The sequence below is a fragment of the Sus scrofa genome, chromosome X, assembly GCF_000003025.6.
Source record: "Sus scrofa isolate TJ Tabasco breed Duroc chromosome X, Sscrofa11.1, whole genome shotgun sequence".
In the NCBI taxonomy this organism is placed as follows: Eukaryota; Metazoa; Chordata; class Mammalia; order Artiodactyla; family Suidae; genus Sus; species Sus scrofa.
Window position 1 is genome coordinate 71,893,437 of NC_010461.5, and position 72,089 is coordinate 71,965,525.

General features: G+C 36.4%; 1 protein-coding gene and 1 pseudogene across 1 annotated transcript; one reads left to right on the forward strand and one right to left on the reverse strand.

The window, feature by feature from the left end:
- On the forward strand, positions 1,716 to 30,193 carry LOC110257683 (annotated as a pseudogene).
- Positions 55,317 to 55,664, reverse strand: LOC110257684 (DPH3 homolog). Its single transcript, XM_021079850.1, has one exon. The coding sequence runs from the start codon at positions 55,662 to 55,664 to the stop codon at positions 55,398 to 55,400; it is 267 nt and encodes an 88-aa protein (XP_020935509.1). The 3' UTR covers positions 55,317 to 55,397.

Genomic DNA, 72,089 nt, shown 5'->3' on the forward strand with positions numbered 1-72,089 from the left:
TAGGATCTTTTGAAAAGAAATATTTATTTGACCCGTAGATTCAATTTTATCCCATGCCGTTAAGCAACATTGTCTAATCTGTTCGATAGCCAAATCATTCATTCTTAATTGATCTTGAAGATTACTCCAAGGACCAATCCCTAACAATTGTTCCATTGTAATTGGAAGATTTCGAACCTGATTACGATTAGCAGTAATTTGGGCATGATCTTGCCACCAAGACTTAAATTGTAAATATTCACTAGGTGATAGCACAGCACGGGTTAAGCTATGCCAATCAGCAGGAATCATATGATTTCCTTCAGCTACTCCCTGCACGATTCCTTTTGTAAAGGGAGAATTAACACCATAGTTTTGAACGGCCTGTTTTAATTCTTTAAGAATTTTAAAAGGAAAGGGCTCATGAATGAACTCGTAAACTCCATCAGGGTTGGCGGGATCAATGCCTGGAGCCACTGTCTCCCTGACAGTTACTGGAAAGGCTAAGTGTATGGCATCCAAATCACCTTCCCTTTGAGCCTGTAAAATTCCCTGTTGAATGGATGATAGGTGGTGTTCAGGGATAGCGCTCACTTTCTTTACAACCCTGGAAGTAGAGGCTTGACGAGTCCGCGTCACCTTACTCCTAATAGGAGGCGATTGAGGAATATCAGAATCAACAATTGGAGCCGAAGGCTCAGGAGCCAGATATTCTCTATGATAATTTTGTTCAGGGACTGCATATTTAGATTCTTCCAACAAAGGTGTAAACTCCCCTTCTTCCTCTAAGTCCTCTGTGGTCTCTGGAAGTTCTAAAACTGATTTAATTAAGTTCCAAGTACTCCAAATGGACTCAGGAATTCGAATGCCCTCATCCTGCAATATCCTAAATTCCATTCCTACCATTTCCCATATCTTTAAATATAATGTTTCTGATGTAAAAAGCCAATCACAATGTCTCTCAATAGTCTGAAAAAGTTTCAAAAGCTTACTTTCACTTGTTTTTGCACCCCCCTTTTTAAGGAGTTGTCCAAACAAACAAATGTAAGGATTATAATTTCCCATTTTACCCCGTAAATACCTGAGAGAGGGAACTTATCTGCAGGATTTCTTTAGCGTGGCCACACAAAATTCCTCCCTTCTTCTCAGGGCTCCACAGCACTTCCAGTGAATAAAATTTCCGCTGTAGTCGCGGTCCTTCGTTCCTCGTGCCTGCCTGTTTGTGAGCCTGCCCCATGCTGGGCGCCACTTGCCGGGGCCAGCTCAGCAGGATGGGGAAGAACGGGTGCTGTGGAACTTAAGGAAAAATAGTTAACATAAAACAAGACACAGAGACATTTATCTTAAGTAAAGGTGGGAGCCAGGGACTCAAGGTCTCAGGGACCAAGAGCGCCGGGGGAACTCCAGATCTCAGGGACCAAGAGCACTGCCTCAAGAAACCACACTGCTTTTATTGTGAGATTAAGTGAGGAGTGGCTATGGGTGGATCATACAGGGTTTACTATTATATAAGTTCTTTTTTAAGCTCTTACTCTGACCTCTAGGCACATAAGCTTAAGTCATTTATGCCTTTAGGTCTTTGCTCTTAAGCTTAAGTCATTTACCAGCACTGTGACTGTTTTTCCAAGAAGGAAGATGGGATAAAGTAAGACAAGAAGATGGGATAAAGTAAAGAAGGACAAGATGGAGTTTTCAAGGAAACATGTCTTGCAACAGTGCTCCCCCAGCCTGTAGCCATGTGGGGGAACACTGAAGCAACTGTTGTAACAGTGCAGAAGACTCAGAGGATTACAGATGACCCAGTGTGTGGGTGGAGAGCCCTACTTTTCCTAGGGGACAGAAGGTGATTTTGGAAACAGTGCAGATAGGCAGGATTTTGCAAGGCCCCACCCCCCTGCAAGCAGACAGTGAGGTGCAATTTGCATAAGCAGTAGAGAAAATTATTTCAGAAACAGTCTGAAAGATCCTGGGTCCTCAGAGTGCATAAAGGGCCTTAGGAGTGGGTGCAGAGCTGAAATTTACCCAAGGGGTGGAGAAAGTTATCTCTGAAGTCACACATGGGGTGGGATTCTGCAAGTTTCCTCCTGGTCAGGCACAAAGCCTCAATCTCCATATGAGGTGGAGATAGTTACCTCAGAAACAGGAAAAGATCCTGGGAGGTTGCAAGGAGCCTTCTGCAATGTGCCTAGCAGAGAGAATGTGATTTTGGAAACAGCATGGACTGTCCAGGAGCCTGCAAGTGGCCTTCTGAGCATACCAAGAGCCACAAATTACCTGGGGGTGGAGAAAGTTATTTCTGAGTGGAGGGGTGCGATTCTGCAAGGGCCCTCCTGGGAAGGCACAAAGTCACCATACCCCTTTGAATTGGAGGAAGTTACCTCAAAAATAGGGAAATATTCTGGGAATCAGCAAGGGGACTTCTGGGTGGGCACAGACCCACAATTTGCCTAGTGGACAGTAGGAATTTTGGAAAGAGTGAGGACTGTCCAGGATTCCGCAAGGGCCCCCTGGATGGGCACAGAGCCTTGATTTTCCTAGGGGGCAGAGAAAGGTGTCTTGGATGCATCACAAAGGATTCTGGAAATCTGCACGGGGCCTTCCGGAAGGTGGAGAGCTTGGGAAAGTCCACTGAACTGGTAAAACTATTTCAGAAACAGTGCAAAAGGGCTTAGGAGTCGCAAAAGGCCTGATGGACAGGTGAAGACCTGAAACCTGCAGAGGGGGTGGAGAAAGTGAACTTGAACACAAAGGATCATGAGAGTTGCAAGAGGCCAGGTGGAAAGCCCCAAAAGGCCCATTGAAGGGGCAAAATGAACCTGGAAACAAGGCACACAGTCCAGGAGATACAAACAGCTTGGCAGATTGGTGGAGTGATCTTGGGAATAACACCAGCTTCATGATACCTACCAACAATCAATCAGGGGACTGCAGCAGCAGCATATGTCACATGGCTAGCCAAAGGAGCTGAGAGGGGCACACTGGTGCACGTTTTTACTTTCCAATGGCTACGGAGAGCACTTTATCATCAGCCTGGTAGAAGGAGGGACCACCAGAATGGTGCAGGATTTACAGCTACAGAGAAATCCTCTTAGCAACAATTAGAGAGCAGCACCTGCTTCTGAGGCTACAGAGAATGCCCCCTAGGGTGCCTACCCCACCCCAGATACAGAGAAAAATCCTTAGAGCTTCCCTGGAAAAGGGAGGGACTACAGGATCAACTGCTGACTTTGCCAATTACAGGAAAAGGTCCTGAGAGCTGCCTGGAAACAGGAGAGGTCATGGGAGACAATCATGAACCCCCCCCAAACAAAAGCAATCCTGTAAAGCTTGAACCACTGCCAAAACTCAGACCTCATTCCTAACAGCCATCTGGCTTCAGGGGAGGTAGCATAATACCACTGCTCCCATGACATGCAGTAGGTAAACATGAGCCACTACCAACTGAGAACTCCAAGATGAGCCACCAGCCACAGCGTCTACATACCTGTCACAAGGGGACAATAAATATAGAAAGTTACACACTATGAGACAACAAAGAAATAACTTTCAGACAAAGGAATAAGAAAAAAAACACACAAGAAACTAAATGAAGAGGAGAAGGTAATCTACCTGAAAAAGAATTCAGAGTGATAGTATTAAAGATGATCCAATGGAGTTCCCATTGTGGCGCAGTGGTTAATGAATCCGACTAGGAACCATGAGGTTGCGGGTTCAGTCCCTGGCCTTGATCAGTGGGTTAGGGATCCGGCATTGCCATGAGCTGTGGTGTGGGTCGCAGATGCAGCTCAGATCCCACTTTGCTGTGGCTCTGGTGTAGGCTGGTGGCTACAGCTCTGATTTGACCCCAGCCTGGGAACCTCCATATGCCATGGGAGCGGCCCTAGAAAAGGCAAAAAGACAAAAAAAAAAAAAAAAAGATCATCCAACACCTTGGGAATAAATGGAGACACAGATAGAGGAGTTATGAGAGATGTTTACCAAAGAGCTAGAACACCTAAATAAGAAGCAAACTAAGATGGATAGCACAGTATCTGAAGAGTACACTAGAAGGAATCAACAGCAGGATAACAGAGGCAGAAGAATGAATGAGAGAATGGAAGACAGAGTAGTGGAAATCACTGCCACAGGAAAAAAAAAAGGAAAGAAAAAAGAATGAAAAGAATTGAGGAGAATCTATGAGATCTCAGGGAAAACATTAAACAAACCAACATTCTCATCATAGGGATTCAAGAAGGAGATGAGAGCAAGAGGGCCAGAGAAAATATTTGAAGAGAATTTACATGAAAACTTCCCCAATATGGGAAAGGAAACACTCAAGTTGAGGAAGCACCAAGAATCCTGCACAGGATAACCCCAAAGAGAAACACAGTGAGACACATACTAATCGAACTGACAAAGATTAAATACAAAGAAAAACATTAAAAGCCACAGGGAAAAGAAACAAATAACATACAAAGGATAACAGCTTATCTTTCAGCAGAAACTCTTCAAGCTGGAGCTGAGTGTCAAGATATATTTAAGGTGATGAAGATGATGAACCTAAAACCAAGAATACTGTATGCAGCAAGGCTCTCATTCAGGTTCAATTGAGAGATCAAAGATTTTTAGACAAGCAAATGCTAAAATAATTCAGCACCTCGAAACCAGCTCTATAACAACATCTAAAGGAAATTCTCTAGGCAGAAAAGAAAAAGCTACAATTAGAAATAAAAAAGTTTCAATGAGAAAATTCATTAGTAAGGACAAAGATGATATAAAGGTAGAAAATAATCCATTGACAAACATGATATCAACACTAGCAGTCATGAGAAGAGAAGACAAATGCAAAACATTGAAAATTCATTTGAGAATAAGAGAACCACAACCCAAAACAATTCTGTACACACATAGATGGCCATATGCAAATCAAATGGCAACCACAAACCAAAGACTTTAACAGACACACACGTAAGCAAGAAAAAAAAATCCAAACACAACACTAAAAATAGCCAACAAGTCAAGAGAAGAAAACAAGAGAAGGGAAGAACAACAACAAAAGAAGACCCAAAGTAGCAATCCAAAGCAATTAACCTAATAGCAATAAATACATACTTATCCATAATTTCACTGAATATAAATGGATTAAGTGCTCCAACAAAACGATAGACTGGTTGAGTGGATACAAAAACAAGACCTATATATGTGCTGTTTTCAAGAGACCTATTTCAGACCCAAGTACACATACAGACTAAAACCAAGGTGGTGGAAGAAGACATTATATGTAAATGAAAGCAAATGAAAGAAAGAGTAACAATACTCATATTAGACAAAATATACTAAAATAAAGAAAATCACAAGAGACAAAGGACATTACATAATAATCAAAGGATCAATCCAAGAAGATATAACAATTGTAAATATATATGCACATAACATAGGAGCAACTCAATATATAAGGCAGCTGCTGACAGCCATAAAAGGAGAAATCAATAGCAACACAATAATAGTGGGGATTTTAACACCCCACCTACATCAAGGAATAGATCATACAAATAATCAACTAGGAAACACAGGCCTTAAATAACTCCCTATAGTGTTCCCATTGTGGCAAGGCAGAAGCAAATCTGACTAGTATCCATGTGGATGTGGGTTCAATTCCTGGACTTGTTCAGTGGGTTGGGATCTGGCATTGCCATAAGCTGTGGTGTAGGTCACAGAAATGGCCTGGATCCCAGATCCCACATTGCTGTTGCTGTTGGGTACACTGGCAGCTGTAGCTCCAATACAGCCCCTAACTTGGGACCGTCCATATACTATGTGTGTAGCACTAAAAACCAAGAACAAAAAAAGAAAAAACCACCCTAGACCAGATAGATTTAACTGATATTTATAGAAATTTCCATCAAAAGCATCAGAATATACAATCTTCTCAAGGGCAAATGGAACATTCTCAAGGATAGATCACATCTTGGGCCACAGATCAAGCACTGGTAATATGAAAAAAGTTTAAATTATCCCATGCATGTTCTCCAACCACAACGGTATGAAATGAGAAATCAACTACAAGAAAACAATAAAAATCAAAAATTGCTGGAAGTTAAACAATATGCTCATGAACAACCATTGGATCATTGAAGAAATCAAAGAGGAAATTAAAAGGTACTTAGAGACAAATAACAATGGAGATACAACAACCCAAAACCCATGAGACACAGCAAAAGCAGTTCTGAGAGGGAAGTTTATAGCATTACAATCTTATCTCAGGAAAGAAGAAAAAGCTAAAATAAACAACCTAACTTTACACCTAAAATAACTAGAAAATGAAGAACAGACAAAGACAAAAATTATCAGAAGGAAAGATATCATAAAGATTAGAGCAGAAATAATAATTTAGAGAAAAAGAAAACAATAAAGATCAATGAAACCTAAAGTTGGTTCCTTGAAAAGATCAGCAAACTTGATAAACCTGACTCATCAAAGAAAAAAGGTAGAGGACTCAAATCAATACAATTAGAAATGAAAAAGGAGAAATTATAACTGACTCCAAAGATATACAAAGGAGTCTAAGAGGCTACTATAAGCAGTATATGCCAATAAAATGGACAACCTAGAAGAAATGGGCAGATTCTTTCAAAGGTAAAATCTACAAAGAGTGAATCAGGAAGAAATGAAAATTTGAATGGACCAATCACAAGTACTGAAACTGAAAATGTATTAAAAACCTTCCAAAAAAACCAAAAATCCAGAACTTGACACCTAAACAAGTGAATTTTATAAAACATTCAGAGGAGAGTTAACATCTATTCTTCTGAAATTCTTTCAAAAAATAGTGGAGGAAGGAATACCCTATGTGTGGATAGAAAAAAGCAGGGCCATAGACCTCAAGCTAGGATGTATGGTCATGTAAAACCATGACATCTTCTTGGAATGCCAAGAAGGCTGTGCTAGAATAGAATAGATGCTGCCTTGCTGAGATAAAACAGAGAAAGAATGCATGGTCATGGAAAATCATGACACCTTGGAATACCAAGAGGGTTGCTTTAGGATGGAATAGAATCTGCTTTGTTAAGATAAAATAAGGAATTAATAAAATCTCTTTGGTGGTTTGCAAGTAGCCACACTATGGCCTAGATAAATGCTCTAGTGACCTTGTTGATAATAGTTTTCTTACCAGGAGAAAACCTTGAAACTGCCTGTGCTGGTGTAGCAAGTTTTATTTACAATCTCTGGGAAATTTTTGCTTCTCATACTTCTGCACGTACCCCTTGTTCATGATCCTAATAAAAGATAGACCCTGAGTTTGCTTGGGGCTCTGTGTTTTTCTTAAGCTGGGATCTCCAGGAGTAGACTAAGTTCTGACTGTTGCAGATGATGACAAGTCGTGACCCGAGGTGAAAAGTGACAGTGGCCCCAGAAGGACTGTTAAGCTCTGGAGCTCCAAGGTTACAATCTCCCCTGATCAGGTAGGAAAAAGCAAAACTATATTAGGATTCGCCAACATGAAAATCTGAGAGCAGAGACTAAGAAGGGAAATTCCCTGCAGCCTAAACAGAGACAATATGTAAAAGTGTTACAAACTCTGGAAACAGCTGCAAGGATAGATATTCAGACTAAAGCTTTGTTAAAATTGTTGTCTAATATTCAGTATTGCTGCCCATGGTTTCCAGAACATGGAACTTTTGATTTAGAATATGGAAACAAGTAGGAAAAACTCTTACACAAAGACATACAGAAATGGGAGAAATAGACCCTGAGGCAATTTTGACATGGGTTATTGTTAAGAATGTACTCACTCTGATTGTCTCTGAATCAGAATATGATACATTTTCTTAACAAGAAGGAGAAGAGGATGAAGAAGATGGCAAAGGGAAAGAAATAATATGGAAAAAGAAGCACATTGCTCCTCTTCCTTATGCCCCTACAACACAAACTAAGGTTAATCAATATAAAACTCTTATACAAAGAGTTTCCATTCCAATTCAACTATGCCACAACTTTGGTCTGAAGGGCCATCTACTCCTCAAACACCTACAATAATACAAAAATTTATGTCTGAGGCCTTTAAGGCAGGAAAAGTGGGACTTTTTCCTGTAATGTGAAGGCAAGATGGAAATTGGGAACATAAGGGACTTCCTTTTGGAATGGTAAAAAACTTTAAAACTCTGTTCAACAATATGGTATACAAAGCCCATAAACCACAGGGGTGCTTGAAGCTATAGCAGTGGGAACCTCTATGTGCACATGGGATTGGAGAATGCTAATGAAAACCATTTTATTTTTTATTTTATTTTTTTTTGTTTTTTTGTTTTTTTTTTGTCTTTTTGTTGTTGTTGTTGTTGTTGCTATTTCTTGGGCCGCTCCCACGGCATATGGAGGTTCCCAGGCTAGGGATTGAATTGGAGCTGTAGCCACTGGCCTACGCCAGAGCCACAGCAACGTGGGATCCGAGCCGCGTCTGCAACCTACACCACAGCTCACGGCAACGCCGGATCCTTAACCCACTGAGCAAGGGCAGGGACCGAACCCGCAACCTCATGGTTCCTAGTCGGATTCGTTAACCACTGCGCCACGACGGGAACTCCTGAAAACCATTTTAATACCTGCACAATATACACTTTTTACTCAAGACTTAAGGGATGCTTGTGTGTATCAATCTATGGGAAATTTTGATAATAGAATAAAGATTTCTTATGAGCAATTATTGGGATAAGAACAGTGCGCTATGCCTCATCAACAAGCCCAACTTCCTCCTTTGGTGAGAGAACAAGTGATAGAAATAGTCAGATGAATCTTTACAAAGATTCCAGTATCAGGAAAAGTTCAAGGCTCTTTTGCTCAAATTAGACAAGGGCCAAGGGTACATGGAATTTATTAATCAGCTCCAGGAGGCAGTAGAAAGGCAAATTGATAATCCTGAAGCACCTGGAGATTTATTAATATCTCTAGCAATAGAGCATGCAAATGAGGACTGTAGAAAAAATTTAAAAGTGATCAAACTGACCCCTAAAGATCCAATGGCAACCATTGCTCAATACATTAAAGCTTGCCAAAATGTAGGCTCTAAAACTTATAAAGCTAAGCTTTTAACAGTAGCCCTAAAAAAAGGATCAAATACAGTCACTTGCTTTAAATGTAGAAAAAGAGGACAGGTTAAAAAGAATGTAGAGAGGAGAAGGGATTAAGATGGCAGAATAGAAGGACTGGAGCTCAACTTCTCTCCTAAAAACAACAAAATTTACAACCAAATGCTGAGCAATCTTCAACCAAATGGACCAGAAACTTTCAAAAAGATATCCTACACCAGAAGACAAAGAGGAGGCCGTATCAAGAGATAGGAGGGGCAATTATATGATATAGGCAAACCCATACCTCCCAGTGGGAGGCACCACAGACTGGAAAGTAACTGCTTCACAGAGACTCACCTACAGGAGTGAGAGTTCTGAGCCACACATCAAACTCCCACATGTGGGGATCTGGCACTGGGAGAAAGAGCCCCTGGAGCATCTGGAATTGAAGGCCAGTGGGGCTTGTGGGCAGGAGCACCATGGGACTTGAGGAAACAGAGACCCCATTCTTAAAAGTTTCACATGCAATCAGTCCCAGGGCAAAGCAAAGGTGCCATAGGAACTTGGGTCAAACCTGACTGCAGTTCGTGGAGGACATCCTGAGAAAACAGGGGTGAATGTGGCTTCTTGTGAGGGAAGGACATGGGAAGCAAAGCTTTTGGAAATATTCATCAGCGTGCCTTTCTCTGGAGGTGGCTATTTTGGGAAAATCTGGCCCCAACTGTCAGTCAGCACTGAGAAGCCCCAGAGCAAACAACAATCCAGGTGGGATCACAACCCTACCCACCAGTAAACAGGCTGCCTAAAGACCCCCCAGGCACACAGCCACCTCTAATCTCAGCCAGAGATAAAGCTCAAACAACCAGAGGAATAGGAATCAGCTCCACCTACCAGTGGGCAGGCATCAGTCCCTCCCATCAGCAAGCCTACAGCAAGGGCCCATACCAACTTCAGCCATAAAGTGGGCAGACACCAGAAGTAAGAGAGGCTACAACTCTATTATCTGTAAAAAGGTCACCACACCAAAAACCTATAAAAATGAAAAGACAGAGAACTCTAACTCAGATGAGGGAGAAGGGAAAAAACCCAAGAAAAACAGCTAAGTGATGAGGAGATTCTCAGCCTCCAGGAAAAAAGACGTTACACTGTTGATGCTGAAGATGATACAAGACATTGGAAATAAACTGGAGGCAAAGATGGATAACATACAGGAAACACTGAGCAAAGAGATACAAGATATAAAACTTAAACAAGAAGAAATGCAAAATACAATAAATGAAATAAAAATTTCATTAGAAGCAGCCAACAGCAGAATACAGGAGGCAGAAGAATGAATAAGTGAGGAGGACGACAGATTAGTGGAAATTACAGATGTGGAACAGAAAATAGAAAAAGATTGAAAACAAATGAAGAGAGTCTCAGAGAACTCTGGAATAATGTTAAATGAGCCAACACCTGTATTATAGGGGTGCCAGAAGAAGAAGAGAAAGAGAAGGGGACAGAAAAAATATTCAAAGAGATAATAGCCAAAAACTTCCCTAACATGGGGAAAGGAACCACTCACTCAAATCCAGGAAGCACAACGAGTACCATATAAAATAAACCCAAGGAGGAATATACCTAGGCACATATTAATCAAACTAACCAAAATTAAAGACGAAGAGAAAATATTGACAGCAGCTAGGAAAAAGAATCAAATAACATACAAAGGAACCCTGATAAATTTATCAGCAGATTTTTCAGCAGAAATTCTGCAGGCCAGAAGGAAGTGGCATGATATACTTAAGATGATGAAAGGAAAAAAAACCTCCAACCAAGATTACTTTACCCAGCAAGACTCTCCTTCAGATTTGAAGGAGAAATCAAAACCGTTACAGGAGTTCCCGTCGTGGCGCAGTGGTTAACGAATCCGACTAGGAACCATGAGGTTGCGGGTTCGGTCCCTGCCCTTGCTCAGTGGGTTAAGGATCCGGCGTTGCCATGAGCTGTGGTGTAGGTTGCAGATGCGGCTCGGATCCCGCATTGCTGTGGCTCTGGCGTAGGCCGGTGGCTACAGCTCCAATTCAACCCCTCGCCTGGGAACCTCCATATGCCGTGGGAGCGGCCCAAGAAATAGCAACAACAACAGACAAAAAGACAAAAAAAAAAAAAAAAAAAAAAACCCGTTACAGACAAACAAAAGCTAAGAGAATTCTGCAACACTAAACCAGCTTTACAACAAATACTAAAGGAACTTCTCTAGGCAGAAAAGAAAAGGCCACAACCAGAAAAATAAAATAAAACAAAGTCAAGGCTCACCAGTAAAGACATATATACATTAAAGTTAGAAAATTATCCATGCACAGGTATGCTACCAAAATCAGAAATCATGAGAAGAGAAGGATACAAATGCAGGACACTGGAGATGCACTTGCAGTTAAGAAACCAACAACTTAAAACAATCTTGTATATATATAGACTCATAGCAAAATTTCAGAGTAACTGCAAGGCAAAAATCAACAATAGATATACACACACATAAGAAAAATCAAATCAAGTACAGCAGTAAAGATACTCATACTCATCAAGCCACAAGAGGAGAGATCAAAAGAAGGAAAGAAAAAAGATCAACAAAAACAAATCCAAAATAGTTAATAAAATAGCAATAAGAATATATATATCAATAATTACTTTAAATGTTAATGGACTAAGTGCCCCAACCAAAAGACATAGACTGGCTGAATGAATACACAAACAAGACCCATACATATGCTGTCTTCAAGAGACCCACTTTCCTTCTAGGGACACATACAAATTGAAAGTGAGAGGATGGAAGCAAATACTCCACACAAATGGGAATCAAGAGAAAGCTGGAGTAGCAATATTCATATCAGACAAAATAGACCTTAAAATGAAGAATATTTTAAGAGACAAGGAAAGACACTACATAATGATCAAAGGATCAATGCAAGAAGAAGGTATAAAAATTTTAAATATATATACACCCAACCTAGGATCACCACAATATATAAGGCAACTGCTAACAACCTTAAAAGGACAAATTGACCATAACACAGTAAGAGTGGGGGACTTTAACACCCCACTTAGAGCGATGGACAAATTATCCAGACAGAAGATAAGGCAACTGCTAACAACCTTAAAAGGACAAATTGACCATAACACAATAAGAGGGGGGGAATTTAACACCCCACTTACAGCAATGGACAGATTATCCAGACAGAAAATCAACAAGGAAACACAGGTCCAAAATGAAGCATTAGACCAAATGGATTTAATAGATATTTATAGGATGTTCCATCCAAAAGCAACAGAACACACATTCTGCTCAAGTGTACACGGAACATTCTCTAAGATTGATCACATTCTGGGCTACAAATCAAGCCTCAGTAACTTTAAGAATTTGAAATCATATCAAGCATCTTTTCTGATCACAACGCTATATGACTGGAAATCAACAACAAGAAAAAAACTACAAAAAACACAACATGTGGAGACTAAACAACATGTTACTAACTACCAATGGATTGCTAAATAAATAAAAGAGGAAGTAAAAAATACCTAGGAGCAAATGACAACAAAGATACAACACTCCAACCTATGGGATGCAGCAAAAGCAGTTCTAAGAGCAAAGTTTATAGCAATACAAGCCAACCTCAGGAAACAAGAAAAAGCTCAAATAAACAAGCTAAACTTACATGGAAAGCAGCTAGAGAGAAGAATAGACAAGATCTAAAGTTATCAGAAGGAAAGAAATCATAAAGATCAGAGCAGAAATCAATGAAATAGAAATGAAGAAAACCATAGAAAAGATCAATGAAAAGAAAAGCTGGTTCTTTGAAAAGATCAACAAATTTGATAAACCCTCAGCCAGACTAATCAAGAAAAAAACAAGAGAGGACTCAAATCAATAATATTAGAAATGAAAAAGGAGAAGTTACAATGGACATCACAGAAGTACAAAGGGTCATAAGGGACTACTACATGCAACTAGATGCCAATAAAATGGACAACAAAGGAGAAATGGACAAATTCTTAGAAAGTACAATCTTCCAAGACTAAACTAAGATGAAATAGAAAAGATGAATGGACCAATCAAAAGTACTGAAATTGAAACTGTGATTAAAAAACTTCCAACAAACAAAAGGTCGGGACCAGATGGCTTCATAGGCGAATTCTATCAAACATTTAGAGAAGAGCTAACACCTATCCTTCTGAAACTACTCCAAAAAAATTGCAGAGGAAGGAAAATTTCTAAACTCATTCTGAGGCCACCATTACCCTGATACCAAAACCAAAGCTGCCACAAAAATACATAATTACAGGCTAATTACACTGATGAACATAGATGTAAAAATACTCAATAAAATACTAGAAAACTGAATCCAACAACACATTAAAAGGATTATGCATCATGATCAAGTGGGATTTATCCCAGGGACGCAAGGATTCTTAGATTGCAAATTGATCAATGTGATACACCACATTAATAAATGGAAGAATAAAAACCTATAATGCTCTCAATAGATGCAGAAAAGGCCTTTGACAAAATCCAACACCCATTTCTGATAAAAACCCTTCAGAAAGTGGGCATAGAGGGAACCTACCTCAACATAATAAAGGCCATATATGAAAAAACCACAGCCAACATCATTCTCAATAGTGATAAGCTTAAAGAATTCCTGCTGAGATCAGGAAGAAGACAAGGATGACTTCACAGGTGAATTATACCAAACATACAAATAAGAACTTATTTTGTTCTTTTTTATGGGTGAGTAGTATTCCATTATATGTATATACCATGTCTTCCTAAAGGAAAAAATAAAAATAATTATAAAAAATAAAATGTCTGGAAAGAAATATAAAAAAAAGAATCACTGAACTTATGAAATTATTCATTTAGCAGTTAACACAGTATAAAAGTTAAATAGGAATAGCTGGCACAAACAGCAAATAAAATATTTGTAAATCACAAAAAACTAAGAACTTCTTTAATTTGACTAGAAAACATTTTATACTAATTATTTCAAAATTTTTATCCTATTACAAATGGTATTTTGTTTTCATTTTAAATTTGCAAAAAAATAAATTTTCAATAGTTTTCTTCTATAATATGGAATTTCAATTGATTTTGCATATGAACATTTTATTCTGGGACCTTTCTAAAGGTTATGCCAGGTTTTCATGTAGATTTATTAAAATTTTTATTGTATATTGACATTGTAATCTATAAATAGAGTTTAACTTTTTTGTTTGTATAATTTTATGAATTTTTATTGCCTTATTGCCTTGGTTAGAACATCCAGTACAATTTTAACACGATGGAGTATTACTCAGCCATTAAAAGGAATGAAATAATGGCAATTTTAGCAACATGGATGGACCTAGAAATTATGCTAAGTGAAGTCAGTCAGACAATGAGACAGCAACATCAAATGCTATCACTTACATGTAGAGTCTGAAAAAAGGACACAATTAACTTCTTTGTAGAACAGATACTGAATCACAGCCTTTGGAAAACTTATGGTTTCCAAAGGAGAGATGTTGGGGGGTGGGGGGATGCTGGGGGTTTGGGATGGAAATGTTACAAAATTGGGTTGTGATGATCATTGTACAACTATAAATGTAATAAATTAAGTAATATAAAAAAACAGATTTGGTAAGAGTGAATATCCTTGGCTTGTTCTTGTTCATAGGAAGAAGTATTCAGTCTTTCATGTTGAAAAGGTTGAGAAAGTTCTCTTCTATTCTGTTTGCTGTGAGTTTTTATAAAATATGAATATTGGAGTTCTCTAGTGGCTTGGAAGGTTAATGATCCATCATTGTCATTGGTGTGGCTCTGGTTACAGCTATGTGGGTTTGATCCCTGGCCCTGGAAATTCTGCATGCTGTGGACATGTAAAAAAAGATAATATATGAATGTTGAATTATGTCAAATATTTTTCTGCATCTATTCAGATGATTCTATGTATTTTTTTATCTTAATATGTTGAATTGCATTGATTGAATATCTACTGTTAAAGCAAACATGCATTTCTAGGACAATCTTTACATGGAATTGTATATTCTTCTTATTATATGTTATTAAATTTAATTTGGTAATGTTTTAACACTTTTCACATCTATACTCATGTTGAATATTGGTCTCTATCTTCTGGTTTTAGTATCAGGGAATGAATGGCCTCATAAAATAATTTTTTAAATATTCCCTTCTTTTTTTTGGAAAAAAAAAATTTGCATAGAATTGTTATTCTTTTTTCCTGAAATATACATTATGTCTTCCTTCAAATATAATGAAGCTATCTAGGCCTGGAGTTTATTTCCCATCTTCTACTGATACTGGGTTGAATGTGCTCATATACTTTTCTGTGTTTCTAATTCATATATATGTGAATCCATAAATTTCTCTAAGTACTGCTTTAGCTCCTTCTCCAAAACATAGATAAGTAATGTTTACTTTATAACCTGAACAGAATTTTATTTAATTTCTCATATGAGTTCTTTGACACAGAGCTATTTATAAAACACTGTTTTTTCCAAATAATTGAGGATTTTTCTGATAATCATTGTTCTTTATTTTAAATTTAATTCCATTGTGATCAGATGACATACTCTGATTTCAATGCCTTTAATATTTTTATATTTATTTTATGGTCCATTGTTTTGTCTAAATTAGTAAATGTTACATATACACTTGAAAAATTCGTATTCTGCTGTTTTGAGGTAGACTGCCCTATAAATGCCAATTACGTCAAGATAGTATTTCTCAAACTCTCTATATCTGCTCTGATTTTCTGTCTATTTTTTCTGTTACTTACAGGAAAAATATTTCAAAATATCAAACTGTAACTGTGGATTTCTCCTTTGTAATATTATCAGCTTTTGCTTCATTTACTTTGAAGCTTTATTATTAGACAAATACAGTTATAATTTCTGCCTTTTTTTGTAATCTAATTTTTATTTTTTTTGCAATTTTATCTTATTTTTTTACAGAATAAAATACATATATTTAAACACAATTACATTCACAGGGATTATTGTATCATGGATCTTAAGAAACAGATTAAGTGACTCCCTCTGGAGAAATGGAATGGAAAATATGCTGAGACAAATAGGAAATTTATTCTATGCTTTATCCCAATTTTATGGCTTTCATCTTTACTATAGTATTATCTTTTACATTTCAATTTTTCTTTAACAATTAGCATTATATTAAAATTGTTATATTATGCAACTAAAAATTATAAAGAAAGTATTATATACCATTAAATATTTTATATAGCATAGTAAAAAGAATAATTTAACTGGTAAGAATAACAAAAATAATACACCCTCTGAAAATAAGTAAAATATAAAATGCATAAATTGGTTAAAAAACAGTGTAACTATATAAACATGTCCACACGATTTGTTACATCTTATTGATTCTTCAATAAAGGCATTACACCATTCTAGGTGATGTGATAAACAAGATATTATAGACCTTATGTTATAGCATGGAGAGAAATGGTCATTAATAATACAATTGTAGAACTGTATTATTTAATTGTACAGTGGCATTATTTAATTATAATTATCATAAATTCTTTGATGGAGAGGAAATCAGAATCAGATGTAAAAAGAATTCATCATTCCAAGAATGATATCAAATGACCCCATTCGTGGTGGATTATGCACTTATTTACTATGAGATGTATTTCTTCTCCAGAGATTCCTTGTTTGTGTATCAATTGTAGATTTTTGGTTTGCAGTTATTCTGAAGTTTTGATGTAAGAGGCTATATGTATATGAGATTGTTTTAAGTTTTTGTTCTCTTAATTGCAAGGTCATCTCTAGCGTCCTGCATTTGATTCTCATGATTTCTGATTTTGGTGGTATAATTGTGCATGGATGATTTCGTATCTCTACTCTATATGTACCTTAACTGGTGAGCCTTGTCATTTGTGGAGTTTTGGTTTTCTGTTGCTGTGTTTTCTTTTCTGCCTAGAAAAGTTCCTTTAGTATTTGTTGTAAGGCTGGTTTAGTGTTTCTGAATTCTCTCAGCTTTTGCTTATCTGAGAAGGTTTTGATTTCTCCTTCAAATTTGAATGAGAGCCTTGATGGGTAAAGCAGTCTTGGTTGGAGGTTTTTTCCTTTCATCACATTAAGTATATCCTGCCACTCCCTTCTGGCCTGCAGAGTTTCTGCTGAAAAATCTGCTGATAACCATATCAGGGTTCCCTTGTATGTTACCTGCTTCTTTTCCCTAGTTGCTTTCAAGATTTTCTCTTTATCTTTCATTTTGGTCAGTTTGATTAATATGTGTCTCAGTATATTCCTCCTTGGGTTTATTTTCTATGGTACTCGTTGTGCCTCCTGGATTTGAGTGAGTGGTTCCTTTCCCATGCTAGGGAAGTTTTCAGCTATTATCTCTTGGAATATTTTTTCTGTCCCCTTCTCTCTCTCTTCTCCTTCTGGCACCCATATAATTCGGATGTTGGTGTGTTTAACATTGTCCCAGAGTTCTCTCTTTTTTCTCTTTTCTGTTCTGCATCTGTAATTTCCACTAATCCGTCCTCCACCATGCTTATTCATTCTTCTGCCTCCTGTATTCTGCTGTTAGCTGCTTTTAGTGAATTTTTTATTTCAGTTATTGTATTTCATATCTATTCTTGTTTCAGTTTTACATCTTGTATCTCTTTGGTTAGTGTTTCCTTTAAGTTATCCATCTTTGTCTCCAGTTTATTTCCAATGTCTTGCATCATCTTCAGCATTGACAGTCTAAAGTCTTTTTCCTGGAGGCTGAGAATCTTATCACTTAGCTTATTTTCTGGGTTTTTTCCTTTCTCCCTCATCTGAGTTATAGTTCTCTATCTTTTCATTTTTATAGGTTTTTGGTGTGATGACCTTTTTACAGATAATAGAGTGTAGCCTCTCTTACTTCTGGTGTCTGCCCTCCTTGTGGCTGATGTCAATATGGGGGCCTGCTGTAGGCTTCCTGATGGGAGGGGCTGATGCCTGCCCACTGGTAGGTGGAGCTGATTCTAATTCCTCTGGTGGGTGGGGCTTAGTCTCTGGGTGAGATTAGAGGCAGCTGTGTGCCTGAGGAGTCTTTAGGTAGCCTTTTTATTGATGGGCAGTGCTGTGATCCCACCTGGATTGTTGTTTGCCCTGGTGCTTCTCAGCACTGACTGATGGGGGGCCAGATTTTCCCAAAATGGTCACCTCCAGAGAAAGGCAGCTGCTGTGTATTCCCAAGAGCTTTGCCTTCAATGTCCGTCCCTCACAACAAGCCACATTCACACCTGTTTTCTCAGGATGTCCTCCAAGAACTGCAGTCACGTTTGACCCAGATTCCTATGGAGCCCTTGCTCTGCCCTGGGACCCAGTGCACATGAAAGTCTGTGTGCACCTTTTAAGAATGAAGTCTCCGTTTCCCCCAGTCCCATGGAGCTCCTGCCCGAAAGCCCCACTGGCCTTCAATGACGGATGCTCCAGGGGCTCTTTCTCCCTGTGCCAGATCCCTGCATGTGAGGGTTTGATGTGGGGCTCAGAACTCTCACTCCTGTAGGTGAGTCTCTGTGAACCCATTATTTTTCAGTATGTGGATCTTCCCACCCTGGAGATATGGGGTTGTTTATATCATGAAATCACACCTCCTACCTCTTGATGTGGCCTCCTCTTTTTCTTCTGGAGTAGGGTATCTTTTTTAAGGTTTCTGGTCCACTTGGGTGGAGATTGCTCAGTCTTTAGTTGTAAATTTTGTTGTTTTTAGGAAAGAAGTTGGGCTCCAGTCCTTCTATTCTCCTTCAAATAATATTATACTACATTAAATATAGTGTATGAGCATCTTCTCATTTCTCTCTTCATTTGTGTTAGTTTCACCATTCTAGTTACTTCTATTTACGAGGCAACCCTATTATTCTATCATTTATTTTTTACTTTAATGGTAAACTTCCAGACATTTTTTAAATGATAAAATATTGAATATTTATCCACCTGTTTATTATTTGAAGCAGACTTCTATTGTTTTATTGAGATCCAAGTTTCCATCTCATATTATTTTTGTTCAATCTAAAGAACTTCACTCAAACTTTCTTGTTCAGGTATACTGGAAATATATTCTCTCAAGTTTTTGTATCTCTAAAAAAAATCTTTATTTTGATTTTAATTGTAACATATTTTTGCTAAATATAGAAATATAGGTTAACATTTTCTTTTCTTAGAATGATTTGAAGATATCAAATCACTGCCTTCTGGCTTGTGTTATTTCTGATAATTCTTCCTTCCTTCCTCTTTTACTGTCTTTTTTCTTGTTTGCTTTTTCTCTCTCCTTCCCTCCTTCACTCTTTCTTTCTCTCTTTTTATTTTCATGTCTATGATTTTTTCCCACTGAATGTCTTTAATACAATTATTTGTGTCCTACAACTTGATTATACTGTGCTTTAGTATGATTTTATTTGTATTATATTTTTACATATCTAGCAATAATTTTTGAAAATATTTTTCTGCCTCAATCTTTCTACTACAGAAATTCAACTACAACAAGAGGTTGTGATTATTAATAATGCCCCACATGTTACCAAGATTCTATACAATTTTTGGCCTTTTATTCTCTATTCTAAAGCTCTTTGATAACCTTAAAGTTCATGGATATTTCCTTGTGTATTATCCAATTGATCTCTTTTTTAATTAATATTTTGTTTTTACAGCAGTTTAACGTTCACAACAAAGTTTAGAGGAAGATTAAAAGATTTATCATAGACTTTCTGCTCTAATTATACATTGTCTCCCTCATTTCCACATCCCTACCAGATAGGTACATTTGTTATAATTGATGAACTTACACTGATACTTCATAATTATCCAAAGTCCACAGTTTACATTATGGTTTACTCTTGATGGTTTACTCATTATGATTTACATTCTGTGAGTTTGGACAAATGTATAATGCCATGTATCCATCATTATTGTATCATACAGAGTATTTTAATTGCCCTAAAAATCCCTTGCACCCAACCTATTTAATACTTGTCTCCAATCTTGTCAACCACTAATCTCTTACTGTCTCCAAAGTTTTGCCTCTTCCAAAATGTAATACAGTTAGAATCACACAATATAAGTAGCTTTTTCAGATTGGGTTTCTTTATTGAGTAGTATGCATTTATATTTCCTCCATGTCTTTATGGATTAATAGCTCTTTCTTTTCTTTTTTTCCTTTTTTTTTTCACTGAATAATATGCCATTATTTGGATGTACAACAGTTTGTTTATACATTCACCTACTGAAGGGCGTCTTGATTGCTTCCAAGTTTTTGCAAAATGTATGATGCTGCCATACACATTTATGTGCAATATTTGTGTAGACCTAAGTTTTCTACCACTTTGGGTAAATACCAAGGTACATGGTTACTGAATTATATTGTAAGAGTATATTTTGTTTTATAAGAAACCACCAAACTATATTTCAAACTGGCTGTATCATTTTATATACACACCAGCAATGAAAGAGAGTTTTTATTGGTCTACATTCTACCAGCATTTGGTGTTTTCAATGTTCCAGTAGTTTCAGTATGTAGTAGTTTTTCATTGCTATGTCAGTTTGCATCTCCCTGATGGTATATGATATGGAGAAATTTTCATGTTTATTTGCCATCAGTGTATCTTTGGTGAATGGTCTGTTCAGGTGTCTGGCTTGTTTTTAAATCTGGTTGTTTTCTTAGTGTTGAGATTTAAGAGTTCTTTGTGTATTTTGAATAATAGTCCTTCATCACATGTGTCTTTTGAAAATATTTTTTCCCAGTCTATAACTTGCCCTCTATTTTAATTTTAATGAAGTTCAGCTTATTTTGTTGTTTCTTCCATGGATCATGCCCTTGGTGATTATCATCATAATACCCCAAATGATCTAGATTTTATTCTCTGTTATCTTCCAGGACTTTTATTTTACATTTAGAATTATGTCTGTGTTATCCATTCTGGGTTAAGTTTTGTGACTGGTATAAATTCTTTTTAACTTTTTTTTTTCTCATATGGATGTCCAATTATTTGTTCCAGCACAATTTGTTGAAAAGACTATCTTTGCTCTATTATATTGCTTTTACTCCTTTGTCAAAGATGAATTAACTATATTTATGGAAGTCTATTTCTGGGCTCTCTATTCTCTTTTATTGATATATATTTTTATTCTTTCACTAATATCAGATCTCTTGATTATAAGGGTTTATAGTGAATCTATAAATCAGGTAGTATCAGTCCTCCAACTTTATTCTTAACCATCAGTATTGTGTTGGCTATTTTTAGTCTTTTGCCTTTCCATATAAATCTTAAAATTAGTTTGTTGAAATCCATGAAATAACTAACTGGTATTCTTATTGGGAATAACTGACATTTTACAACATGGTGTTTTCCTATACATGAATATGGACTACACCTCTGTTAATTTAAATCATTTTTTATTTATTAATTCAAATTTAGTAGTTTTCCTCATAGAGGTCTTATACATATTTCTTTTTTCTTTTTCTTATGATATCATAAGTGGATGCCACTAAACATTTAAATAAGAATTAATACCAATATTTCTCAAACTCTTCCCAAAAATAGAGGAAGAGGAAACACTACTAAACTCATTGAATTAGTCTCATATTACCCTGATATCAAAGTCAGCCAAGAACATTAGAAAAAAAAAAGAAATTATAGGCCCAGATATCTGATGAAAAATATATATAGGCCCAGATATAAAAATTCTCAACAAAATAAGAGCAAATTTAGTTCAACAATACAAAATAATTGTATAACATCAAGTTTTTCATTCCAGAGATGTAAAGATGGCTTAACATAAGCAAATCAATAAATGTGATACATCTCATTATAAAATAAATGATTAAAATAATATGATCATTTCAATAGATGTAGGAAAAAATATTTGACAAAATTCAACATTGTTTCATTAAAAAAATTCTCAACAACATGAGTATAAAGGGAAGATACCTCAAAATAAGAAAGATTTAGCTAACCTTCCCATAGCTAACATACTCAATGGGGAAAAAGAAGAAAATTTTTCCTCTAGGATTGTGAACAAAACAAAAATGCCCAATCTTGCCACTTTTATTCAACATAGCACTAGAAATATTATCCAAAACCTTAGGAAAGAAAAATAAATAAAAGGCATTCAAATTAGAAAGAAAGAAGTAAAACCATCTCTATTTGCTAATGATACAATATCATATATAGACAACTTTATAGTCTCCACCAAAAAACTATTAGAATTATTTAATGAATTCAGGTAAGTTTCAAGATACAAAATCAATATGTAAAAATCAGCTGCATTTCTATGCACTAACAGGAAACTATCATAAAAAGAAAGTAAGAAAACAGTCTAATTTACATTTGCATCAAAAAGAATAAAATGCCTAGGAATATGTTTAACCAGGGAGGTAAAAGATTTGTACCCTAAAAAGTTATAAGATGCTTATAAAAGAAACTGCAGAAGACAGAAATAAGTAGAAAATTAATATATGTCCATGGATTGGAAGAATTAATATTGCTAAAATGTATATACTTTACAAAGTCATGTATATATTCAAGCAATTGTTATCAAAATTCCAATGGCATTTATCTCAGAAATATAATAAACATCACTGAAATTTTATGGACTCACAAAATACCTCTAATTACCTAGGCAATCTTGAGAAAAAAGAGCAAAGTTAGAGGCATTATACTTCCCAATTTCAAAAAAAAAATACTGCAATCAAAACAGTATGTTGTTAATATAAAAACAGACACAGTGATCAACTGAACAGAATAGAGATCCAGAAATAAACCTGAATATATATGGTCAATTCATTTACACTAAGGAATCAAAAATATGCAATGAAGGACAGACAGTCTCTTCAATAAATGGAGTTGGGAAAACTGGACAGCTACATTTAAAGGAATGAAACTGGACCCTAATAATACACATATGCAAAAATCAAATCAAAATAGATGAAACACTTAAATTTAAGACCTGAACACATAAAACTACTAGAAGGAAACATAGGTGATAAATCCCTTGACATTGTTCTTGGAAATGATTTTTGGATTTGACATCCAAAGGAATGGCAACAAAAGCGAAAATACATAGGGACTATATAAAACTAAAAAACTTTGGCATAGCAAAGGAAAGCATCCACAAAATGAAAAGACAACATATGGAATGAGAGAAAATATATGCATATAACATAACTGATAAGGGGATAATATCCAAAATACATAAAGAACAAACACAACACTGACACAACTCAACAGCAAAAAACAAAGCAAAGCAAAAAAAAAAAAAAAAAAAAAAGAGAGAGAGAGAGAGAAAGAAAAATGCAATCCAAATTTTAAAAGGGCAGAGGAACTGAATAGACATTTTCCCAAAGAAGACATATAAGTTGACAACAAATACATGAAAAGGTGTTAAACATCACTAGCCATCAAGGAAATACAAGTCAAAGCCATAATGAAGTATCATTTCACACCTGTCAAAATGACTGTCATCAAAACTCAAGAGATAAGTGTTGTAGAGGATGTAGCAAAAAGGGGACCCTTGTGCACTTTTGGTGAGAATGTAAATTTGTATGTCTACTATAAAAAAAAACATATGGAGGCTTCACCTCAAAATTAAAATGGGAACTATGATATGATCCACCAATTCCACTCCTGGCTATATTTCCAAAGATTATAAAATCAGAATTTTGAAGCAATATTTGCACTCCTGTGACATTTGCATCATTATTCAGAATAGCCAAGATATGGGAACAATCTGTCTGTCAACAAATAGATAAGGAAGAAAGAAGAGGTGGCATATATATAGATTTATAGATATATAGCTATATTATATATCCAATATTATATATAATGCAATATTATTCAGCTGTGAGAAAGAAGGAAATCCTGCCATTTGCAACACCATGGATGAATATTAAAGGCCTTATGCTAATGAAATGAATCAGAAAATGACAAATGATTCATGGTGTAATTTATATGCAAAATCTAGATACAAAATCAAACTCATAAAACCAGAGGGTAGAAAAGTGATTTCTAGGAGTTAAGAGTCAGGAAATAGTAAAGGTTGGTAAAAGGGTAAAAACTTTTCACCTTAAGATGAATAATCAGGTCTGAGAATCTAATGTATACATGATATATAATCTTGATAACACTGTACTATATAATTGAAATTTTGTAAGTGAATAAAAAATTGTTCTCACCTAAATAGATAAGTGATAGATAGATAGATAGATAGATAGAGATAGATAGATAGATAGGTAGATAGATGGAGTGAGATAATGGTTGTATTAATTATTTAGCTGGGAGCACTGCTTTCACAAAATATACCTATATCAAATAATTACAATATACAATTTATTTGTTAATTATACCTAAAAAAATTGAAAAAAAAAATTGGAGTTCCCATCATGTCTCAGCAGAAACGAATCTGACTAGCAATCATGAAGACGCAGGTTCCATCCCTGACCTCACTCAGTGGGTTAAGGATCCAGCATCGCCATGAGCTGTGGTGTAGGTCACAGATGCGGCTCAGATCCCAAGTTGCATGCAGTGCAGTGGCTGTGGCGTAGGCCAGCAGCTACAGCTCCAATTGCCATGGTTGTGGCCCTAAAAAGACACACACAAAAAACCTATGGATCAAACTAAGGACCATTATACAAAAACAGACAATGTTAGGTTGTGGGGCATTCCATAAGGTAAGACTTGTTCAAACATAAAAGTAAATAGCATAAAGAAAGGAGATTGAAGAGATATAGTGAACAAATTCAATGTGTTTCTTTAAATGGATTCTAATTCAAAGTGCCGTAAAATATATTTCTAAAGTACTTGTCTATCATCTGGCTATTAGATAATATAATTATTATTTCTAATCTTTGTGGTTGTATAAGAAAATAATATTTCTTTATCAAGATGTATGCAAAATTATTTAGAAAGGGTCATTAAAAATGTAACTTTATTTTAAAAGTTTCAGGAATATCTTTGTGAACTTTATCAATTTTTAATTTAAATGATCAATATATGAGAACTCATTTTACTGTCCTTTTTTGTATGTTTGAAAACTTTAATTATAAAACATTAAGAGCAAAAGAAGAGGTCAGTGATTTTCCTCTCTCTCTATTTCCTGATATCTAAAATGCAAACACAATGGTTGGGAATTTTAGAAGCAATCATAGAGCAGAAGAAAGATGACTGTACTTTAAGAATGGTAGAACAATAATCTGGAATTCTTGGTTCCCTGAAAATTTCTTGAAGCAGACCTATTGTACTTGCCTTTGTTTCCCTGACTATGGATTAGTTTTACCTCATAATGAGGTAAACATTGTTTTTTGAGAAACTTCTATACTGTTTTTCATAGTGGCTGCACAAATTTACATTCCCACAAACAGTATTTATTATTTGTAGACTTTTTTTGGCCCCACATGCAGCATAAGGAAGTTCCTGAGCCAGGGATGGAACCCATGCCATAGCAGCATCCTGAGCCACAGTGGTGACAATGCCAGATCCTTAACCCACTCAGCCACCAGGGAACTCCTCAAATTTTAAAAAATTGTTATATATGGTTTTCCTTTGAAGTATGTAATAGGCATTTAATATTGGGAATTGCTATTTTAATTATTATTTTTTAAATTCAGGTGTAATTATGCAACAATAAAAAAACTTGAAGTGCAAACTTTATATTATTTCATCATATGCACATTTCAATGAACAATGTAGGCTTTTGTGAGTCCTTATGCTAATATGTTTTAACAATATTTGTCAAAATACGGTCTTATCTAAAAGTATAAAGTTTTGAACTTGTACTTTGTAAGGCTTACATTTTATATTTTGTATTTTATACTTCATAAATTAAAAATTTAACTAACTTTTGTAGTTTATGAAAATCTTTAGTTATCAATGGATTAAGACTGAAAAAAAGCTAGGCCTTCAGAATACATGGTTTATGAAACACTGTAAAAGTGCTTAAAGTGACATCTTTAAAGTGACATGAGTCAGAAGTTGCCATTTCTGGCACAATGAAGCTCATGACCAGAGCAAAAGTTTTAGCAAATGGAATGAAAACTGGATTTTATCCCCCTCCACTGGACATCCTTTTGGAAAGAGTAGCCTGCACAATTGTACTCAGAATTGTACTGCACAAAGTGTGTGTTCTGTAAGAAACCATAATTACAATACTATGGGAGGCATTTTTTTTTTATTTTCTTACATTTCCTTTGACTGCAGAGCATAACCTTGTTAAAAAAAATGGCTAAAACATTAGAAATACACCTTGTAGACCCATCATTATGGAATCACTTCTGTGTCTATTGCCTAATTGAAAGATATCAGTAAAAGTTGATATCTGCTGGGAGTTCCCATTGTGGTGCAGTGGAAATGAATCCAACTAGGAACCATGAAGTTGCGGGTTCAATCCCTGGCCTTGCACAGTGGGTGCCATGAGCTGTGGTGTAGGTCGCAGATGTGGCTCGTATCTGGTGTTGCTGTGGCCCTGGTGTAGGCCGGTGGCAGCAACTCTGATTGGACCCCTAGCCTGGGAACCTCCATATGCTGGGAGTGTGGCCCTAAAAGGACAAAAGCCAAAAAAAAAAAAAAAAGTAGATATCTGCCTTTTTTATTGCATTGCACTAGGAGCAGTGAAATCTGCAGTGAACTAGGATCAAAGTTACAGGGCAGGAGTTCCCGTCGTGGCGCAGTGGTTAACGAATCCAACTAGGAACCATGAGGTTGCGGGTTCGGTCCCTGCCCTTGCTCAGTGGGTTAAGGATCCGGCGTTGCCGTGAGCTGTGGTGTAGGTTGCAGACGCGGCTCGGATCCCGCGTTGCTGTGGCTCTGGCGAAGGCCGGTGGCTACAGCTCCGATTCAACCCCTAGCCTGGGAACCTCCATATGCCGCGGGAGCGGCCCAAGAAATAGCAACAACAACAACAACAACAACAACAAAAGACAAAAGACAAAAAAAAAAAAAAAAAAAGTTACAGGGCAAATTCTAGAAAGGAATTACTAGAAACATAGTCTGAGCACTTAAGAATTTTATATCTAAACCATGTTTAGTGTTTGTGCTTCGAGGCACTGAAGAATGTCTGCTTGAAAATTAACAGCTTAAAAATTAATGAAGAAGAATTATTTTATAACCTTCACAATCAGCAACATGGAATGTAACTTAGTGAAAGTGATTCACAGTCTGTATATTGTATAATTAACAGCTCTCTCGCTCTATCACACATCCACAAATTCAGTCAGGAAGATACACGAAAAAGCAATGGATGAAATCCTGTCTTCAGCTTTAATTTTCTCATGAAAATAAAGATATATTTTCCAGTTCCTCTTGAGACAAGCTGGTTAAGACATAGATGTGACAGAATCCCTAGAATTTTGAGAGTGAGGGACAAAGGAAGAAACTTTGTAAGCACAGAGCCTGTGAATGAAAAAAAAATAGATGTAAATTTTTTTTTTGAACAATTGACTACTTTCCAGTTGCTAAACTTTGGGACAGCATTTAAAGCTTTTCATCTGTAAGTCAATTCTTATAGGCACCCAGAGTTTTATTTCAATAGTATATAACCAAATAAAGACTTACACACATCAAACTAAGAAGAGTTTTTTCAACCCCTCAATGAAAAAAGGAGTATTTAATGTATAAGAACCTATAAAATAATTACTAATTTCTAGGTCAATGTTTCTAAAAAAATTGACTGCTGACAGGGATGATGTAGAAGCTTGAAGCATAGAGGTTGTGGGTGTTAAGTGACAGAAATGCCTAGAATTTTAAGGGGTTGTGTATACTTCTTAAAGTCTTCCTCAAATAATTGTGTCATCTCTACCCTGGGGTGAGAGTATATTCCCCTCGCATAATAATTAAATAATTATTAAAATAATGTTTTCTGATTCCTTATATATTTTGTGATTTCTAAATATTTATCATTTGGTTAAAATCAGTGATCCTTAGGCAGTACCTCCACCCATTTAAAAAAAAATACAGGACCTAAATTTAGTAGGCAGTTAACAAAATATTAACTAAATGATAAGGAGGATGGAGAAGCTAGCACAGTTAAATAAAGAAAATATATTATTCCATAATAGGTTAAATGTCCAGCATCAATACATTACATATATGCAGATTACAAATAAAGGTGTGTTTAAGATAAGGATCCTGTGTTTCAAAAGAATGAGTAATTCAGTGGGGAGGCAAAATGGGTATATAGAGGAGCTAAGGAGTTAAAGAAAAATGAAATGTTGGATTCCCCTCTGGCACAGTGGGTTATGGATCTGGCATTGTGTCTGCAACAGTTTGGGTTGCTGCTTATGTGTGGGTTTGATCCCTGGCCCAGCAGAATGGGTTAAGGATTCAGCATTGCTGCAGCTAAGATTCTATCCATGGCCCCAAGCACTTCCATATGCCAAGGGTGCAGCCATAAATAAATAAATAAATAAATAAATAAATAACAATTAAATGGGAAACTTCATTGGGCAACTCCAGATGTAATAAACATCTATTTTGCATGATGCTTGTTGTTTATAATTCGATTTTCTCCTCTTTTGGTTGCATTGGTAGTATGGAGAAGTTCCTATGTCAGGGATTAAACCTGTGCCACAGCAGTAACCAAAGCCTCAGCAGTGGCAATGCCAGATCTTTAACCTGCTGAGCCACAAGAGAACTCCTTGAATATAGTATTCAGCTGACAGTTTCAGTCAATAAATCATCTCTGCCTCAGTCCTATCCACAAATGCCACCCAGCACCTAGGGATCAGGCACTCCTACCTGCAAACACCACACACTTCTTTCTAATCTAATGACCATAGAATAAAGCTACAGGAACCATCGGGACTATGTTCAAATGCTACAACTTACATCCATTTCCATGTGTGATAGCCAGCTTCCAAAATGACCCCAGTGATTTGTTCATTCTGGTGTTCACGGACTTGTTCACGTACTTTAAATCTGCACTGGTCTGTGTGGCCAATAAAATATTCAGTGATGGCAATGCAACTTCTGAGGCTAAATTGTAAAAGGCATTTCAGCCTCCAGACCACTTGCTCTGGGGAAAGAAAGTTATTATGTTATAAGGAAAACCCAAGTTTCCGTCTGTAGAGGTCCCCATGGAAAGTTTACTAAGACTTCCAACCAAGAGCCAGCACCAACTTACTAGCCATGTGAATAAGTACTTCGAGAGCAAATTGTTCAGCTCCAGCCATGCTTTAAGTTGACAGCAGCCCTGGTTGACATATGACTGAAATTTCACTAGACTTCAAATGAGAAATGCCCTTCCAAACCACTCTCAAATTCCTGGCCCACAAAATATTGTGAGATATGGCACACATTTGTGTTTTAAGCCACTAGTTTTTGCGAGAATTTTTTACACAACAATACATAATGATTACAAATTGTAACTAATGTAACTTTTGTGTGATGCTGCCATAACAAAACTTTAAAATGTTGAGGTGGCTTTGGGATTGGGCTTAGAGGTACAAACCAGAATGACCTTGTGGAGAACACTGGTTAAAACCAAAAGAGCCTTGAAGAGGCTGTTAGCTGAAACCTGATGACCCTCAAGGAGGTGGTATTGGTGAAGGATGAAAAGAATATGAGGAAATGTAATTGGAAACCAGAGGAAAGGAGATCCATGTTTTGTACTGGAAAAAAGCTAAACCACACTATAGCCTGTGTTAACATGAAAGTTAGAATATGTACCTAATGGCCCTTTCCTCAGCTTCCACTAAAGCGTTAGGATCCTTACTAGGCAGCTAAGGCCAGTTGGGGTGAGGCTCTCACTTCAAGGCAACTAACACTGCATCCTACAGCCCTCACCTGGTATTCACCCACATCTTAGCCTTCATCTTGGAGCTTGCCTGCATTTACTCTGCCCTCATTCTGCACAACAATTAAGGGACAGTCAGTGAGGATAAGATCAGTTCCGTTATTCAAGTAGACAGTGTAAATGTTGAGTCTTTTGGCCCAGCTGGTTTGTAAAAGCTCTAACCCATGTCAAAATCCAAGGAGCATCATCTGCAATGTGGGAGTTAGTGGATCTGCCCCAGCAGCATGTGCCGTACCAGCAGCAGGTCCTACCCCAAACATCCTGCTGCCCCAACTGAGGAGAAGAAAGTAAAAGCAAAGAAAGAATCTGAGGAATCTGATGATGACATGGGCTTTGGTCTTTTTGACTAAATCTCTTTAGTAACATGTTCAATAAAAAAGCTGAATTCTTTAAAATATATAAAAATATATTTTATGTATATATATGTATATGTATACACACACACACACACATACATACACACACACACACACACACACACACACACACACACACACAAAATGAGCTAGGAACTCTAGCCAAGGAATTATCTAAACACAGCTTTGGGTATTGATGTTGAAGATGTCACTTGGCTTCTACTATACTACATTGTTGAGTTTTTCATATTAACCTTTTAAAATTTTACCTCTAATATATACACAAGATATTCTGAAGATCACATACACATTAGTTTTTAATATAATTATATTAATATAGTTAGTTATCTACATAATAAAAATAACTCTATTGGAACCCCATAAACATGTCCTTACCACTGGGACAACGTAAAACAAGACTGATAGAAAAATCTACACAAGCAGCAAGTCTCCAGAGGCAAGGAATGGAGACAAATTTTCTTTTGTTTACACATAAAAGAAAGAGGCAATTGCATGCCATCTACTCTCAAAAGGAAGGAGAAAAAACATATAAACAAGCTTTTATTCCTGGGAATAGGATGGAAAGAACCTGGGTTCCCATTCTAATCTTTCGGAATATAACATGCATATCTCCAAAGGTGATGGTGTCAATGGCACTTATAACATAGTGTTATTTCTAAGGTTCCAGGCCTCATTTTCCCTTGAAATGTAAGCACACATCTCCAGAGTTAGGCAATCTCTATGGAGTTCTCTCACTCTCTAAACAATTGACTTCACAAGGCTTGCACTTAGGCCAGGATCCCGTTTTTGTTTTTGTTTTTGTTTTTTGCCTTTTTCTAGGGCCACACCTGTGGTATATAGAGGATCCCAGGCTAGAGGTCTAATCAGAGATGTAGCTGCCAGCCTACGCCAGAACCACAGCAATGCGGGATCCAAGCCGTGTCTGCCACCTACACCACAGCTCACCACAATGCTGGATCCTTAACCCACTGAGTGAGGCCAGGGATTGAACCCACAACCTCATGGTTCCTAGTCGGATTCATCAACCACTGAGCCATGATGGGAAATCCCCCAGGATCCCAAGTTTTTAACAAAATTTATTTCAGAAAGCCCCAACTCTGCAGAAACACAAAAATGTTTCCATTTCACCTTATGTTTTTCTTCACTGTTGGCTTCTGGACAATTTGTCCATAATATACCACTGTTTTAATCTGAGCAACAGGACCTAGGATGAAACCTGTTTAGTTTGTTGTAAACAATATTAATCCAGCTACTGCCAGCAGGACTCCAAGGATAGGATAAAGAAAATCTGCAGTATTGTTCTCAGGCACCACTCCAAAGGTCTTTGCTTTAGTCAGTTAAATAAATCTTAGATTTATTAATCATAAAGGTCTCTCCCAGGAATGTGGCTTCTGCCTTAAGTTTCTGTATCCATGTGGTCAAACTAATCAGAGCATACCTGGGTAAAAGATATCTTAATATAATTAGCAGTATAGAGGAGGAAAAATAGATTTTCCTTCATTTCTTCTAATTTCCTGGCTAGGTCCCTGTAATGAAAGACAGATTATCAAGAGAAAAATATAAAAATTTATTTTATGCATGTTTTATGTGACATGGGGACCTTCATAAGAAAATGAAGACATAAATAAATAGACCCAAAGAAGTGGTTAGACTTGAGGACTTTTATGCTAGGACTGATGAGGAGAGAAAAGTTATTAGGAACTGTAATAAGACAAAGAGTATGAGTTAAAGATTGTAAACTGGGTGAGAATTTAGTAAACACTGCTGGTTCTCATTCCTCTTAGGCAGGTGGCCCTCCTTCTTTGGAGATTATAATGCTCCTTTCTTCAGTTATAGGGAGGGTATCTCTCACAGGAGGTCTGCTTCAGGAAAAAGAGAGTCCTTCCAGCACTTGCCATTTTCCAAATTCCTTCAGTTTCAAATATTTAATATGCCAAGATTCTACATTTTTTGGTAGCATATCTTGAACTCTATTAGCCCATATTTCAATTTGCCTGGCAAGGGAGAAATCAGTGATAAATTCTGTTATCTTTACAACTCAAGTAAATGATGTGAAGCCTGAAGTTATCCATCTTTGCCTCCAGTTTATTTCCAAGGTCTTGCATCATCTTCAGCATTGACAGTCTAAAGTCTTTTTCCTGGAGGCTGAGAATCTCCTCATTGCTTAGCTGATTTTCTGGGTTTTTTCCTTTCTCCCTCATCTGAGTTATAGTTCTCTATCTTTTCATTTTTATAGGTTTTTGGTATGGTGACCTTTTTACAGATAATAGAGTGTAGCCTCTCTTACTTCTGGTGTCTGCCCCCCTTGTGGCTGATGTCAATATGGGGGCCTGCTGTAGGCTTCCTGATGGGAGGGGCTGATGCCTGCCCACTGGTAGGGGGAGCCGATTCTAATCCCTCTGGTGGGTGGGGCTTAGTCTCTGGATGGGATTAGGGGCTGCTGTGTGCCTGAGGCTCTTTAGGTAGCCTGTTTACTGAGGGCAGGGCTGTGATCCCACCTGGATTGCTGTTTGCCCTGGTGCTTCTCAGCACTGACTGATGGGGGGCCAGATTTCCCAAAATGGCCACCTCCAGAGAAAGGCAGATGCTGAGTATTCCCAAGAGCTTTGCCTTCAATGTCCGTCCCTCACAACAAGGCACATTCACCCCTGTTTTCTCAGGATGTCCTCCAAGAACTGCAGTCATGTTTGACCTAGGTTCCTGTGGAGACCTCGCTCTGCCCTGGGACCTAGTGCACGCGAAAGTCTGTGTGCACCTTTTAAGAATGGGGTCTCTGTTTCCCCCAGTCCTGTGGAGCTCCTGCCCGAAAGCCCCACTGGCCTTCAATGACAGATGCTCCAGGGGTTCTTTCTCCCTGTGCCAGATCCCTGCATGTGAGGGTTTGATGTGGGACTCAGAACTCTCACTCCTATAGGTGAGTCTGTGAGCCAGTTTTTTTTCAGTCTGTGGATCTTCCCACCCTGGAGATATGGGGTTGTTTATATCATGAAATCACCCCTCCTACCTCTTGATGTGGCCTCCTCTTTTTCTTCTGGAGTAGGGTATGGGTTTCCTGTCCATTTGGGTGGAGACTGCTCAGTCTTTAGTTGTGAGTTTTGTTGTTTTTAGGAGAGAAGTTGAGCTCCAGTCCTTCTATTCCCCAGTGAAGCCTTTTAAACTGCCTCATTTTTTTCCCCCTTTGACATCTAGCTAGTGCTGGAAGATTTCTGGATCCTTTTATCTGCCTTCTCACAGGCCCTTGCAGTTTCACCCTACAGGCCTCGGATTCACCTCTACTTCCTATCTCCTTTCCCCTATGTGGGCACATGTGTGCTAGTTAAAGAAGCAAATTTTGCTACCCCAAATATGTCTTTTTGGCATAAGGATTACTCTGGGCTAAAGAAAATCAAACCCCAGAAGATTCAGGAAAATCACTCTACCTCTCCCTCAACTGCCTAAATTTACACTGGAAAAAGCGCTTATACCAGGAAAACAGCTATTACCAAAGACACATTTTATACTTATGAAACTTATCTGCATAGCAGAGCAATCTTTGTTTTCCAAACATCTCTCCCATTTTGTGAATGACCTTTCTCCCCTTTGTATTCCCAGAACACTACTCCTTTCCTTAGCAGAGAATGTTACAGAAGCTTCAATCATTTGGCTGCCTACTGAGTCTACTATCTTTGGGACAGTTATACATAGGAATTTTTTTGCCTTGTTAATCTATATCAGTTTAGTTATTAGACCAGCCAAAGAACTTAGAAGGCATTTTATTCTACCCCTATGGTAGTATCTAACAGAACCAACAACATTCAAATTCCCTCATCTCCCCTATTTTTCCACAGCATAAGTGAACAAGTATGGGGACACCTCTAACTCACAAATAGAGGTAAGGGTCAAAAGAGAATGAGGAGTCAGAGGGAATCAGAGAATATTGTCTGAGATAGTAAGCCAGACACCTTTCCCTGAATTTTTCAGCTACAATGTCATTGCACTTTATCAATACAACAGTATTTGATAACTGTATTTGATGCTCATTTCCTCAGTTATTTTATAAATGTGAAAACCCATCCATCAAATGGAAGGTGTTAGCTACTTGATAACCATGAGTATATAGTCCCAGGTCTCCTGGAGCCCAAGGACACATAAGGTTAACCCCTGTGACAGATAAGATTACCTCACCATCAGCCCATCAGAGAATTTTGCATGATTATCAGGGTATGTGATCACACATACCCTGTGACCCCCTTCCCTCATCTGGCTTTTAAACATTCTTTGCTGAAACACTCGAGGGAGTTTGAGGATTTTTAGAGCATGAGCTATCCATCTCCTTGCATGGACCTGTGATAATTCTTTCTCTGCTCCAAAGTCTGATATTTTGGTTTGTTTGGTCTCACTGTGCATCCGGCACATGAACTGAAGCTAATATAATCACATACTGGACTTGACTTGCTGCTGTAATGGAATGAGAGTTGGGGGCGTGAGAGTATATGATAATGAAGAGGAGAAGAACTTTCCACTCTCAAATGTATCTCTTTGGCATTAGAGATTATCTTGAGCTGGTTATTCTTAAGAAACATCAGACAAAGGAGAAGCTCATAAAACCAAGTTGAAGCAAATCTTTTGTAAGAGACATTTACATTTATAAGGAAAATCTCCATCAGGTAAGGAGATTCCTTCCTGTACCAGGAAGAAGGAGATGCATAAATTTCTAGAAATTCTTATGAGTGGTGAAGGCATGACTTAAATCTACGTAACAGGAGTTCCCATCATGGCTCAGTGGTTAATGAACCCGACTGTCATCCATGAGGATGTGGGTTCAATCCCTGGCCTTGCTCAATGTGTTAAGGATCTGTCATTGCCATGAGCTGTGGTGTAGGTCACAGAGGTGGCTTGGATCCCACATTGCTGTGGCTGTGGTGTAGGCTGGTGGCTACAGCTCTAATTCAACCCCTCGCCTGGGAAATTCCATATGCCACAGGTGCAGCCCTAAAAGACAAAAATAAATAAATAAATAAAATAAATCTGTATAGCAACTATATCCTTGTTTACCATGATTTTTTTGATAAAATTCCTATACCTAGCCTCCTTCCCCAACCACATGCCACATGATTCTTTTATTTTTAGATGGAGGTCATATTTAAGATGATGACTCAGTTTTCCTCACTATCTCCCACATATATAGGAGGTATAAATGTTATTACACTTGTTTTTCTCCTGTTAATCTGTCTTTTGTTACAGAGAGATCTCAGCCAAAAACCTAGAAGGATAGAGAAAAGTTATTTTTTTTCTCCCCTACAATTGATTGAGGAAAAAAGGCCCTCCTGTAGTAGCTGGCTTTCAAGATGGCCTCTAATGAGCTTCATCGTCTGATTTTCATATCTTAGTGTAGTCTCCGTTCTCATTATGACTGGCTTGTGTGACCCAAAAGAAGTGATGAAGTATGACATTCAAGATGAGATCATAAAGAACACTGAGGCTTCTGCTTTGCTCTTGCCACCTAAAAATTATCCATTGCCATCTGGTTCTACAGTAATGAAGACACTAGGCACTCCAGTCACTTACCTTTAACATATCCTGAAAGAAGTTCAGGGTGGAGATTAGGAATGACATACTCTGTGCTCTGGGAAAAATTGGCACAAAAGGCCTTCAGATAGTTAGATATTTTCAGGAGATTTTATGAACTCAATTTCTTGCATCTTCTCATACCTAGAAAATCATTAAAATCATCAATGAAGACATCTGTTCCTCAAAGCTAGCAGTAACAATCTATCAAAATATGTGTTTGACTGCATTATACCCCTTCACCAAAATCAAATATATAATGACACCCCTCCCCCAACCTCTTCTGAGAAGTTCCTCAGAGCTAAGAAGCTGTCTCCTGGGCTATAGTTCTCATTTTGCCCCAAATAAAACTTAACTCACAATTCTCATGTTGTGCTCTTTTATTTGTTTATTTTTTTAGTTGATACTCTCTTAGTTAGCTCATTCTATAGGAAGCCAGAGTAGGAGAGTTATAGATTGAAAGAAAAATGCACAATATAGGAGTTGTAGCTTTATTCAAGGATCTTATTGAGGATTATAGTGCAGAAAACAGCATCTGTGTAGCTCTAAGAGGACTGCTTCTTGGAGGTAGAGGATAAATATATATATATATATATATATATATATATATATATATATATATACACACACACTTGTGGCTAGGAGATATATGCTATCAAGCATACATCTTGGTAAAATATTACTGCTAGTCACATGGAACAGATATCTGCTAATAATTTCAGTGCTTTTTCTATATATGGGAAGATGCGATTATATAGGTACGTTAAAATTCTTTCTGAGATATATATAGCTATTCAAGAGGCCTGTTTTTTCAAAGCACAGTGTGCCTCATTCTGGTTTTCATCCTGGATTCCTTTCAGAGTGCACTGTAACTCAGTGACTGAAGTGGCTAATTAATACTTGTAGAAGTGATAGGGATGGAGTAGGATAGTTACACAGGTAATTGTAGAAGTCCCAGTAGGAGACCATAGATAGAGAGGGAAATCTAGGGAACTTTGGGAGACCACTGTAAGTTAATAATCATGCAATAAAGACATCAGAATGAAGCAGACTTGCTTAACTATAAAACCATAAATAAAAGCATGAGATATGCCTCAGGTCATTATGGGAAATATAAAATGAGACCTGCATTCAAGTTCAGCAAGATAATGATCCTCAGGACCAAGAACAGGAATTTAAGGGAAAGATAACATTCCAAAGTAGGAAACCCTTATTATATGGAAACCTGAGATGATTCAACATATTTAGCATATGTTACCACACTTCTGCTGACTTGAATAAGTGCCATGACAGTCCTAGTTTGATTTCATAGGGTCAAATACTCCCTTACTGGACACAAAGGAGTAGCTAATGACATAAGCCTGATGTCTACTCAAAGAATGAGGAAAAGGTGGTCTTTTCCCACTCCCTACTTTTCTTGGATTATAAAAATGTAGCCCATCAAATCCTTGGGGTAGTGCTTCTTTGCCTGCCCACTTGTATCTCTCACAAGCATCTTATCTTAATAAATCTATTTCTTGCCAATCTCTCTGTCTCTCATTGAATTCCCTCTGCACCAAAACACAAAGAACCTTCTCACTGAATTCCTTTTGCACCAAAACACAAAGAACCTTAACTTCAGTAAGTCCAGACACCAGGTGAATGATTCTAATTTAAAAAACCCATGAGTTCAAGTTCCATTCTGGCTTCTGGCTGGGTTCAAGTGATGGCTTGTGGGTTCAAGTCCCAATCTGGCTTCTGACTATTTAATAAGTGTTGTTAGTTTCAGAACTGAATAGCAAAAAAGACTCTTTGTTTTATGGAAGAAATACTTTTACTCTACTCTCCTAGGTTTGGTAGCTGTGTCTATGAAATAAACTGACAACAGGCAGCTTACAGAAGAAAAGGTATACAAGCTTATAAATGTTTAATGTTGTGTGCATGGAAACATCAGAGTAAAAAAGTGAGTACCCCAAAATTCATGAAATTTGAGAGCTTATATGCTGTCTTCCTAGGGGATGGAGAGGGAAGATGGAGGCCACTTAAGAAAGAGCAAATTAATATTAGTGAGCTTGTTAAATAACCAGATTGGGTCCAGAGCCAAACCCCATGTCAGCAGACCAAAACTTAATTAAGTTTACCTGCTTAGTTCTTCAAGAAAAGGAAGGCTTCAGTCAACAAATAAGTGCTTGCCTATTCAGCACAAGTTACCTGACCTAGCTTCAAATTTTCCCTTTCTGTATAAGGAAGGTAGCCAGGCTTTAACTTACCACCGAATGCCCAGTATAACTTTCTTGTTCCTGTCCACTTGGGCCTATAAAAATCTTTTACCTTATACAACTCTTTGGAACTTTTTTCCTTCTGCTAGTTTGGATAGTAAATCAGTGAATAAACTCAACAAGATCTTTGAAATTTACTCAGTTGAATTTTGTTTTTTAACAGAACCTTAGAAGAATAGAGGGGAGGTATGAAGTCTGTGATAAAATTTGTCTGTGTATAGTGTTGACTTCTAGTCTCCCCACCTGTGATAAAATTCAGTCTTCCCTGATTGATAAAGACCACAAGGAGGAGATTTATGACAATTGAGTTCTTTTTGGAGGATCTCTCTTTAGGTAGATAAGGGGAAGTTCAGAGAAGGTATCTCCCTGCATTTGCTGTTTTTCAAATGTCTTCAATTAAAAATAATAAATATACCAATGCAGCATATTTTGGGTTGACATTACCTGAACTCCTTCACCAGCTTACATGCCTGAAGACACACAAGTGACATTGTGGTGATGCAGCTAAAACTGGCCCCTGTACATTGGCACTGATTAAGTCTGGGAGACAGAGTTTTGGGTGAAGCAAAAAGAATGGCTTTATTGCTTTGCCAAGCAAAGGATAACATAGCAGGCTAACAGCTCAAAACTGTGTCCTGCCTTGAGAGGAGATAGCAAAGAGTTTTATAGGTTTAGTTCAGAGGACAGGGTTATTGATTACAGAGTATACATTCTTCCCCTTCCATATATCATTTCATAGCCATCAAGGATGGCATCAGTTGGTTTTGGTTGTCTTCAAGGTTATGCCTCATTGACTTTCTTTCTAGAATGAATATTTCTTACAAAAAGAAAGGGTGTTGGGGAATGTTCCAATTACAAAAAAAAATGCTAGGTACAATATAACTCTAACTAGAAAGTAACCATTAATAAAAAGAAAGCAATTAAGCAAGGAATATATCATTTGTGAAAAGTCAGACACTAGGTACAGTATAACTCTAACTAGAAAGTAAACATCAGTAATAAGTTAGTGGGCCAAGGCAGGGTGAAACATAAAGGAGACTGTTTTAACTAGTTTTTCTTTTTAGCTGTAACAAAATTTCCTAATCATTAAGTCTTGAGTCAGCATTTTGAGATGAGGGGAGGCTGGGAGGCTAAAGGAAAAGCCTTTTACTTCAAAACACAAAGACTTAGGGGCTTGTAAACAGTTTCAGTGATGTCTATATGAAGAGGCCCTGAGGTCTTCTTCTAAAGTCAGCACTGACTTGTGAGCCTTATGATTAAGTGGCTTTGGAAGTAGATCCTTTAGTCCCCAGCAAACCTTTGGTCAACTGAAGCCATGGCCAATATATGCCTAAAAATTTATGAGACACCTCAAGCCAGAGCTTTCCTGCTGAGCCAATTACGAATTCATGACTCCTCAAAATTAGAAGGAAAATGAATACATTTTCAGTCAGTTTTAGAATCATGCAGCAATAGCATTTTATGCAGCAATAGATAACTAATATACCATGCAATGATGGCTTTTAAAACTTTAATTAATTAATTAATTAATTAATTAATTAATTTTGCATTTGTGGCTGCAACCATGGCATATGGATATTCCCTGGGCCAGGGATTGAATCCAAGAGGCATCTGTGACCTAAGCCACAGCTGCAGCAAAGCCTGATCCTTAACCCACTGTGCAGGGTTGGGGATCAAACTGGCAATGCCACAGAGACAATCCAGATCATTAGCCCACTGAACCGTAGTACAACTCCTAAAGCTTTTAAACATTATCCCTGTGTATAAAAGTGTATGTTGTGGATATAATTTATGAGTGAGGAATTAGGGAAATATAAATAGAAAGCAATGTGCTCTACCAGAAAGAAGACTTATTATAAGGTCAAAGAAACCTGGATTACAGCTCCATCTCTGCTAGGAACTAGTTGTATGGATTTAATCACATAATTTATTTTCTTTATGCCTCAGCTTCATCCATAACTAAAGATCCTACCCAAGCCATAGGCTTGTTGGAGAAGCCACCAGGTATCATGACTGCATAACTAATTATCCTAAAACATAGTAGTTTAAAATGATATTAATTCTTCAGAGGGACTGTGGGTCAGATATTCAGGAGCAACTTGTTTGGAGAGTCTTTCATAAGTGTACAGTCAAGGACTGGGGTCATCTCAAAGGCTTTCTTGCTTACTTGTTTGACAGGCTGAAATAACCAAACAGCTGGAGGGTGAAACTACTGGGCCATACTAGTATCTTTAAAAAGAAATTTATGTGGTTCTTCCACATGGTTTCTTCACTATGGTAGATTTAGACTAGCCAGGCATCTTACATGGCACCTGAAGATTCCAAAGGAGTCCAGAAAAAAAGCTTCATAAAAGCTGTATTGCTTTTTATGACATAATCTCAAAAGCCACATATCCTTATTTCTGTTGTAGTCACAGGCCCATATAGGTTCAAGAAAAGGAAATATTGACCTCACTCTTGAAGGAAGAAATCATCACCACATCGTAAGAAGTCCATGAAGAATGGTGTATAAACACTTCCATACCTGCAAAATATAATTGGCCACAGAGACATGAGAAAATACAAGTCAAATACATAAATTTGTATATAAATAGCTGCTTAAAAGTAGTAGTATTTATTTTAGTGTGAGGAAAGATAATAGGAGACATTGAAAACCAAGCAATTAAAATTAAAAAAAAAAAGATCTCACTTATGATTTCCCCAGAAATATTAATTATTAGAGACAAGTAGATTTTCAGCCTAGTATAAAAGCTAAACTTTTGAAATAGGTAAAAACTCTTTTGCCTCCTATACCCCTACCATCCATATAAGCTCAATTGCTCATTTTTATACAAAAGCAATCAATGTATGAAAGTTTGAGAATACTATTAGAGTTTATTGTAAATTGCTGGCAGATTAGTTAGAATTGTCTCATCTGCTTCTCAGATCACACAGTTGTTAGAAATTCTAATGAATGTATACTTTCAATAAATGTGGATGGAATTATAAGCAAATAAAATGACTGGTTTTCTATCTCATATAGACATAGAGTTTACCTAACCCGAACAAAGTGTACACAATTTTTTCCAATTTTACTTTTCCCTAGTTCTTAACAAAAGACACATTTTGATTTTCAGTAGCCTAATCAAATTATTATTTATATATCATTTCATCAAATATTTGTAACACTGTGATTAAGACTTCATTATTTAGGAACTGGCTAGGCAATTCTCAGATATTTTTGGTCATCATGTTGCTTCCAGTCTTCCTACTGCTTAGTTTACCTGCTCCATGCTCGTAACCATCTTCTCAACAGGGCTGACAGGGTGACTAAAGTAAGTAAAAATCAAGTAAATTGTCTCTGTGTTAGTAACTCCCTTAAAAATGTAAACGTGGAATATGTTCTTTGCTATACTTAATGTAGAAAACTGAGACTTTCAAGGGGAAAAATAATCACTATGAAGATAGGATCACCTGGCAAAATGTGTAAAATGACAGCTCCTAGAGGTGGCAAACTATAGCTCAAAGAATTCTATAGCACTTCAACTTTCTCCATGATATAAATGCTTGCCATATAATGAGTCCTTATTCATTTCCAAATCAAGAACAAAATGTTCCTGTTGTGCATTTATTATTGCAGTCTTCTCCTTGAGCACATTTACTGCATGCTACAGTGTGAAATGAGCTATGATTAAGTAGATATATTGGGGAGCATTGATAGAAGCAAACAGACTCTTCAGAATCATTATTCTAGTCCTTATTAACTTATTTGCTTTATAAGATTTGCTGCAGGATAGAGCTTTACATTAAACAATAAAAGATTTTTCTTCACCTTTAAGAAGTAAAATATCTTGTCTTCCTCACATTATCTGAAAAGCCTAAAGATTGTTATTTCCAAAAGAAATCCTTAACTAATACTGAATTTAGATTTTGAATGCTAATTAAAAATCTGTTAATCTTCATTGCTCTATGATAAACAAAACAAAGTTTTAATATTTGCAGCTAGATATTCTCATAATGAGTGAAGTTAGTCAGGAATAGAAAGACAAAAACCATATGATATTACTTATATCTGGAATCTAATATATGGTACAAATGAACATTTCCACGGAAAAGAAAATCATGGACTTGGAGAATAAAATTGTGGTTGCCAAGGGGGAGGGGGAGGGAGTGGGGGTGGATTGGGAGCTTGGGGTTAATAGATGCAAACTATTGCTTTTGGAATGGATTATCAATGAGATCCTGCTGTGTAGCACTGAGAACTATGTCTAGTCACTTATGATGGAGCATGATAATAGGAGAAAAAAGAATGTATATATGTATGTGTAACAGGGTCACAATGCCGTACAGTAGAAAATAATTGAATGGGGGGAAAAACAAGTAATTTTTTTAAAGCTAGAATAAAAAACATATTTGCACTAAACTAATTTTATTGACAAAGTCTTGGCATCATGAAATGCCAAACTTCAGATTTAGTGAAAAGCTTATAGTATTTTGATAAATTCTGAAATGTGTCTAAACACTTAATTTTGTAAAGCATCTGTTACAGACCAACTCCTAGAATGTTAAACATTATGTATGTGATCTACTTGGTTTGGTAAAAAGTTCACTGTATTATGTTCAACATTTTTTCACCATGACACTCTGGAAATCCAGATCCACAGGACACTGCAGCAAGTGAAAGCATGTCGCATTTCACTATTTTTAATTTTCTCTAAACCCTAGGATGGATTATTTCTAATTAAATTAAATATCACTGAGAACTGAATTACAATTTAACAAATCTCTGTTTAAATTTTGAATAAAATAATTTCTACTTATTTATTTATTTATTTTTGCTTTTATGACTGCACCCATGGCATATGGAGGTTCCCAGGCTAGGGGTCAAATCAGAGCTACAGCTGCCTGCCTACACCACAGCCACAGCAATGCCAGAACCAAGTTGTGTCTGAGACCTACAACACAGCTCATGGCAAAGCCAGATCCTTATCCCACTGAGTGAGGCCAGGGCTCGAATCTGCAACCTCATGGTTCCTAGTTGGATTTGTTTCCACTGTGCCATGATGGGAACTCCCTCCACTTGTAATTTAAAACACTTATTTAAACCTTTCTGTATGGACCAGCAGACAAGTGGAGACATTTTTCTTCATTATAATGAATAAAACAAATACACATTTAGGATGATAAATATTTGGATAACATTTTTATTTTATCTGTTTTTTATGTGTAAACTAAATAAGTTGTATCTTCCTTTGGGAACAAATCCTACAAATACAAAGGACAATTACAATTTACCCTTGAACAGTGAATATTTGAAGTGCAGAGTTCCACTTATATGTTAGGATTTTTTTTTAACATGTGTTCTACAGTACTACCTAGTCCACAACTGATTGAATGCATGAATAAAGAACCACAGATACAGATGGCGGACAGTAATGTTATATGTGAAATGTTGACTATGAAGAGGGTCAGTGCCCCTAATCCCCTCCTTGTTCAAGGGTCAAATGTACTACCCTGAATCCATTCTTTTTAAGAGTTTGCAATAAAGAATTGCCATTGTAGCTCAGCAGGTTAAGAACCCAGCATGGTGTCTGTGAAGATGTGGGTTTGATCCCTGGCTTCACTCAGTGGGATTAAGGATCCAGTGTTGCCACAAGCTATGGTGTAGGTAGCAGATGTGCCTTGGTTCTGGCATTGCTGCGGCTTTGGTGTAGGCCTCCAGCTGCAGATCCAATTTGACCTCTAGCCCCAGAAATCCGTATGCCACAGGTTTGGCCCTATAAAGAAAATAAAAAAGAGAGTTTGCAACAAAATTTTATCTACAAACACTTTTTTTCCTCAGGAAGTAGAAATTAAAAATATTCAAAGCATCTTCCTAATTTCCATCAACTACCAGAAAGATGGAATATGAAATGTTGATGAGGAATTCAGGTTATATTTGATCTAGCATAGTAAAGGGCCAGTGCTTGCTTTTGGGGGGTAGGGGGGCTGGGCACACCCACAGCATGTGAAAGTTCCCAGGCTGGGGGTTGAATCAGCCACCCTGTGGCCAGCCTATGCCACAGACAGAGCTATGTGGGATCCAAGCTCCATCATTGACCTACACCACAGCTCACAGCAATGCCAGATTCCCAACCCACTGAGGACAGGGATCGATCCCACATCCTCATGGATACTAGTTGGATTTGGATTTATTTCCTCTGCACCACAACAGGAACTCCCAGTGCTTGATTTTATATATGGAAAAATTATCCAAACTAGCATACTCCATGTTTCCTTTAGTCATCACTTTTAGAGCATTGTACAATGGATGTTAAGATATGATATTCTCCACTTTTATTCTTGTTCACTATTTTTCCTTTTTTAAAAAATTGGAGGATATTAATAACAAATTGTCATAATCATCCTCATCAAAAGAAACTTTTAAAAGATTAATTGGCTCTCATAAAAATTAAAATACTTTATGCCTCAAATGACACTATAAAAAAAAGTAAAGTCCACAGAATAGTAGAAAATATTTGCAAATCATATATCTGATAAAGGTCTGATACCAATATTAAATAAATTCTTTTTATAACTCAACAAATAAAAGGAAAGTGACCCAATTGACTGAGCAGAGCATATATAAATGGTTAATAAGAAAATTAAAAGGTATTTGACATCATTAGTCTTTAGGGACATGCAAATCAAAATCAATGAGTTACTACTTAATAACATTTATTTCGGCCATAACAATTTAAAAAAGGGCAAAAGCAAGTCAATATTCCTGAGAATGTGGAATAATTTGAATGGTCATACATTGCTGATGAGAATGTAAAATGGTGCAGTCACTGTGGAAAACAGATTGTCAAGACTTAAAAGAGTTAATTAATTACCATATGACCCAGCAATTCCACTTGATAATTTAAAACATATGTTCACACAATAACTTGTACAAAAATGTTTAAAAAAAACAGCATTGTTTATAACAACCAAAAAGTAGAATGGATCATAATATTAATCAACTTATGAATAAACAAATTAGTATATCTATTCAATGTAATATTAACTAGTCCTAAAAAGAAATGAAGTACTGATACATGCTACAAAGTTGATGAACCTCAAAACAATATTCTGAGTGAAAGAAGTCAAACATAAATGGCATATATTATGAAATTTCATTTAAATAAAATGTAAATAATAGGCAAATAGAAATGTAAAGTAGATTAGTGATTGCCAGGAAATGGAAAGAGGGACAATTTTTACTAACTACTAAGTATGATTTTTCTTTTTGGGGTGATGGAAATGTTCTGGATATGGTGATAGTTACACAACATAATAAAACTACTAAAAACTACTGAAGTACATACTTAGAAGTCATGAATTTTATGGTGTTACAATTATATCTCAAAAAAACCCCATAAACTCCATGACCAAATGGGATTTAGCCCTGGGGTTCATTCCTAGTTTGGTATCTGAAATGTAAACACTGTAATATATCATATTAAGAGAATAAGGCCCCAAACCATATTATCATACTTATAGATATGGGAAAACATTCGACAAAATCCAACATAGGTTAATGATTTAAAAAAAGCAAACTTTCATAAAACTAGGAATGTAAAGGAACTGTTACCATCCCTGCATGGTTTCTCATTTTTCTTACCTACATGCAGCAAGGATTTGGATCTGTGGGCAGTCTGATGGGGGGGCCATTCCAGCTGGGAGGTGCTACAAGGCCACTGGGATAGAGCCAGTGGTCTAGCTGCCTAGGGATGGAGGCAGGCAAACTCTCCTCACAGGAGCCTTCAGGTTCCAAAGGGAGCAGCTCTGGGTCAAAGGCATTCCACTTAAAGCAACAACATCTTTGGTAGAAAGATACAGCTCTCATTAGGGTGCTTTTAAGGGGGGCATTCCAGGTCCATCTCCCAGATGAAAAAAAAAAAAAAAAAAAAAAAAACTATGCCACTGTGGTTGCCTTGGAGATTACAATCCAGTTTGAGTCAAGTTCACAGGACTGTACGGAAATTTTATTCACACCCTCAGAGAGAGTGGGTCGCCTTGAAGTATGGACTCATGCTGCTCACAACTGGGTCATTCTTTATATTCCCATGGTGCAGACTTGATTGGGCACAAGATTCCTCCCACTCCAGGCCCATTAATTTCCCCTGTCCTGGCCCCTATGCCATGTGCAAGGGCTGAGTATTGTTTGATTGCTGTATGGGGGTGCAGAGATCCTCTGATTGGTCTCCAGCAGGATACTTTATTTCCATGGGGAACAGGTGATATAGAGGTGGGGTGAGGAATGGGTGAATTTCCTTCACTTGTAGGGAGTGAGCAGGCCAGGTTGCTCAAGGTGGGAGAAGGGCATTACAATGAGACATGGCCAGAGGTTTTTGGTTTTAATCTCTTTGAAAGGGACTTGAAGCTTGTAAGAGAACTTCCATATCCTGATTAAAAAACTATGGAAAATGCACATTCAACAATATTTAATAGTAAAAAACTGAAACCTTTCCACCTAAGATTAGGAATCAGAAAATCATGTCCACTGTCAGCATATTGGAGGTTAAGGCAAAAATCTCTATGTATATTACTTGTTCTAATTATGTCTTCAAGTAAAGACAATGCTACTACCAGCTAGTCCCTACAGTCTCATTTTTCAATTATTAATTTGTACCCTATCTTGATCTCCTCCATTCTGGCAAATCCATGTATTCCTGGGGTCCCCTGATGCTTTTCAAAGCATTAACCCTAGGTCTTAGAAAGATTGATTGGGATTGAGTATTTATAAAGCCACACATCCTAGATAGATTTACATACCACTTCCTGGTCAGTTAAACAAAATTATTGTATATTATCCAAGATTTCATACTGAGAGTTGGGAAAGTAGATCTTGTCTATTGAAATGATTTTCAGACTCTGCTATTTTTATTTTTTCCTTGTATTTATTTATTTATATTTATTTTTAAATTCTTTGTTTTTTTTTTTTTTTTTTGGTCTTTCAGAGCCACACCCATGGCATATGGAGGTTCCCAGGCTAGGGGTCCATTCAGCGGAGCTGTAGCCACCAGCCTACACCACAGCCACAGCAACATGAGCTTTGAACTGCATCTGTGACCTACACCACAGCTCACAGCAATGCCAGATCCTTAACCCACTGAGCGAGGCCAGCGATCGAACCAAGTCCTCATGGATGCTAGTCAGGTTCGTTAACAGCTGAGCCACAACAGGAACCCCTAGACTCTGTGATTTTTATTGAGAGGCTAAATTCTGCCTCTTATACAGGTATTTTCTAAGTCTTGATCCTCGTAATTAAATTTGAATACCTCCAAATTATAATAGATAGATCAAATTTGTCCCAACACTTGAAGAGGTACTACTTGAATCAGCAATTTCACCGTGATATTGTGATTTATAATAAGAAACATATATTCGGTTTTCATCCTGTTTCTGACACAAAAAGTAAGGTTTTTAAACCCTTGGAATTCCCTAACTGATGAAAGCCATAAAATTGTCTCTATGTTAATATGGCGACATTTGGTCCACTAGGTGTGTGGTCCCTGGTTGTCAGGGGAAACAACCTTGTGATTAGAAGGTTGTACCTTTCACCCTCTGTCTCCAGGAAGAGGAGATAAGCTGGAGGTTGATGGAGGTTGATCTCCAGTAGCCAATGATTAAATCAATCATACCTATGAAATAAGGCCTCACCCCCCCAAAAAAAAAACTGAGTTCAAAGAAATTCTGGGTTGGTGAACATGTGGAGATTCAGGAAAAGTGGCCCACTTGGAGGGAGCATAGAAGCTCTGAGCCCTTTCCCTACGTCTTGCCCCAAGCATATTTTCAATCTGACTTCTCCTGGGTGATATGTATTTATAAAAATCCAGTAATCTAGTAAGTAAAATGTTTACCTGTATTCTGTGAGCTACTCTATCAAATTAATTAAATCCAAGAAGAGTATTGTTGGAACTTCCAAATAACAGCCAGTTGTTCAGAAACACAGGTGATAACTTGAAATTTGGATTATCATCTGAAGTCAGTTATGGGGAGTGGGCAATAAGTCAGTCATGGGGAGGGAGCAATCTTATAGGACTGAACACTTAACTATGGAATCTGATGTTAACTCTGGGTAGAAAGTGTCAGAATTGAGTTGAATTGTAGGACACCAAGCAGATGTCAATTAAATTGCTTACTGGTGGTTTGACAACCCCCTCCCCCATGATGAAATTGGGGTGTGGGAATTGGAGGGTATTTACCTACCCTCTTTGAATTTTGAATATATGCTATTCATTTCTTAGTAGAAATTCCATCTTTTCTCTTCTCTTCTTTTTACTTTCTTTCTTTCTTTCTTTCTTTCTTTCTTTCTTTCTTTCTTTCTTTCTTTCTTTCTTTCTTTCTTTTCTTTTTGCTGCATACAAATCTTTAAGCAACTTTACCAGTTATCAATTCCTAACCCCATTAAAAAAAAAGGTTTTCCCTTCCTGCTCCCTGTGTTTTCCACTATAAAGTCCTAAATGCTAAATGTATCTGAAGCTAAATTTCTTTTTTCTGTATATTCCCTTGGTCTTACAAGAACAAATGACCAAAAATAAGTTAACATGCCATGCCCAAGAACAGGAATCTCCATTAACACAGTATCCATCAAAATCTTCATAAATGGTATGAAAATAAGTATGTCTCCCTAGTCTTAGTAAAGTCAGTTTAGGATCATTTGCATTGTATCATTCTTCCATGGTTTTTAAAGAATACTGAGGAGATCCCTGGTGGCTGAGCAGATTAAGGATGTGTTGCCACTGCTGTAGCTGGTTGCTGCTGCAACATGGGTCCAATCCCTGGCCCAGAAACTTCTGCATGCACTGGGTACAGCCAAAAAGGAAAAAAAAAAAAAAAAGGGAAAGAAAAGAGTTCAATTTGTGGGTTTGAAAATAGGAGGGTAATTACTTTTATGTCTGACTAACCTCCATCTCTGCCCCCTGTAGCAGGTATCTGCTCACAAATTACAGCTATAAGAGAATTTATTTCTAACCTAAACAATAGCTTCCACTGCCTGACTGGGTATTAATTCAAAAATGCAACCCAGGAGTTCCCATTGTGGCTTAGTGTGTTATGAACCTGACTAGTATCCATGAAAATATAGGTTTGATCCCTGGCCTTTCTCAATGGATTAAGGCTCTGGCATTGCTGAGAACTGTGGTGTAGGTTGCAGATGGGTCAGATCTGGTGTTGCTGTGGTTGGGGCTGTGGCCAGTAGCTGCAGCTCCAATTTGGCCCATACCCTGGAAGTTCCATATGATGCAACTGGTAAGGGTTCAGTCACTAATCAGGGAACTTCTGACTTCTGTATGCCATAGAGGCAGCACCCCTCTCCCCAAAAAAGCAACCCAAAATTGATTCAATAGGCTTTTACTTGTTTTATTGGTATTTCTCTGTAAACTCCCCAACTCTTAACAGAATATCTTCAGGATTCCATAGTCACCTTGTTATTTTTCTCAAGTAACCATTGGTTTTAATTAAGTTACTTTAATGGAGTTAATGCAGCACCTATTTCTTCAGATACACAGAAATATGGAAAGTCTTTCCAGTGAGAGAGAGGAAAAAAATAGACTTACTGCTTTTACTCTTACCATTATTATCTCTTTTTATTAAAAACCATGTAGGAGTTCCCATCATGGTGCAGCGGAAATGAATCTGACTAGGAACCATGAGGTTGTAGGTTCGATTCCTGGCCTCACTCAGTGGGTAAAGGATCCGGCGTTGCCATGAGTGTGGTATAGGTTGCAGATGCAACTTGGATCCTGCCTTGCTGTGGCTCTGGCCTAGGCTGGCAGCTACATCTCTGATTAGACCCCTAGCCTGGGAATCTCCATATGGTGCAGGCATGACCTAGAAAGGACAAAAAACAAACAAGCAAACAAAACCTATGTAGATTTAGCTTATACTGGGGCTGCCCATTAGAGTCAGTTCATAGAATTTTGCTTAATTTTCCTTCTATCTGGAATTCCTTGTCTATTCACTTAGTCATTTTTCCCAGGTCTAAGCCAATTTCCTCCAAATTTTATTGATAAAATTTCTTCTTCATAAACTGTTACTTCATAACAAATGAGTAGACAGACATCCTGCTATGAAGTTCTTATTATGTTTTTCCATCTCCTTTCTAGCCCTTGTGATATATGAGTTTGAATGGCATTTCTGCTTGATGACTCCAATCCAAGATAACACAAAAGACTAGATGATCAAATTAGATTTATCTGGATTAAGAATTATACTCAGTGTCTAGTTTGACTAATAATAAAATTATCACAAGTATCAGTTATGCAAAAGTGAAGTTGAAAACAATACAGGATTGATTACACACTTCTCTCAGTCCTTTCTTACTTTACATGGACATGCTCTAGCTCAGATTAAAATATGAGATCCCAAAGTGATGTGTGGAATTACAGGAATTGCACAGAAAGAAGTTCCTACAGTCATGATATAGCTCCATTTTATATTATGATACTACATAACATGGATTCCAGTCTTTTGTTTTTTTTTAATGTAAGGAATCTTAGAGAAGGTACACCCTGCTAAAAGCATTCCTTAAGTAAGGACTCACCCAGTAGCAAATATCAATAGATTTTTGGCCAGGAAATCTGTCATTAGCATTTGTCATGGTCCTCTTCTAAATTTCTTCTGTCTTCCTTGAGGAATTCCCCCTAAAGTAAAGGGAGAGAGTGGATTCCTGACCCACTTCAAAGCATTCCCCAAGATTCAGAATCTTATTTAATTGTGAATTACTAGAAATAATCCTAATAATAAGACTTGGGTATTCACAATCTCTATTATTATTTAATATTAAGTTGTATCTATTAGACAATACAATTTTAGACAAGAAAAATGAACTGGACATATAAAAAATGTAAACTTATGTCTCAGCATATATTAACATTTATATCTTGGGGTTCTTGTTGTGTCTCAGTGGGTTTAGAATCCAACATAGTGTCCGTGTCTAGGCAGGGCTTAGAGATCAGTGTCCACTCTGTGTCCCATTGCCTCTGCCTAATCCAGAAAACATTTATCAAACATTTGCTTTTCCATACTCATGTGAATTACATTTCTTCCCTTTGAAATCCCAAACAACTACCCTCAACATCCTTTTTTGTCTTTAGCTGAAGCTATGGCCATGTGGGTGACTTAGTTTTCCTGGGTCTCTCCCATTTATACATATAATTAAACTTTTTGGATTTTCTCTTTTTCATCTATCTCATGTCAATTTAACTCTTAGAGCTTTCAGAAAAATCTTGAAGGGTAAAGGAAACTTTCTTCCTCCCTGACACTATAAGTGCCAGTTGGAAAACAAAAACATTTTAAAATCCTGTTCAAAGAGCTTATTTACCTAAAACTTACTTTTAAAAATTCCATCTTAACTCTGTGCGGAATTCAGGATAAAGAAAAATATGATATAGGCCTTAGTTTAAATACATATCTATGGAATAATTTCAATGACACTAGATCCTTGTGTCTTCTTATACATAGAGAAGCACTAAAATAATTAACTTGAAATGCCTTTTTTTTTGTGATTAACAGTAATCTTTTGATGTTCCACTATCCTTTTTTTCAGTAAAAACTCCTATTCATCTTGGCTCCTCCCTTACCTTTTTGGAGTAGTTCCTCCGAACTATGTGAGAGTCTGTCTCCTGGGCTATAGTACTCAGTAAGGTCTCCAAACAAAACTCATGGAGTTCCCTGGCAGCTCAGCAGGTTAAGGATCCAGCCTTGTCATTGCTGTGGCTTGGGTAGCTTCTGTAGCTTGGGTTCAATCCCTGGCCCAGGGATTTCTGTATGCCATGGCCAAAAAACTAAAACCAAAATCATAACTCACAAATTTTAGGGTGTGCATTTTTCTTCAGTAAACACTTCCTTGATTATTACAACATTCTTCATAGTGATAGGGATGGAGTATGCACAGGTGGTTGTAGAAGTCCCAATAGGGGATCATAGATAAAGAGGGAAACCTGGGGGATGTTGAGAGACCACTGTAGGTTCAAGAAAGCCATCACAACAAGGCAGCCTTGCTTGAGGAGTGGAGGTGCAAAAATTGCCTCAGATCATTGGGCAGGGCATGGGATTAGGCCTGCATTCAGATTCAGACCAAGGGCAAGAATTTGAGGACCAACCTTCAGCTGATTTGAATACACAACTTACAGATATAAAGGAGGAGCTACTACTCCCAGAAAGCAAGAAGCGGGGCTTCTAAACCCCACTCTCCTTGTAAGATAAAACTGTGGCCCCTGGATCCTTGGGCAGAGCTTTCTTGCCTGCCTGCTTGCATCTCTCACAAGCATCCTGTCTTAATAAATCTATTTCTTGCCTACCACTTTGTCTCTCACTGAATTCCTTCAGTGCAGAGATACGAAGAACCTGAACCTCGGTGAGTCCAGACACAGGGTGAGTGATTCTAATCTAAAACCATGAGTTTAAGTCTCAATCTGGCTTTAGGCTTGGTTTCAAGTCCCAATCTGGGTTTTGGTTAGGTTCAAGACTGGGCACGAGAGTTCAAGTCTCAATCTATGTTCTGGCTAGGTTCAGACTGTTAGGGTTGTCAGTTTCAATACCCTCTAAAATTATTTAAAATACCCTTCCACTTGGCAAGCCTATCAGAATTCAGGAACAGTTACTCTTTCTATCATTAAAGGGAAACATTCTCTAGGAAATGTTAACAGGGAAAACAAGCTACAAGCTAATGACTGTGGGAATTTAAACATAATGTCTCTATTAACTGGAATTAAGAGTAGTTTCTTTTGGATTTGATTTGGGTTTTACAGGATTAAGACAGTAATATTGCAGTTGCCATTTTATAAAAAATGCTTGGTTAAAATTATTTATTCTAACTCTATACATATGTAATCAAGGAAACTGTATTTGTGATAGTGCTCCCAGCAATCATTGATAACTTTATGTACCATATTTTATATAATACATAAAATATATAACATATTTCATACTATGCATAGTATAAAATCATAATTTTATCTACCTATATAGTATATAAATATATAATTTTATCTATTTAAATATATAGTATATTTTATTTTATATCAGATATTTTTATATATATAAATAGACAGATATGTACTTTAGCATAAAACTACTCAGTTTATTAGTTAGATATTATACAATTTGCCTTTATTGATTCCTTTATTTTTATGTATGCCATTGTGGTTAATTTCATAGACTCAATAAGAATAGATCTTTCTTTTTTTTTTTATAAATAATCTTTTATTTAGCATGCCAATACAATTTATTCTGGTAATAAATTAATATGTACAGTTATCAAAAATGTTGGGTGCTTTCCACAAAATAAGGGTTCTGAATATATACACTAAAGTACATGCATGATCCTTGTAGATCATGTTTAGTTTAGAAAGGTTTCAATTATCATTCCAGCTTCTGCAAACTACAAAGCCTGAAATTATAGTACTGAGTTTGAAACCCCCTGAACCAGTCTCCTAATTGTACAGATGAGAATCCACTAGCCTTGCCAAAGATCACAAAGCTAGCAAGAGACAAAGCCTGGATTACCATCAGTTCTCAGAGGCTCTGAAATGTCTGTTAAGCTAAACAAGGCACACACCACAAAGAATGCTAGTCAGACTTCAAGACCTGGTTTTACCTTCTGCTTAACATAGCATTAAATCCTGATATGTGTTTTTGTGGTTAACAGATTTAGTGATTCACTTGCTTTGGAAACAAAATTGTTCTCATTATCACAGTTTATTCATCGCCAGTGCCATTTGCTTCTTTTCTCCTGGGACGTCTGGACTTAGGGAACTTCTTCCTGCTCTTCTGTGCTCTAGCAGACTATGACACCAAGGATGTCTGTTATTGCCTGAAATTCATCATCAGTTATTGGTATCTACAAAACCTCAGTTTCTCATTGCAGCTCATCCCCAAGGGTCAACACACACCCTGCTCTGTTCACCTGAGCCGTCACTGCTTTCAAAACAACTGTGGATTACCCCTGGGGCATCAGTGTCTCAAATGGGGATGGGGTTTCTCCTAACATGAAGCATGTGCCATATAATAGTTCATATAATGTACCAAGCAGTCCTGGCATTCAATTTTCGGTGGTTAATTATGTCTCAGCCTAATGGCTCCACATAGCTATGCTGCTAGCAGGGAGAAAAAAAACACTTGCCTGTTTTAATTTAGACCCTCAAAGAGTGTGTTCAGCACATTTATCAGTTAGTAACAAAATGTTCACATTTTGGCAAGCTATTTTTCTAACTGCAGGAGCCATTCCCCAAACAACCTGCCAGACATTGGTTTGTTTAACTTTATATACACATAGCAAAGGTGTGTATATAAAGGGAATTCTGGAATTTCTATATGAGTGATTCTCTTTCTTGCTACTCTCAGGACTGTAGCAAAGGAAGACTGATAGCTTATCTTTATATGCTTTTCTCCAGGGCAAAATTTCTCTGCAAAGAGTGAATCTCTGATGTGGTTGCAGCTTATAGAAGTTTATCAAATGAACCTCAAGGCACATTTTTTTTTTTTTAGGGCTGCACCCTCGGCATATGGAGATTCCCAGGCTAGGGGCTGAATTGGAGCTGTAGGCGCTGGCCTATACCACAGCCACAGCAATGCCAGATCCGAGCCGTGTCTGTGACCTACACAACAGCTCAAGGCAACACCGGATTCTTAACCCAGTGATAGAGGCCAGGGATTGAACCTGCATCCTTGTGGATACTAGCCAGATTCATTTCCACTGAGTCAGGATGGGGATCTCCACTCAAGGGCATATTTAACTAGAAGAGGCATCTCATTTTCAAATTCATCTTCAGCAAAAACAGGTGTTGTATAACGGAAATGGCATGCTTAACAGAACACAAACATTTGACTAACTGCTAGCTCTGGAAGACTGGCATGGCCAACTGAAGGTGCAATCCTGACTGACAAGAGGCAACTAATTTCCTTCAGTTTAGAACAGCAAAGATGATGTGAAATTAAAGAAATGGCTAGTTTTAATAATCTTAATGACCAACTAAAAAATAAAATCCCTTTTTTAAATTAAAGAATCTTAATGACTTTAAGGTAGATAATGCTGTTGTCAGATAATGAAATTAGGTGTAAGTTATAAAAGCAACAAAACTGAGGGAAAGAAAGCACTGATTTGAAACTATCTTCTTTTAAGTGTGGATGGAAAATTAAGAACACTTCCAATTTTAAAGTTCTAAGCACAAAACCTGGGTATGTCATGTGGTGAACTTGCTTCTTCAATTGGAGATGAACCCAGCCGCCAATGGAAAGAATCCACACGCTAATGAACAGCAAACTACAAAATGATGGTCCACATGAAGCCAGTGACTCTGCATTTGATTCTTCCACCTTGGCTCATTCCCAAAAGTTCAGGCTTTGAAGTCCTGAAGTCTTCTTTAGCATTTAACTAGTTCTTTGTTGGTGGAAGGGGCTGGGACTGTCTCTCCACGAGTAAACTGATCTTTGTCATAAATCACTTTAATAATGAGTGAGCAGCTAGGGCACGTTGCCACGTCTTCCCCATTCTCCAAATCTTCCTTGGTGATGCAGAAGTTATCCCCACAGGGGCAGGGGTAGAAGTACGTCTCGGAGCCCTCGTCATATTGGAAGTCCTCGATCTCCACTTCATCGTGAAACACCGCGATTGTCAATGGGACGAGCATTAGTCTGTCACCTCCGCTGTCCGACCCAGGCCAGGGCCGGTCCCAACTTCTCCGGCGCCGGCCCAGCCGGCGTCGTCACCGCCCCTTTCCCCGGTGCAGGAATAGAATAGATCTTTCTATCTACCTGGATATAGTAGAATAAACCAAATTTGTATGTTGGCCTTGCCAGAAAGATATTTTTAATGACATATTTTTATTACATAATAACTGTGCTTAATATGTAGAAATAGTACTATAAATGCATTTTGGGAAATTAATCTATTTTCTCTGTGAGTTATAATCTCAGTCTTACAGGTAGAAAAACATGTCACTTCCTGGAAGGCTGAGAACATTATCAGACACTGAAGAAGTTGAAGAAAGATATTTACAGATATTTCATTTGAAACTCAGAAAAGGACCACTCTTTTGTTCATGACTCCAAGAAGAAGAAATGATAGTGATAGTAATATATAAATGTAGTGTTAATGATAGTTATATATAAATAAACAAATGAATATATCTTGCAATATAGAAATGATCCTAGCATGTAGCCATGGATGTTTATATTAAAGATCCAGAATACATTTAAACCTTTGACCTGGACCATAGCTGCTTTTCAAAAGTTATGTAAGCCCCTAGATTTGTTGACTGTAAACAAGGAGATTTATGTGGTTTTGAAACAGGATGGAAGGGGGCAGGGCCCGACCTTTAAAAGAATGACATAGCCCTTGCAGATATATGACAAAAACTTGTTAGAACCAACTAGGTCCAAGATGGCAGATGATTCAACTTTCAGTAGACCTTGAGCCTCATTATATACTTAAACTTAATGCATTAGCATGCTGAATGACATTATGACAGGCATTATGACAGTTCTGAGGTCACCATAAAGGCCAAAAATGGGTTGTGGCCCATTTCCTGGAAATCCTGCCAATTCCCCGAAATAGTTGGAATAATTCTCCCACTCATTAGCCTATGAAATTGTTACCAGAAAGTTGTTACTGGAATCTGAGTTCTTTTCAAGGAGCCAAAGAATGAACTTTGCAAATACACAGGCAGCAAACAAGCAAAAGTCTTTACTACAAGAAAGCAAAAACTCCCATGATAGACACTGGGATGGGAGGAGTCCTCCTCTCTATTGCTATTTAGCAGTTTTATCTCTAAAAATGGGAGTACCATTTTGGCATCCATATATCAGTTCTTTTTCCCATTGGCCTTGCCCAATTTACCTATATCAGTAGTTGTCCAATAGGTGTCTTAGAGGTAGATATGCCCAGTAAGTTTTATGGTTTCTTTGTTCTTCTCTTTCCTAAAGTGTGAGTGGCCATTCCTCTCATTCCTTTTCTATCAGTTGAGAAGATTAATGTCCACCTGAAGGTAAAACAAATATACTCCCTACAGTAAACAAGGCCTGGGGGGATGTTACTCTCTGGAACCACTGACATTAAGCAATGACCATATCAAAGAATACATCAAAGCCCATGTTCCCACACCAACTACATGAATTATTATTCTGCCTCAAAACCACCCAGTCCATAAAAATTTTCCACCCTATATTTTGGTGCCTCTCACCTCTCGCCTTCTTAGATGGCCCACACTTTGTCTATCTCTCTCAATAAATCTACTTCTTGCTTATCACTTTTTTTCTCATTGAATTCTTTCTGTGCTGAGGCATAAAGAACCTGAAATTCAATAAGTCCAGTAGTAGGTTCAGTAGTGATTTTAATTAAAAAAACAAACAAACAGTGGTTTCAAGTCCCAGTCTAGGTATTGGTCAGGTTTGAGTACCAGTAGTATGGGTTCAAGTCCCAATCTGAGTTGTGCGATTTTAGCTTTATTGCCCCTGTGTAAATTAAAAAAGCCAAATATAGCAAAGTATTACAATAGAAAGGCACAAGATAAAATATGTATCACTAGAGAGCTTTGCTTGGAAGTTTTTCCCTAACATAGGAAGCTAATTTAAAGAAATAAAATCATCAGGTGCATAATATTACTTGCATTTGTAAGTACAAATACATTGTATAAATTAACTCAATGCTTAAGTTTCCATAATATGCTTGAAATTTAAAACTTGACCAAGCTATTAGTTAATAATATTAACACAAAACACAATGAAATAGATCATTTATTTGTGAAGGCAAATCTTAAATTATCACCTTGGTCAAAAAGAGTGATACAGAAAAACAATTGCCCCAACCTTGAGCTGGGACAGATTTTTGTGACTAATGTGATTAGCTGCTTCTAGGATGAAATTAACATTCCAGATAAAATGCTTGTAGATTTTAATGAGCTTAAGGCCCCCTTTTGGGAATCCCACAGGGTTGACTATCAGCCTCTAGTTGAACCCAATGAACTTTAACCAGTTTTACAAAGAATCTAATGCTCTGGGACTAGCTTTATTTTCATTTTTAAATTTTAGTTTAACAATTTTTTTATTCTACATCATTTTCCTACTGGAGCAAAATCTTCTAATATGCCTGTTTTGAGATTTCTTTCTTTATGGAAAATTTAAGGTGAACTTTGACATCTTCTTACAGTTTATTTGTTGAGAAAAACTCATATATGAACAATAAGGAGTGTTAATACTCTTCAACACTGGTGAGGATTATTATCTATACTCAAAATTTTAAAGATGAGCACATAATGGAAATACAAAATTGTGCATTAACTTAAGCTCTGTACTTTTTTTCTTTTTAGGACCACAACTGTGGCATATGAAATTTCCCAGGCTAGGGGGTAAATTAGAGCTGCAGCTACAGGCCTATGCCACAATCACGGCGACACAAGATCTGAGGCACATCTTTGACTACTTACACTGCAGTCTGTGGCAATGCCAGATCCTAACCCACTGAGAGAGGCCAGGCATCAAGCCCTCACCCTCATGGATACTAGTCAGGTTCTTAACCCACGGAGCCACATTGGGAACTCCTAAACTTGGCATGTAATATCCAACATCTCCATTTTACTCACAGATGGTAAAATATACACACAATATGTTTTTTATAACTTTTCCAAACAACTCACCATCCTATTAAAACCTATTAAAGCTCTCTATCTGTTATTAATATTAAAAGAGAAAGAGATCACACACACCACAAGCAATGGAAAAAACAATTACTCACCCAAATTTTTCATTGATGCTAGCCTTAGACAAAAATTGAAAGTTCAGAAAGGAGATAATAACAGTGAATATAATATAAAGGTATGGTAGGGCATAATAGCTAAAATGATCATACTTTTGTTATCTAACTAATTAATTCTCATGTACTTTGAGAGAAGTATCATCATCCAATGTAACTTTCACTCTTCCTTCTTTGATTTATTTAACTTTACCATCCACCATTTCTAACCAAATAAATGAGTAGCAATAGTATGAAAACTAGCCAATAAATCCTTCAAGAGGGAAAGTAAATAAGACTTTAGAACCAATAATTTCCAAGGAAAAGCATAATTTAAAACCACAAGGAACACTGATACAATGTGCTAATAGAAGAAGAAATAGTGGAGGCATAATCTCCATGTAAATCTTCATTCCATAGAGTGCCTTCAGATAAAATAACAACTCTGTTTTGCTGGACATGAATACATTTTGGATTTAAGATTAAATTTTTGGGTTTTGTATTGGTATAGGAAAAAAATTTGAAGAAAACATTTGAATGTTTTAGTCATTAAGATAATTTTTAAAAAATTCAAATAATATTTGAACAGATGGATAAGACTTTAACTTGGTTAAATATTAAAGAAAATTTGTTGTATTTAAAATTTTGACAAATTATCTCCTTGAGTAAAGTCTAGTCAGGCTCCTCTGAACCATCTTCTCATCTAGACCTTGATTTTTGTGTTTCCGTAGTTGTCTCTTCATTGCCCAATTTTAGCAAGAATTCTGCTAAAATAGTTTAGCCAGAATTCCCCAACCCCAATATCTGATCACCCTTAATATTTATTCTTTAATAATTCAATGAACTTTATTATATTTACAGTTGTACTACCACAATGACAACCTAGTCTTAGAACATTTCCATTCCAAACCCCCAGTCACTCGCAATATTTACTTGGGTTCCTCATCTTATGCTATCCCTCAGGTAATGTCTGACCACCCTAACTTACCTTAGCAAGAATCCTCTCAGGTCAGTTTTTCCAGAATCCTCCCCCTATCCCTGATTTTCCCTTTTAATAACTTTCAATTTACTGACACTCCCAACATGTTCCTTGGCTATAAAATTTTTACTTTTTCTTGTTTTATTCAGAGTTCAGCCCAATTTTTTTCCTGTATTACAAAATTTCTTTGTAGTATTGCAGTGGTTTTCCAAAATATATTCTGCCTTATTCTTTAGCAAGTATTATATATACTTTTTTCTTTAATATTATTTCTGGGAAAGGAATGAAAAAATAATGTAAAATAATTTAGCACAGTCAAACAATTGCAAAATTTAAAAATGTAGTTAAGAAAAAAGTAGTCAGTAACAGCCTAGGAAGGTGGTTTTGCAAATCCATATCTGAAGAAACAATTAAGTTTAATCTTTAGAAGACTGGCTGTGAGCCTGACATCTTTGCATAGTATAGGCTTCTCGCCATAGCAATTATATCTTTTTTAAAAATCTCAGTGAATCTCAATTGAGTAATGAGTAAAAATCAAGTCCTGCATTGAGCTAGACTCCTCTAAATCAATATACCACCTCAGTGTAATGGAATGAGAACTCCAAATCACTTGGGACAAGAAAGTTTTTCTAATTTTTAAATTATTTATTTATTTATTTTTTATTTTTTTGCTTTTTAGGGCTGCACCCATGGCATATGGAGGTTCCTCAGCTAGAGGTTGAATCAGAGCTTGCCTATGTCACAGCCACAGCAATGTGGGATCCCAGCTGCATCTGCAACCTACACCAAAGATCATGGCAGTGCTGGGTCCTTAACCCACTGAGCGAGGCCAGGGATCAAACACACAAGCTCATGGTTACTAGTCAGATTCGTTTCCTCTGTGCCACAATGGGAACTCCTCCAAAAATTGTTTTTCTGTTTGTTTCTAACTTTCTAACCCTGGGGTAAATTTGAAATTAAGAATAGATATATAAAATTCATATTTAGGTCTTAAATTTAATATTTTGGTCTTAAGTTTAGAAAGAGTGTACACATGGTTTATTTGAAGAATAAATTCAAATTAAAGTTGTGAAATTGAGTACTATATTTAGTTTGGTATTTTTATTTCAAAGTTATGAGAATATTACTAAATCGTATACTAGTATATTTGAGAGAACTTTACATACACCATATTTGTAAGTTTATTACATTTATTTAATTAAATAATAAAGATTGTTTTTGTATTAGATAGTTGAAGCACATGAACATAAAGACAAATTATCTTCATGAGCATTAATATTTCTTGACAAAACTCCACATAGGACAAATTATCTTTTTTTTTTTATGGCCACACCTGTTGAGTTTTTTCTTTCTGTGTCTGCATCACAGAGTTGTTATTTCACCCGAAGACACTCTATGGAATGAAGTTTTATGTGGAAATTATGCCTCCACTATTTCTTCTTCCATTAGAACATTGTATCAGTGTTCCTGGGTTAGGGGTCTAATCAGAGCCTCAGCTGCAGGCCTACACCATAGTCCCAGCAACACAAGATCTGAGCTGTGTCTGTGACCTATACCTCAGCTTGTGGCAAGGCTGGATCCTTAATCCACTGAGTGAGGCCAGGGATCAGACCCATATCCTCATGGACACTATGTCGTATTCTTAATCTTCTGAGCCACAATGGGAAGTCCAGGACAAATTCTTTAAGCTCAAAATTCATTTTAGAAAAAGTGAAAATAATATTTATGTATTATATGTGTATATATAAAAATAATATATATATATGCATTTCTGAGTAACCACATTAACATCCATTTATTTTAAAACCACACCACTTCCCATTAAATACACAGAGTTACTTAAATAGTTATCATCACTTATAAAGTCTCAACCAAAGTTGGCATTTATATTTTTATTAATTACCCTTTAATATGAAAGTTTACCTGCTCTCCTGTAGATATTATAAATTATATACTGAGGACTACAATTACAAGTAAAATATACATAATAAAATATCTAATTCTTATATCCTTCATTATCTAAATGAAGATCAACACCACAGAAGAAAAGAAAAATAATACATATAACACATTCTAGGTAAAACATCAAAAAATTTTATAATCTAGAAAAATGCTAATACTCTGGAAGGAGAACTTCATGCAATGTATAATAACCAACTAAATGCAAAGATGATTTGATCACATGGTTTTCAAAACTTGTGGCATTCGTGTACATTTAAAGCCCATAAATCTAAATTTGTCTTTGAAAATAGCAGTAAAATCCTCATAAACTAAAGTTTTAGGCTAGATTTTGAAAGAGATTGCATTTAATATGTAGATCACTTTGGATAGTATCAGCATTTTAACAATATTAAATTCTCAAATCCATGAACACAGATCACTTTCCTTTTATTTTTGTCTTAATTTATTTTACCATTGATTTGGAGTTTTCAGTGTAAAAGTTTTTCACCCCCTTAAGTTTGTTCTAAGTAGTCTATTATTTTGGTACCATTATAAAAGAGGTTGTTTTCTTTAAGTTTCCTGAATCTGAATATCCATTTCACTCTTTAGATTTGGGAAGTCTTCAGCCACTATTTTTTAAATAGCCTTCTATTTTTTTCTTTACTCTTCCTGAGACTATCATAATGCATATCATATTTGTTTTGTGGTATCTTGTAATTCCTCTATGCTTTCTTCACTTTTCTTTATTCTTTTTTCTTCTCCTATGACTAATTTTAAATCTACTCTCTTTGAGTTCACTGATTCTTTCTCTACTTCATCAAATCTGTTGTTGAATCCTTCTAATGAATTTTACATTTTTGTTATTGTATTCTTTAGCTCTAGAGTTTCTGCTTGCTTTTTTTATAATTGCTATCCCTTTCTTGATATTCTTATTTTCTTTATTCATCATTTTCCTGATTTCTTTTAGTTGTTTGTGCCTTCTTCTAACTCACTAATCTCATTAATATAATCCTTTTGAATTACTTTTCAGCCAATACACACGGTTTTCATTTTATTATGGTCAGCTACTTCAGATTCATTTTATTCTTTTGATTGTGTCATGTTTTCTCTGATTCTTTGTGGTTCCTGTAGCTTTGTTTTGGTTTCTTCAATATTTCAGAAACAGCCAATTTTTGCAGTCTTTAGGGACTTGCTTTGACTAGGAAAGAACTTCACCAATCAGCCTGGCAAGTGATTCTGTTCTTTTGTTCCTGTCTCTAGAATCCAGTCTTTTTATTTCAGTAGCTCTTAATCTTGCCCCCTATGGGTCTCTGACAGTTTCATTAGTTCTCCCTGTGAGAGGAGACTGAAACCAGTCCCTTAGGTGGTACATTAAAAGCCACAGATGTTGGAGGTATACTACACTCTTGTTTCCCTCTGAAGGAAGGGCTTCCATTATACACTTCCCCCCAGTCTTACAGATCTGTGCTGGCCACTGTGAGTCTCCTACCCCTTTTTGTATATTCCCACCTGTCCCAAGCATCTAGACTATGATTCCTTCAGAATTTCATGTGAAGTGGGGCACAAACCAGAACTTCATGGTGTGGACTGGATGAAACAGAAAGGCCAAGGGTGTTAGAATCATACACCATTTCTCACTCTCTCCTGGAGTACAAGCCTCAGTTCCATACCTTTTCCTGCCATGGTTAGCCTCCTGCCTATTTTCCTTTGTTTCTAACTGCTTATGGTGTCTGAACTATGCATTTATTTTTCACGGTTCCATATGAAGTGAGACAGAAGCTAAACCCTCATGTTAGCCAAATACACTGAATAGGCAGATATTTGATATTTATCCCACTTTCTTTATTTCCCTCAGGGAGAAATCTCACTCCAAGGTAATCTCTATAGAAGCTGTTCTAGGTAGGCTTGGGGAAGTGGCTGATGGTGAAGTGAAATTGCTCTTACACATTTAATTGCAGATATTTTTGGTTTTGTGCTTTTCTGGGGTGCTAAATTTATTAACTGGATTCTGGACTTCCAATACATGTATTTTAGTTCTTATTTCATTGTCAAAACAGTTATTCTTTGGGGAAATGAGGACTGAGACTTCGTATTCCACAGTCTTCCTAACCCATACTCTGTCTTTTTAAATGAAGAAACTGAGATTCAAAAAGAGATTAATCTTGTAGCTAATAAATTTCATAGGAGAAATTAGACCAAAATTTCCTGACAGTTGACTATTTATTTGATTATCTCACATTTAATCTCTCAGGAACTCAGCTTTTACAAGTTTAGAAATGGAGTAGTAAAACTTTCTTCATCATCTTGATAAAGTTACAATAACAGTCAAAAGAAATAACATATATGAAAAAATTCCATTAAAAATTCCATTAAATATTGCTGAATACAAATGTAAGCTATTATTTTATAAAAGTTAAAGTGAATATTTGTTAATAATTAAATGATCAGTAATATCATAGTGAAATAAAGCATTAATTCATATTTTTTAAATTATATGATAGATCTCTGGAATGTGATAGTGTAGTGATATAAATTGTGGACTATAGCATTTCTAGGCAAATATGCCCTATCCACACCTTTGAGGAGATATAGCCATTTAGTTGATTATATCATTTCCAATTTAAGATTAGTTATCTAACCAAAGGGCAAGGCAAATAATCCATTGGCTAGGCTTATTCCCAACACCCAACACCTCTCCTGTCCATGCACACACCTCAATTAAAGTGAATCAATTCAAATTTCTCTCCTGTAATTTGAAGTAAGAAAATCAAAGAACATAAGGCAGTTAACATCAGTAACTAAAACTGAAAGTTCATGATACACACAAAGGCTAGGAAAAAATGCATAAAAGAAAAATTTAGCCTCTGCCAGAAGAAAGTTTTATTCATGATACAATTACATTCGCAGGTCTATTTCCACTCATAATCAACATACCTTAATCATTCCCCTTTTTTCTTTGCTTTTTTTTAAGAGGGCTGAGAGATAATCTTTAATTTTTCATTCAGAAACACCTAACTTTCAATCTGGGACAGGAATTGTTTTATTCATGTAAAAGTTTTATTCATATTTAAATAAGGTTCAGTTTCTACCTCCCAACACATGACTATATAGGATTCTATAGACATCCTCAAATATGTTTTAACTCATTTTACCCATCAAAGAAAGGAAATCACTTTGCTAAAAATTAAGGGAACTATTTTGAAATCATGAAATTGGATGAATTAACAAATAATAACAGAGTAACCCACTGGATTCTCCTCATGGATATTACTTAGATGTTAGAAAGATGTCCAATTTTTACTGTATGTAGAGTAATTGACTTAATAACCAATGGAAGCAATGAGAATAATACATAACAATGAAGTAAGATCTTCTCTGGTGCATCTCTTATTAAATTTAAGACATTGGCATTATTGTCTGTCTTACATATTACTTTCATGACTTGAATAATATGAGTCTATTCCTGAGAGATAGGTCTGTTTTTGTCGTTCTGACAGAATTATAATTCTAAATCTCCAAGATTCAGAGCCAAATAATGGACCACAGAAACAGGATTGGGAAAGCACTGCCTTCTGATTCTTCTTGAGATGATCTTGTGTTTTCCTATGCACATGTGTTGCTTTCTCTTGTTTTCCTTGGCCATCACAATATCCCCTTATAACATGACACTGAATTATTTTAAAAAAGGAAGAAAATCAATTTCTATTACTAAAGAGCTAAATGATATTGGCCATATTATAAAACTTCCCTGTACTTCATATTTTTATATATGTAAATGAAGAGACTAAAGTTAATGATCTATGTTTAAATCATTAAGACATTTTGAGTTTATTTTCGTGCATGGTGTAAGGGTTTGCTCTAGTTTCATTTATTTACATGTAGCTGTCCACTTGCTGAAGAGACTTCTTTTTTCCCATTTTATGTTCTTTCCTCCTTTGTCAGAGATTACTTGACCATAAGTGTCTGGGTTTATTTCTGGGTTCTCTATTCTGTTCCATTGGTCTCTATGTCTGTTTTTGTACCAGTACCATACTGTCTTGATGACTATAGTTTTGTAGTATTGTCTCAAGTCTGGGAGAGTTTTGCCTCCTGCTTGGTTTCTTTTCCTCAGGTTTGCTTTGACAATTTTGGGCCTTTTATGGTTCCATATAAATTTTTGAATTTTTTTTTCTAGTTTTGTGAAAAATGTCACAGGTAATTTGATAAGGATTTCATTAAATCTGTAGATTGCTTTGGGTAGTATGGACATTTTAATGATATTAATTCTTCCAATCCAGGAGCCATATGATCCAACAATCCCACTCCTGGGCATATATCCAGAGGAAACCTTCATTAAAAAGATACATTCACCCCTATGTTCATTGCAATAATATTCACAATAGCCAAGATATGGAAACAACCTAAATGTCATTTAACAGATGAATAGATTAAGAAGATGTGGTACAGACACACAATTTAATACTACTCAGCCATAAAAAGAGCAAAATAATGCCATTTGCAGCAACATGAATGGAACTAGAGATTCTCATACTAAGTAAGTCAGAAAGAGAAAGACAGATACCATATGATATCACATATGTGGAATCTAAAATCTGGCAATAATGAACCTATCTACAGAACAGAAAAAGCTCGTGGTCATAGAAAACAGACTTGTGGTTGCCAAGGGGAGGGGGAGGGAGAGGGAGTAGGATGGATTGGTAGTTTGGGGTTAGTAGATGCAAACTATTGAATTTGGAATGGATAAGCAATGAAGTCCTACTTTCTAGCACAGGGAACTATATCCAATGACTTGTGATGCAACATGATAGATGATAATATGAGAAAAAGAATACATATATTTGTATAACTGGATCACTTTTTTGTACAGCAGAAATTGACAGATGTAAATCAACTATAACAAAAATTATTTTTTATTTTTTGTCTGTTTAGGGCTGCACCTGCAGCCTGTGGAGGTTCCCAGGCTAGGAGTTGAATTGAAGCTGTAGCCGCTGGCCTATATCACAGCCACAGCAATGCCAGATCTGAGATGTGTCTGCAAACTACACCACAGCTCATGGCAACATGAGATCCTTAACCCACTGAGCAAGGCCAGTAATCGAACCTGCATCCTCATGGGTGCAAGTCAGATTAATTTCCACTGAGCCACAATGGGAACTCCTATAATAATAATAAAAAAATTAAATGGTGTTAATGATCTATGTGGTGCCTTGCAATTTAGCATTCTAATTTCTAAACAATCTACATAGACATATATAAATATCCTGCAGGTTTGCTTGGGTAACTTCCCTCTGGTCTTCTCTAACAACAAACCACCATCACTACTGTGTTAACAGCCATCTTGCATTTCTACATTGCTCTTGGAGAGATTTTTTTCCCATCAATCACCAACTTTATTGATTTCCTTTCTTATCCTTTTAATTCTCTCATGCCCCCTTCATCTTCTGCATTTATTTTCTTTTTGCACCATTTTCTTTTGCCATTCTCAATTAATTTACTGGAATATTTTCTACACTTAAAAATAGATCATTCTTGAGTAAATCTAAGAGTCAGAAACCTTCAGTATTTAACAAACATAAAATATTTAATTTCAAATTTTCTTAGAATATTTGATTCCTATGACTTCATAGTATAAAATATGACCTGTGGATAATTACTAAGGCATCAGAAGTGTTCCTATTGGCAATGCTATTATCTAGGAAAATTGATTTTTTTTGTCCTTTTTGCCTTTTTTAGGGCTGCACCTGTGGCATATGGAGGTTCCCAGGCTAGGGGCCTAATTGGAGCTGTTGATGCTGGCCTATGCCAGAGTCACAGAAATGCCAGATCTGAGCCACAGCTGTGACCTACACCACAGCTCACAGCAAAGCCAGATTCTTAACCCACTGAGTGAGGCCAAGGATCAAACCTGCAACTTCATGGTTTCTAGTCGGATTCGTTTCTGCTGTACCATGATGGGAACTCTGAAAATTGATTTTAATTAACTTAAGATATTGATTACTTGGTTATTTTTCACCATATATCCCTTAAAATACCCATTATATAAATGCCACTTAAACTATTAGATGTTTTTAAATTGTACTTTAACCAATACTTAATGCCTTAATTTTCTTTCAAACTCAGGAATTAATTTATCATCTACTTATTCATTTTAGCTATCTACCTCTTTGAGGTCCTTGCAATAAATCAGCATGATTTTCTGAGACATACTCTATACTCAGCCTTATGCTCAGTACTATGGAAGAATTAAAACAAAATAAAAGAAAACATGTCCTTGTGGTTTTCATCTTGCATGAAATATAAAAATATCTAGAATATATGATAAAAGCTTTGATGTCCTTTAGAAATTCAGAGAAGTTATTGTATACCAATAAAATTGAAAAATATTTCATGGAGTTTAAGGGAAATGTCTTCTACTTCATCTATCTCAGTTTTTCTCATGTCTTTCTGCCACCAGGAATAATGGAAAGTATTTATCCTCTAAAGGACACTTTCAATTCTACATCTACCATAAAGTTGATTCTAATTACTCAATATTTGAACTGTCTTGGCAGTAACCTCACAAAGAGGATTTTTGAAAATACTCTGAAAACTAAAAAGCTGTATAAAGATACAAGTTGTAATTTATTTATCTCTCCAAAGATGTTGGTCAGTTGATTCATTCATTCAACAGATATTTATTAGTGTCTACTAGAAGCAAGGTACTTTGAAAGGCAAAGACATGAAATTTAGAGCTCACACTCTTCTGTTGTTTAACAGTGTCCTGAAAACCTGTACTACAGAAGTGTATTTTATTTGTCAGAGGGAAAACATTCAGCTATAAATATTGAAAATAGTTTACCAGAATACATGTTGTTTCTTTGACCAGAGCCTGAGGCAACTGAGGCAATGTGTGTTCTTAGATGCCAAAAAGACAAGGATATGTCTTAAAACTCTCTTATGTACTGTGTGAAAGATAGCTCTCTTTCAATAAACTAAATATCTTAGAAATTACCAGGGAAAACACTAAGGATCTCTACCTTCTATTCAAACCAAGAAGACAAGAATGTTTCTAGAGAAACATGACTCAAATAGGAATTTGGAAAGTATAGTATTAGGGAGTAAAAAGAAGAAAAAAGGGAAGTCATGGAAATTATATGTAAGCATTTAAAAAAATGTTATATAGTAAAGGAACAGCATAAACAATTAACACATACTTTTGTTTTCTAAGTACCAGGATGCTGTTCTGTGTTTGTAATGTACATTATATTGTTAATTTCTCACAAGAACCTTGTGAGATAACTAATTTTATTCCCATTTTGTATGTAAAGAATTAGGTCTCAAAAGGGTGAGGTAATTTTTCCAAGATTATAACATTAAAAGATGCAGAAAATAAGAGTTCCCATCATGACTCAGTGGAAACAAATCCAACTAGTGTCCATGACATTGTGGGTTCAAACTCTGGCCTCACTCATTGGGTTAAGGATCTGGCTTTGCCATGAGCTGTGGTGTAGGTCTTGGAAGCAACTTGGATCTTGTATTTCTGTAGCTGTGGTGTAGGCCAGGAGCTGTAGCTCCGATTTTGACCCCTATCCTGGGAATTTCCATATGCCACAGGTTTGGCCCTAAAAAGCAAAAAAAAAAAAGCAGAAAATAAATGCAAGATTTTTTGACTTAAAGCATATGTCCTTAACCCCTAAACTACTTGACTTCCTGATCAAGAAACATGTGTTCTGTTACACTATTTTCAGTGTTAATAGCTGAGTGTTTTTTCCAATGAGAAATAAAATACACTTTTAGAGTACAAGTTTTTAGTACTCTTTTAACAAACAGAACATTAGACACTAACAAGTATCTATTGGATGCATTGCCGCAAAGACTATACAGAGATCAATGAGAAAACTGTGGCTAAATACAGGAAATAAAGAATTTTCTCTTAGAATGTTCTCTCCATGAAGGCAAGTACTGTGCTTTTCTTGTTCAATACAAAGCACCAAGAACATAACACACACATATTTATTGGAATATGAAAAATAGAAATGCTATTCCTACTCCATTGATAAAAAAGAAGCCATCAGAAAAGCACTTCCTTCATGTACAGTATGTTGCTATTTTCCAAAGAGGGAGAAAAGACGTATATATGTATACACATGTGTGTATATGTTTGTGCATAAGGTAAATACGTACTGTATGTATATGCATATATATATATATATTTGCTTATACTTAAAAAATGGAAGGTTGTACTAAACATGAAATTTAAAAAATTAAAATAAATCTGTAGGTAAATAAAGAAGAGAATGAATGAAACAGTAATAGAAGCAATTATATTTCTTTAAATATACAATATTTTGTAGATTTCCTTTGGAATCCATGTAAATATGAAGATTTTTTAAAAAATAAAATAAAATTTGAAAATGTTGTTTCTAAAAAATTCAAATGTGTGGAATTCCTTTTTTACTCAGCAGTAATGAACCTGACTTGTATCCATGAGGATGTGCATTCAATCCCTGGCCTCACTCAATGGGTTAAGGATCTGTGGTTGCCATGAGCTTTGGCATAGATTGGCCACTGCAGCTCAGATTTGACTCCTACCCCAGGCACTTCCATATCCTGCAGGTGTGGCCCTAAAAGGAAAAAAAAAAAACTTAGTAAAAAATGGAAAATTAAACAAATGAGCCTAACTGTGTATTAAGTTTAAGGCATAATTATACAGAGAAAAATATTTTAATTAACTTTCAGAAATGGTAATTGAACAAAACATCACTAATTAAATGCATTCTAAGGGTAAGAACATATTGCCAAAAATTTCGTGAACTTTTCCTTTCATCATATTATTGTTGAAAGTGTTGGTATTTTTAGTCTGAAAAGTGTATGTATGTGTTCTGATATAAAGCAAGTGGAGAGTTTTGCCCAATAAATTAAAAGCAAAAATTGGGGAACTATAGATTATTGTATCAAATTTGGATAAAAATTGGAATCAATTGTTTAGATTTAAGAGAAAAACTGATACCTACATCCTATCACCAGAAATTCTGACTTAATTAATCCAGCATATGCCTTGGATATTAGAATTTTTAAAGCTCCTCATGTGATACTGAAATGCAACCAAGATTTCAAACCAGTATGATAGATTAAGGGAGTTCCCTTGTGCAGCGAGTTAAAGACCCAGTGTTGTCACTGCTGTGGCTCAGGCCACTACTTGGGTGCAGGTTTGATCCCTAGCCCAGAAACTTCCATATGCCATGGGTGAGGCCTAGAACAAAAGAGCTTATTATAAAAATGATATTATACATTTCCCTTCTTCCTCTTCAATCAATCTAACCTATCTTTTTGCCCATAAACTATTTCTCTTTTTATAATGGGATGAATTTTCCTATAAATCTTCCATTACCTCCTGTTTTTATTTCTCTATTACACTTGCTCAAATTAAGATTTCATCCTTACCACACTACAGAAATAATTTTTGTTAAGGGCAATAATGTCTTCTGTATTGCAAATTTGAACAAATGATCTTAGTCTTCCTACAACTTGACTTATATATATAATTTGATAATTCATCACTCATGAATTGTTTGCTTATGAAATATTTTCTTCATTTGGCTTTGAGGTCATCATACTCCCATGGTTGTCCTTTTTTCTCAGTGATCTCTCATTCTAAATATTTATTGCTGGTTTCCCCTTATATCCTGACTTTTGGGGAGGGGGCAAGTCTCACGGCACGTGAAAGTTCCTGGGCCAGGAGTCAAACCTGTGCCACAGCAGTGACCCAAGGTTCTGAAGTGACAATGCTGAATCCTTGAACTTCTGCAGCACCAGAGAACTCTGACTCTGACCTTTATATCTGAACTTTATGTGCTAGAGAGTTTCTGTTCTTGAACCTCTTCACTTCTCCATCTATACAGTCTTTTGAGAAAGTCATCTTCTCTCATAGGTCTAAATACCATTTGTATACTGATTTTTCCAAGTTATGTTTTCATCACATAGTGCATAGCAGTCTTGTATGCTCTTTACACATTATGTACTTTTTAATGGCTCATAAAGACAACTATAATAATTTTTAAAGGTAAAAATCTTATAGATCATATTCTCTAATTAAAATGGGATTATATGAAAAATAGGAAAATAGAAAAGATAACCAAAGCTAAGCAACAAAATCTTAGCCATTTGATATTTAACTTAGAAATAAAAATTGGAATTTCCCTGGTGGCTCAGTGGGTTAAGGATTTAGCATTGTCACTGCAGTAGCTTGAGTTTCTGCTGTAGCATGGGTTCAATACCTGGCCCAGGATCTTCCATATGCCATGGAAATGGCCAGCCATTTAAGAAATACTTTAAGAACTTATAAAAATAGTAAAAAAAGAAAAATGTTGAATAAATTAGAAAATAAGAAATAGATTTAATAAATAAAATATATGTTTATTGTTTAAG

Excerpts from the sequence above, each read along its gene's own strand:
- LOC110257684 (XM_021079850.1), bottom strand. The coding sequence starts at position 55,664 with ATGCTCGTCCCATTGACAATCGCGGTGTTTCACGATGAAGTGGAGATC.